This window comes from Capra hircus, chromosome 29 (genome assembly GCF_001704415.2).
Source record: "Capra hircus breed San Clemente chromosome 29, ASM170441v1, whole genome shotgun sequence".
Lineage (NCBI taxonomy): Eukaryota > Metazoa > Chordata > Mammalia > Artiodactyla > Bovidae > Capra > Capra hircus.
Genome location: NC_030836.1, coordinates 35632802 through 35704890, shown reverse-complemented (window position 1 = coordinate 35704890; position 72089 = coordinate 35632802). Strand labels below are relative to the sequence as shown.

The 72089-nt window shown below is 39.5% G+C and overlaps 1 protein-coding gene across 4 annotated transcripts; it reads left to right on the top strand.

Moving 5' to 3' along the window:
- On the top strand, positions 13438-71721 carry ZBTB44 (zinc finger and BTB domain containing 44). Of its 4 annotated transcripts, none has more exons than XM_018043290.1 (6): positions 13438-13851; positions 43517-44590; positions 57193-57277; positions 60958-61070; positions 62463-62763; positions 64525-71721. In XM_018043290.1, the coding sequence occupies exons 2-6, from the start codon at positions 43573-43575 to the stop codon at positions 64802-64804; spliced, it is 1797 nt and encodes a 598-aa protein (XP_017898779.1). In that variant the 5' UTR covers positions 13438-13851; positions 43517-43572; the 3' UTR covers positions 64805-71721. The 4 variants fall into 4 exon arrangements, with proteins under 4 accessions (XP_017898779.1, XP_017898780.1, XP_017898778.1 ...); XM_018043291.1 differs by having other exon boundaries at positions 13439-13851; positions 60961-61070; XM_018043289.1 differs by having other exon boundaries at positions 13439-13851; positions 60907-61070.

Here is a 72089-nt window from a genome sequence, read left to right as displayed (position 1 = left end):
ATGTTGCCGTTTTGAGGCAGAATTGCTTCTTCTTTAAGAAACTTCAGCCTTTAGGCTTTCAATTGATCTAATGGAACACATCCACATTATGAGGGGTAATTTGCTTTAAACAAAGTTGGTGTATATATGGGCTTCCCAGGTGGTGCAGTGGTAAAGAATCTGCCTACCAGTGCAAGAAACACAGGAGACACAGGTTCGATCCCTGGGTCAGAAAGATTCCCTGGGGTAGGAAACGGCAACCCACTCCAGTATTCTTGCCTGGAAAATTCCGTGAACGGAGGAGCCTAGCAGGCTACAGTCCATGGGGCTGCAAAAAGTCAGACACGACTGAGTGACTGAGCATGCACATGCATGGTGTATACATACGTGAGCAGGCGGAGAGAGAATGTTAATCACACTTAAAAATACATCTTCACAGAAACATCTAGACCGATGATTGGCCAAATCACTGGGTACCATAGCCTAGGCCAGGTTGACACACAACATTAACTGTTGCACATCCTTAGAGACTTCTTTTTATAAACTGAAATATAGTTGATTTGGGGCTTCCCTGATAGCTCAGTTGGTAAATAATCCGCCTGCATGCAGGAGACCCTGGTTCAATTCCTGGGTCAGGACGATCCACTGGAGAAGGGATAAGTTACCTGCTCCAGAATTCTTGGGCTTCCCTTGTGGATCAGCTGGTAAAGAATCTGTCTGCAATGCAGGAGACCTGGTTTCAATCTCTGGGTTGGGAAGATCCCCTGGAGAAGAGCTAGGTTACCCACTCCAGGATTCTTGGGCTTCCCTTGTGATTCAGCTGGTAAAGGATCTGCCCACAATGCTGGAGACCTGGGTTTGATCCCTGGGTTGGGAAGATCCCCCAGAGAAGAGAAAGGCTACCCACTCCAGTATTCTTGCTTGGAGAATTCCATGGACTCTATAGTCCATGGGATTACAAAGAGTCAGACATGACTGACTTTTTCACTTGAACCTTATATCTTGGGTTCTAGAGCCAGATTGCTTAGATCTGAATCCTGATCTTTACTATCTATGTGACCCTGGGCAAATGGCTTACTTTCTCTTCAGTTCCTTAACTGTCAATTAGAGATAATTATAATATCTACTTCATAAGATAAAGATTATAAAAAGTATTGTGAGAATTTAGGCCAGTACCTCGCACTCAGTAAATGTTAGTTATCTTCACTCTTTGTCTCTTATTTTTCCCAAATTTGACTTCAATTTGTGCTGAGTTGCTCAGTCATATCCGACTCTGCGACCCCATGGACTGTAGCCTGCCAGGCTCCTCTGTCCATGGAATTCTCCAGGCAAGAACACTGGAGTGGGTTGCCATTTTCTCCTCCAGGGGATCTTTGCATCCCAAGGATCGAACCTGTGTCTCCTGCATTGGTAGGCGGATTCTTTACCACTGAGCCACCTGTAGCTTCAATTCTGTGTTATTCAATTCAGCATTTATTTTTTGCACCCATACTATTGGGTTGGCCAAAACGGTAGCTTGAATATTTCTGTAACATCTTATGGAAGAGTCCAAACAAGCTTCTTGGCTAATTCAATATATTCCAAGCATTAAACTAAGCTTAGAAAAAAATATGGTACCAAAGTAGACATGGTCCTGCCTTTTTGGATCTTTCATTTTAGTTTAATAAGGGAGGCAAATATTAAACAAATAATCACATCAGTTCAGTTCAGTTGCTCAGTCGTGTCTGACTCTTTGTGACCCCACGAACCGCAGCACGCCAGGCCTCCCTGTCCATCACCAACTCCCAGAGTCCACCCAAACCCAAGTCCATTGAGTTGGTGATGCCATCCCACCATCTCTTCTGTTGTCCCCTTCTCTTCCCGCCCTCAATCTTTCCCAGCATCAGAGCCTTTTCAAATGAGTCAGCTCTTCACAGCAGGTGGCCAAGGTATTGGAGTTTCAGCTGCAGCGTCAGTCTTTCCAATGAACACCCAGGACTGATCTCCTTTAAGTTGGACTGGTTTGATCTCATTGCTGTCCAAGGGACTCTCAAGAGTCTTCTCCAACACCACAGTTCAAAAGCATCACTTCTTCAGTGCTCAGCTTTCTTATAGTCCAACTCTCACATCCATAATCACACAGATAATACAAGTTATAGGGCGTGCTATGAAGGACAAGTAGAAGGCAGTATAAGAGGTTATAACTGGAACACCAATCTAGCTTCCTTAAGAAAGTATTCTAAGAGTTAGTAAGGGAAGAGGATGTTGGAGAAAGCTTTCTAGGTAAAGGGGTGATGATCAAAGGCCTTTGAGGCTTGGATATAGTGAGAAACAGAGGAGGAAAATATCATGACATGAAGCTGGAGAAACAGGCAGGGACCAGATTATTTAGGACCTCGAAAGATGAACAGGGGGGTGGGAGGCTTCCCAGGTGGCACAATGGTAATGTGGGAGATGCAAGAAATGCAGGTTCATTCCCTGGGTCAGGAAGATCCCCTGAAATAGGAAATGGCAACCCACTCCAGTGGGTTGCCTGAAAAATTCCATGGACAGAGAAGCCTAGGGTTGCAAAGAGTCAGACACGACTGAGTGACCGAGCACACAGCACAAATAAGATTAATAAGGCACAAGATCCTGGAGGTTAGAAGAATTTTGGATCCGGATGGTAGCAGTTGAAAGAGTAGACAGGGCTAACAGGTACTTAGTGAAAGGCAAAGAATCAAGCATTTACCCTGCTTTTTTACATAAACTATACCACTATGCAATAAATAATTGAAGAGGGGTGGTTTCCCTTGCAGAAACATTGCAGCTCTAAATGAAGAATGATTGAATTATATCACCATTTTAAAACTCCTAATGAATGAACTGATGTAAGCATTATTCATCAACAGCTGTTAGCACTACAAAAAGAGACAAACATACACTGTGTGTCTCCTAATGGAAAAATATACCACCACCTATGAGGGTATCTCAGAGAAGGCAATGGAAACCCACTTCAGTACTCTTGCCTGGAAAATCCCATGGACGGAGGAGCCTGATAGACTGCAGTCCATGGGGTCACTAAGAGTCGGACATGACTGAGTGACTTCACTTTCACTTTTTACTTTCATGCATTGGAGAAGAAAATGGCAACCCACTCCAGTATTTTTGCCTGGAGAATCCCAGGGATAGGGGAGCCTGGTGGGCTGCCATCTATGGGGTCACACAGAGTGGGACATGACTGAAGCGACTTAGCAGCAGCAGCAGCAGCATGAGGGTATCTTGCCAAAAAATTAAACTTGAATCTAGTAACATCTAGATCTTACTACCAATTTACAGAAAATAATAGAGGACAAGGTAACATGTTCAAGGATGCCTTGGGGATACAGCTGACAATATCCAGACGGTGGCAAAAACTAAAGGACAAGCAACCTAGTCCCTTAAACAAAACAACAAAACAATCCTGGGAAAACAAAGAAAAAACAAATACAGGTGACTTAAAAAAAAAACAACAACTTTTAAGAGTCTATTAGAAATGTGCATAGTAACTGGATATTTTATGATACTGAGAAATTATTTTCATTGTGATAATGGCATTGAATTTATTTAAAACCTTATCTCTTCTAGAAATACAGACTAAAATATTTACATAGAAAATCATATGGTATCAGGGATTTTTTCAAAATAATATGGGAAGGGGGAAAATGAATGGGGGTATGGATGAGGCAACATTGGGCTTTGACTGGATTTGGGGGCTTGGTTATTAGGCACAAGTTTTAATATATTTTAAACTATTCTATGTTTTATATGTTCTAAATTCTCCACAATAAAAAAAGTATTTACATTAGAAGAAATCTAGAAAGCAAAATTGACATAAAATGATAATAAATTGGGTAAGGGAGATGTCAGGGATGACCCCAAGTTCTGATTTTTGTGCATGATTCTAAAATGGTATCCTTCAGTGATTAGAAAACAGTGAACAAGAACTCTGTCTCCAGGAGAAGGCCATTTGTCATCTTGGACATGTTGAGTTTGAGATATCTCTGCGATAACCAAGCAAAGTGAAACTAGCAGATAGGCAAATCTGGAGCTAGGTAGAGAGATCTGGTCTAGCAGTGGGCATGTAAGAATCAATGGTTCAACTTCCCTGGTGGTCCAGTGGTTAAGAATCTACCTGCCTTGAGAAGAAAATGACAACCCCACTCTAGTATTCTTGCCTGGAGAATCCCATGGACAGTGGAGCTTGGCAGGCTCATCTATGGGGTTGCAAGAGTCAGATATGGCTTAGTGACTAAAACCACCACCACTACCAAAATAACTGTGGTGAAAATGCAGTGGTTTTTCTTTTCTTTTTTCCTTTATTTTAGTTCATGTCAATAATATTTTAAAATATTGAGCTAATTTTTTATGGATAAATATGGTCTTTGTATTATGTTTGTGAGCCACTATAAGTGACTGAACCTATTGACGTTTTTTAAGGTTTTGTTCTTTTTTTAATTTAGGAGGGAAAAATGCAAGTGAGTAACAACTTACCAGGCATTAATTATCTTATTTCGGAGTTGAATTCTGTAATTTGAAAAAATTCAGTTAAACAAGTAATAATAATAAATTCAAAGTGATCTATGAAAAAAAAAAAGAATCTGCCTGCCAAAGCACGTATCACAGGTTGAATCCCTGGTCCAGGAAGATCCCACATGCCTCAGGGCAACTAAGACCATAAGCTGCAACTACTGAGCCTGCTTGCTACAACTACTGAAGCCCAAGAGCCTAGAACCCATGCTCTAGAACAAGCGGAGCCACCACCACAAGAAGTCCGCGCAATAAAATGAAGTGCAGCCCCTGTTTGCTACAACTAGAGAAAGACCACATGCAGCAATGAAGACTCAGCACAACTGAAAATAAATTAAAAAAGAATCAATGGTTCATAGAGTTCACGTGAGTGGATGCATTTACCTGGGCTCTATTTCTTACAGTTGAGCATGGGTTTAAGTTACCTGGAGAGTTTATTTAAACATAGATTGCTAGGCCCCTATCCTAGAGCTTCTGAATCAATAGGTACAGATATGACTTAAGAATTCACATTTCAAAAGAAAAAAATAATAATTCACATTTTTAACAATTTGACAGTTGATGTTAATGCTACGGTTCTGGAGACAACATTTTTGAGACCCACTGACCTTGGAAGACAGTTAACACTGGTTCTCAACCCTGGATTCACATTGAGAATGTTGCAAAGACAAGGCAGAGAGTGTTTCAAGTCGGAGTGAGGGTTCAACAAGACCAAATACTGTTCAAAAGTCCAGTGAGACGGGGAATTTCCTGGCAGTCCAGTGGTTAGGACTCTATGTTTTCACTACTGTGGGCCCATGTTCAATCCTTGGTCAGGGAACTAAGATCTCAGAAGACATACAGCATGAACCAAAAAAAAAAAATATCTAGTAAGATGAGAGTGAAAATAAATATCCATTGGATTAGTAGCATAGAAGTAATTGGTGACAGTAGAAGGTGAAGGGAAAATCAAATTAGAGGTAACGAGAAATAAAGGAGATGCAAAAGTGAAGACATTGAGTGCAGATAATAGTTTTGAGAAGTCTGGCTATGAATTCTGTGAAGAGGAAGAAAAACAGTGTGGCAGGAGAGGAGAGGGGGCCGAGAGCAGACAAAAGCATGAAGCGCAAACCACTAGGACCAAATCACAGTCTTCTTCTTTGAATTAAAACAAAAGTTAAACCACCAATTCATGTTCTGACAATGAATTGCATTTCAATAGTTTCATCTTAAAGAACTAATGAGTCTTCAAAAATCGAAAGGACAGACTTTGTGGATATTCTGGAGTCCTGCAGAATGGGTAAATCTACTAAATCACAACCTTCTTCCCTGAGGTCACAGGTCTTGGGAAGCTCCCCTACTACTATCTGATAAGACTCGCCCCCAGATTCATTTATTTCATATATTTTATTAATCATGATCAATTCTTTAAACATCTATCAAATACCTATTATGGGCTAGACAGCTGGGCTCTGGGATTAAAGTGGTGAATGATGAGTGCCTTACAATGGTAATTAGAAGTGTTGGAGAAATGTGGAGTGCTCTAAGAATCTATATCATAAGATCCAACACAAGCTGAGGGATCAGGGGAGGAGGTCTTTAAAGAGTGACTGTCAAAAAGAGAGCTGAATTCCATTTGTGTGAAATGTCCAGAAGTGGCAAATCTGTAGACACAGAAAGTAGACAGGTCAGTGGTTGCTTGGGGCTGAGGAGCTAGGGAGGAAGGGAGAGTCACTGCTAATAAAAGTTTCTTCCTAGGGTGACAAGAAGGTTCAAAGATTGACTGTGGTGATGACTACAAAATCTGCACGTACTAAAAAACACTGAACAGTAACACTTTAAATGGATGAACTGTATGGTATCTCAAAATGTTCATTGTTGTTCAGTTGCTAAGTTGTGTTCAACTCTTTGCGACCCCATGGACTACAGCACACCATTTTTTCCTGTTCATCACTATCTCCCAGAGCTTGCTCAAACTCATGCTGGGTTGGATGAAGCACAAGCTGGAATCGAGATTGTCGGGAGAAATATCAATAACCTCAGATATGCAGGTAACACCATCCTTATGGCAGAAAGTGAAGAGGAACTGAAGAGCCTCTTGAAAATGAGAAAGGAGAGTGAAAAAGTTGGCTTAAAATTCAAGATTCGAAAAACTAAGATCATGGCATCCAGTCCCATTGCTTCATGGCAAATAGATGGGGAAACAATGGAAACAGTGACATACTATTTTCTTGGGCTCCAAAATCACTGCAGATGGTGACTGCAGCCATGAAATTAAAAGACGCTTGCTCCTTGGAAGAAAAGTTATGACCAACCTAGACAGAATATTAAAAAGAAGAGACATTACTTTGCCGACAAAGATCCGTCTAGTCAAAGCTGCGGTTGGTCCAGTAATCACGTATGGATGTGAGAGTTAGGCTATAAAGAAAGCTGAGCACCAAAGAATTGTTGCTTTTGAATTGTGGTGTTGGAGAAGGCTCTTGAGAATCCCTTGGACTGCAAGGAGATCCAACCAGTCGATCCTAAAGGAAATCAGTCCTGAATATTCATTGGAAGAACTGATGCTGAAAGTGAAACTCCAATACTTTGGCCTGTGATGGGAAGAACTGACTCATTGGGAAAGACCCTGATGCTGGGAAAGATTGAAAGCAGGGAGAGAAGGGGACAACAGAGGATGAGATGGTTGGATGGCATCACCAACTCAATAGACGAGTTTGAACAGGGTGATGGACAGGGAAGCCTGGATCTCCTTGCAGTCCAAGGGACTCTCAAGAGTCTTCTCCAACACCACAATTCAAAAGCATCAATTCTTTGGTGCTCAGCTTTCTTTATGGTCCAACTCTCACATCCATACGTGACTACTGGAACAACCATAGCTGTGACTAGACGGATCTTTGTCAGCAAAGTAATGTCTCTGCTTTTTAATATGCTGTCTGGGTTGGTCATAACTTTTCTTCCAAGGAGCTACTGCTGCTTCTGTTGCTAAGTCGCTTCAGTCATGTCCGACTCTGTGTGATCCCATGGACTGCAGCCTACCAGGCTCCTCCATCCATGGGATTTTCCAGGCAAGAGTAGTAGAGTGGGTTGCCATTGCCTTCTCTGTTCCAAGGAGCAAGTGTCTTATAATTTCATGGTTCCAGTCACTATCTGCAGTGATTTGGGAGCCCCCAAAAATAAAGTCTCTCACTGTTTCCACTATTTCCCCATCTATTTGCCATGAAGTGATGGGACCAGATGCCATGATCTTAGCTTTCTGAATGTTGAGTTTTAAGCCAACTTTTTCACTCTCTTCTTTCACTTTCATCAAGAGGCTCTTTAGTTCTTTGCTTTCTGCCATTAGGGTGGTGTCATCTGCATATCTGAGGTTATTGATATTTCTCCCGGCAGTCTTGATTCCAGCTTGTTCTTCAACCAGTCCAGCGTTTCTCATGATGTACTCTGCATATAAGTTAAATATAAGTGGGTGACAGTATACAGCCTTGATGTACTCCTTTCCAGATTTGGAACCAGTCTGTTGTCCCATGTCCAGTTCTAACTGTTGCTTCTTGACCAGCACACAGATTTCTCAAGAGGCAGGTCAGGTCTTCAAGAATTTTCCACAGCTTGTTGTGATCAACACAAAGGCTTTGGCATAGTCAGTAAAGCAGAAGTAGATGTTTTTCTGGAACTCTCTTGCTTTTTTGATGATCCTGGATGTTGGCAGTTTGATCTCTGGTTCCTCATAGGGGACTGGAATGCAAAAGTAGGAAGTCAAGAAATACCTGGAGTAATAGACAAATTTGGTGAGGCAGGGCAAAGGCTAATATAGAGTTCTGCCAAGAAAACATACTGATCATAGCAAACATCCTCTTCCAACACACAAGAGAAGACTCTACACATGGACATAGCCAGATGGTCAATTCCGAAATAAGACTGGTTATATTCTTTGCAGCCAGAGATGGAGAAGTTCTATACAGTCAGCAAAAACAAGACCGGTAGTTGACTGTGGCTCAGATCATGAACTCCTTATTGCCAAATTCAGACTTAAATTGAAAAAAATAGGGAAAACCACCAGACTATTCATGTATGACCTAAATGAAATCCCTTACGATTATACAGTGGAAGTGACAAATAGATTCAAGGGATTAGATCTGATAGACAAGGTGCTTGAAGAACTATGGATGGAGGTTTGTGACATTGTACAGGAGGCAGTGATCAAGACCATCCCCAAGAAAAAGAAATGCAAAAAAGGCAAAATGATTGTCTGAGACTTCCAAACTGGTTGATTAACATCAATTCCTGGTAAAGGTTGAAACTGCAATTAGGTCAAGTACTAAATCTAGTTTTGCCATCATGGGCTTCATAAAACTAATGCTATTTGGGCAGGTGGTTTTTCTCTTTAAATACTTATATATGTAAAAGAGATGTCAACTGAGAGGAATTAGCTGAGGAATAAAGTATATATACACAGAGGAAATCATGTGCTCATTGGAGGAGGAAAGTGTGTGGCATTTTGAAGATTAAAAAAAAAATCTGCAGCTGGCACATTCCTTGAAAGAATATAATGAGAGTTGAAGCTGAAGTTATATATTGAACAGGCTCATGTTATGTAGCTGTGAAAGCCATGGTGAAAGTTTGATATTTTATCATAAAAACAGTACTCCCGGTGAATTTAAGGTTCTTTCTTTGCAGCAAAAGAATTCACAGACGAAGCAGGGAGGTTCAGAAAGTAAGAGCTTATATAAGAGAAGGGAGTGGCAGAAGACAAAACGGCTAGATAGCATCACAGACTCAATAGACATGAATCTGAGCAAATTCCAGGAGATAGTGGAAGACAAAGACCAACAAATGTCCGTTTAGTCAAAACTATGGTTTTTCCAGTAGTCATGTATGGACGTGAGAATTGGACCATAAAGAAAGCTGAGCACCGAAGAACTGACGCTTTTGAACGGTGGTGTTGAGAAGACTCTTGAGAGTCCCTTGGACTGCAAGGAGATCCAACCAGTCCATCCTAAAGGAAATCAGTCCTGAATATTCATTGGAAGGACTGATGTTGAAGCTGAAACTCCAATACTTTGGCCACCTGGTACAAAGAACTGACTCCTTGCAAAAGACCCTGATGCTGGGAAAGATTGAAGGCAGGAGGAAAAGGGGATAACAGAGGATGAGATTGTTGGATGGTATCACTGACTTGATGGACATGAGTTTGAGTAGGGTCTGGGAGTTGGTGGTGGACAGGGAAGCCTGGCGTGCTGCAGTCCATGGGGTCTCAAAGAGTCAGAAGCAACTCAGCTACTGAACGATGCTCTCAGAGGGCAAACAGGTGAGGAGCTGCTGCCCTGTGTTTCTTTGGCAAGCTGGTTATGAAGGGCATACAAATGAAGGGGCAGAATATTCACTGGGGAAGGAGTTTAGGGATTGTTTCCCTAGAATAGAATTTTTCATCCCAGCTCCATTTTCCTGAGGGGAGGAGGGATTTTTGTCCTTTAGCTTAAATCAGAAGTGTCATCACTTCAGAGCATGATTGGTACTTATCTGCAAGGCTAATTTTATTGTAAGAACACAATGAGCAAGGTTACAGTTGGATGCAGGAGATTCCTGCTTTTCCCCACCTTTCTTTGTCTGATTTCAGGACACTTATCACCTCAAAGGTGTGGTTTCCTGTCAGTCTGGAGGTTCCTGTTTTTCTTTGTCTGCCCATGGACCCCCGCTATTTACAAGCGTTGCAAGATTTCCTGCCACCTGGTCCCTGCCCCCATTCTCTGCTCATACCTAGCTATCTGCCTGCTGTAACAACAGGAAGCCATTGTTGTGTGATACTAAGCATTGTAACTCCGGCTACCATGCAGAGAGTGAAGAGAGGGGGCAGTATATTTGGGAAACCAGGTAGGTATTACAATTCTCTGGACACAAGGTATTGGTTGTTGTTAGATTAGGATGGTGGCCATTAGGGTAGGTGGCTTCCCTGATAGCTCAGTTGGTAAAGAATCCGCCTGCAATGCAGAAGACCTGGGTTCAATCTCTGGGTTGGGAAGACCCTCTGGAGAAGGGAAAGGCTACCCACTCCAGTATTCTGGCCTGGAGGATTTCATGGACTGTATAGTCCATGGGGTTGCAAAGCATTAGACACGACTGAGCAACTCACACAGGAATGGACAAATTCAGCAGGACATGTTGATGGGCTGGAACTGAGATGTGGCAGAGCAGTGAAGCTGGTGTGCTCAACTGGACAGGTGATGAACTGAGAATAGTAGGAGAGGTCCAAGTTTCAGGGTTGGGGAGCAAGATTAATTTTCTTAATATACTTGGAACACTCTAATAAGGGAGCAAGGGTTCTGGTGCAGTAATGAGTTCTCTACTGGAATTATCTAAGTTGGACCAGAGATCTCTGAGATATGTGTTCACTGTTTGTGCTCTGAAGTAAGTTGTGGACTAAATAACCAAGTTCCTATTCAGCCCTAATGGTCGACCACAAGCTAGTGCCATTTCTGCCAGAATTTGGTCCCCCAAACAGTTCACGACTAAAATAAAACCCTCTTCGCCTGGAATTTGAATTCCTCAGAATCACCCACACCAGGTTAATAATTAAAGGTTCCTCATACTGTCTACCTTTGTTTGTTTCACCTGTGTGCAGGATTCTGGTTTCATAAAACCCTCCCGGCAGTATTATTTAATCTAGTGTCAAAGAAAGGTGTATATATTCCACCAACCCAAGGGCAAGTCTCTACTAGTCCAAGAAGGTGGGAGGCCGCAGAAGCCACAGAAACTGACCCTGCCCAAAGCCAAAACAGAGGAGAGGACTCCTACAAAGCTAACCTTTGTATTTTTTCTCACACCCTATCCAAGCATGGCTCAGCTGGTAAAGAATCCGCCTGCAATGTGGGAGACCTGGGTTTGATCCATGAGTTGGGAAGATTCCCCTGGAGAAGGGAAAGCCTATCCTCTCCAGTATTCTGGCCTGGAGAATTCCAATAGTCCATGGGGTTGCAAAGAATCGGACACGACTGAGCAACTTTCACTTCACTTCACTTCATCCAAGCATCTAGTGCTGTGCCCTTAGGGCCCCACAGCCATTGGGTAGCCCCACAGTGTGGCCCCATAGATCATCGACTGATCCTTCAGTCCTAGGGTGGGGGTGCAGTGAGAGGATGCTAATTTTCAAACATAAAATCAAAAATAGAAAAGTATAAAAGGGGAGAAGAAACAAGAGAGTAATATATATTTTGTGTTAGGGCTGTCTCCTCAGTCCCCAGGGAAGCAGTAAACACTTGCCTAGTGGTCCTTTATTGATAGTCCTATTAAATGCCCTAGGAGAAGTCGAGGGGATTTGTTTGACACCTTTATTCCCACCCGATTCTTCTCCAAGTGCTAAGTCGCACACCTACCCTAACACAAGGCCCACCAGGACTTCAGGCTCCTGCCCTTCCTTCAGACTTGCTTTGTTGCTGCTGATCCTCTAAGGGTAAGCATTTCGCCTTCTTTTCCTTCTCCTTCAAATCTCAGCACAAAACTTTCTGGGCCTCATTTGCATCTTCCTGACTTTCCTCATCTCTGAAACGGGAATAATAAACACGATGGTGGGAGTAACCTTAAAACTGACCTATTAAAATTGCTGTGAGGATTAAACATTATATATACTTGAAAATCTGTTGGAAACCGCAAAAGACTATAAAGTTAGACGTTGTTTTCTGGCTTTTATTTCTAAGGTATATTTCAGTGGTTGGAATGAGTGGGTACCAGGGTGCTGTTCTCTCAGGGAGATTAATGCCAGGCGTTGCCAAGCGTTTCAGAAGAAAACGCCACTCTGCTTCAAAAGGGACGTAAAGCCCACCTTGCACACAGCCTTTTGGTGGTCTTTCGGTGCAAGAGCTGGGGGCGTGGGAAAACCATGTATGCAGATGCGGGGCGCCTCGCAAGCCGCACCCCCTCCGCCCCCGCGCAGCCCTCCGCTCGCCTGGGGCGCCCTTCCTCCCCGCCCGCCTGGGGACGATAAGGCATGGGGTCTCAGGAGCTCTAACCCTGGGCGCGATTCTGCAGGTGACCGAGAACTCTCGAGCCCCCGGCAGAACTGATCACTTTGGGGCGTCCCGAAGACGCCCTCGTCGGAAAGTCAGGTTAGTGGAGGTGGAACCCAAGGAGGCTCCAGGTGTGGAAGGAACAGGCCTACATGGGGAGCGGCTCTAGGTGCCCTCGTGTTTGGGGGAACGAGGTGGATCTCGCCACCCATTTCAGAGCTGGACGTCCCGCCAGGCGGCCCAGGGACTTTCTAGAACAACCCCATGCGCCGAGGCCGCAGGGAGCCGGAACCCGGCCAGGCGCGGGAGCCGGCGGGGCTCGGCGTCCTCACCTGCCTGGGGCCGCCTCTCCGCAGGCCCCAGTTTCCGTGTGTGAGAAATGGGCTGACTACGAGCACACCCCCTCGCCGAGAGAAAGCGGCTGGGGTGTTCCGGCTCAGCGCCTCTACAGAAACCACTCGAGAAAACAGAGTCTGTTTCGGTTTTAGTTCAAAGAAGGAAAAAAAAAAAAAGCAACAGCTGTGAACCTTGCCCAGAAATGCTTGTCAGGTTGAGCGAGAAGCCGGCTAAGCGAACAAGCACAGGAAGGACGAATTGGCCAGGTGGCGGGTAAAGGTAACTCGGCACTTGTGAAGATGGACCGCCCGTATCAGAACCCGGCTGCCTCAGGAGACTGAGTCGCACACGGTTGAAGTAACGGATACAGGGAGCTGCCTCCTCTGCGCTTGCGCAGTACCCGCGTCTCCCCCGCCCCGAGCTCGCGCCCCGCCCCCGAGCTCGCTCGCGTCCCGCCCACTTGCCCTCCCCTTCCCCAGCCCGGCCGCCCGCGCAGAGCATTGTGGGACACAAACAAAGTGCCCCCAAACAGGCTGGAGTGAGCCGAGCGGCAACGGCGGCGGCGCCGGCTCGCACGCGCGCGGCGGCGGCTCCCTCCCAACCTCCCCCTCCCTCCCCCTCACTCCCCTTCCCCTTCCCCACCCCGCCCCGCCGGGAAAACGCGAGCCGTCGCCGCGCTCCCCAAACCGCCGCCTGCCCTCGGCCAACCGCCCCCAACGGCCGCCCGCGCGTGGCTCGCCGGGCCCCCTCGCTCCTCCCCTCAGGCCCCCGGAGCGCTCCCCTCCCTCCGCCTCGCACTCTCGCACCTCGCAGGCTTGCCGCCGTTGGGGGCTGCCATGCCCCTGCCGCAGGCTGTCCACGGGCCTAGGCGCGGCGGCCCGAGATAGGGTCCCCTCCGCCTCCCGGGGGAGGAGAGAGGCAGCGGGCCGCGCGCTCCGCCCCCTCCCCCCGGGCCGCCGCCACCTCGCCGCCTCAGCCTGGCGGGGAGGAGGAGGAGGAGCAGCAGGCCTCCGGCCTCCGGCACCGCCGCCCGCAGGTAACCGGGAAGGGAGGGCAAGGCCGGCCCCTCCTCGCCGCCCGCGCCCTCGGGCGGCCCCCCATCTGGGTGCTGGGCGGAAGGGAACGTCGGGTCTCGTCACCCCCATCCGCCCCGGGAGACACCCCGCAGGTTCCCCTCAAAGGCGTCTAAGCCTTCAGGGAGGAGATTGGCCCTGCGCCCCGCCGTCTGGGAGAAATTGCCCCGATCTCCCAGGGCGCCCCTCGACCGCGCGCGCGTGTGCTCAGCACCCTGACCCTGAGGAGGCGGGGTGCTAGCGTCTCACCTGGTCGAGCCGAGACACACAGCTCCCCCCTCTCCCCCGCTTCTTTTTCTTTCGTATTGAAAAGAAAAGGGTGGCATTTATTTAAAAAACGAAAACCTTTTTTCTTCCCTACCTGGGGCACAGTCTGCATCTAGTCGTTTTCTGCTGGCCTAACCAGAAAAGGGTTACCTGCGAGTGAAATGATGAGTACGTTGGAAGGAAACTGCATGCTTGTTAGAGGTTTGAAGCTTAACCAGAATTTAGAATAAAGCCTAATAATGGTTTGCCTTATTGGAACTTAATTATAGAAATGAAGGCCAAAGCTTACATTTTTTTCGGCAGCTAAGTGAATTATAGATTTTGGTCAAGAAGACATTCTAACTTCCAGTTATTTTCTTACTGTTTTATTCGGATAGAGGCTAATACCAAAAGTAGACTTCACAATTTGAGAGCTACTAATAGTTTGGATAGGTAGATTTTTTTTGTCTAGAGGGTTTCAGTTGGAATTACTGCATTAAAAAAAATACTGTGTAAATCTTCAATTATACAGTCAGTTGCTCCCATTACTTCCCTTTGACTGCCAATGGATATTTAATTTTACCTGATGTAGTTTCCTAATCATAGAATGTGGCAATAATGAAGGGAATGTTTTGTTGTCTTGTATTTTACAGTGTTTGCATTAATTAATTATGAGAACCTTCTCCATATCTGATCTGATTTGCAGAACAACCTAATGACTTAGATATTATTGAGTTTTACAGGTGAGACAAACTTAAGTAATGTTAAGTAACTTGCTTTAGGCCACACAACTAGTGATAAAGGTGAGATTTATACCCAGATATGTTTTCAGTGTAGGTGTGTTTTCTACTGTACCTTCAGTACAGGTACACCTTTTTTTTTTTTTTTTAACATTTATGAAAAATAATCAGTCTCTTTGAAATTGAGGAAAAATTTCAAGGAATATTCCAGTACCTAGGTTCTGTGATTGACATTTCTGCCATGTTGTCCCCCCCTTTCTGTGTGTAATCCCTTGAAAGTAAATTGCAAACACCATGACACTCCAATATTTCCTCCTGCGGTTATACTGACCCCAATATCATTATCAAGACTTTTCTAAATTAGCAATCCATATGCAGATATCTGGGGTCTCTTTGGGAAATCAACCCCCACCCCACCCCCCAGCTGTATTCAGTTAAGATTCACCCTTTATATTTGTTAATTATGCCTTGGATCTTTTTTTTTTTTTTTTCAGACCAGTACCCATCTTCTTTCATTCTGCCAGTGAACCAAACCACTTGCTTTATAAGAATGTTCCCACTTTGGGGACTTGTCCATTTCCTAATGGTGTCATTTAATGTAATCCTCTGTCCTCCTAATTTTCCTGTTACTGAAAGTTAGGTCTAAAGAAAAGCTAGATTAGTTTAAGGAAAACTTTTATTTGGCAAGAATATTTCATAGATGATGCTATATACCTATGTACTTTTATGTTACATCATGCTACACTATTAAAGATACTAAATGTGACCACTTGCTCAAAGTGGTGACTACCAGATTTACTGTAACTGTTTGGTTTGCCTGTTTGTGATTTGTATATGATCTTGGGGTAATATCTTGACCCCAAGCAAACAACCTGTTTCTGGGTACCTTTTGCTCTGTGATAGCACCCATTGATGACTGTTGCTTCAATCAGTTATTTTATTGGAGATTTTCTGTCAAGATTTCTTTCATTAACTAGGAGTGAACTGAACTTTCTCCTAAAAATGTTAATGTCCTCCTTTTATTTACCAATATTCAGGGTAAAGAGTTGGGGAGGTAGTCACCCCCACTGCGTGCATTGCATAATGGTGGTAAATTAGATTTTTTTTCTTCTTTTTTGGGGGAATACTATGGACTGATTAGTTTTGATTTTTTTAAAAAAATATAACCATTACAGTCGTTTTTCTTTTCGATGATCAAACTGTCCCAAATTTGGACAGTAAAACCCTTTCAAGTTGGTTCCTGTGTCTTTTTAATGCTCCTGCTCACCATTAGTCTTGGAACACTCTCTGGTGCAGAATATTCCAGGCTTACCTTGTTACTTTCCTTGTTCCAGATCTGGAATGGGCTTTTCATCCAAGAAGTCTTGACTCTTTTTAGTGAGAAATGGTGTATAGAAACCAGGATCTGACTGGCATATTCATTCTGCTGGAGTGTTTCACTGCATCAAGGCCCTTTGAGAAGGGAGAACAAAAAATGGTGTTTTGCTTGTTTGTTTAAGCAAATTCATAGGGATATATCCAATTCAGATTTAACAGCAGGTTTTTCTTTTGTCTCTCATCTTAAACGAAAATCTTAGTTCCTAATAAAATGAACATTCTTGCCATATCCTACTATATGTACTTAAAATCATTTCAATATTTTACCAATATCACTACTAGCAGTAAACTTCTGAGTAAAGTTTTAAGATTTCTTTGCATTTATTCTTGTCGTTAGAATATATTGCATGAAGGCTGTGTAATCAGAGTACTTTCTGTGTTCAGAAGTCACTTGAAGTACTTTCTCTGGTTATCCTGCCAATTTGATGTGGTTCATTGGTTCCATTTTTTATTTTATGGTTTTCTTTTTTATTTAATTTTCCAAGAGAAACAACTTTTTATTGCAGTATAGTTGATTTGAAGCTTGTTAGTTTCAGGTACACAGCAAAGTGATTCACATATATATATTCTTTTTCAAATTCTTTTCCTTTATATGTTATTACAAGATATTGAATATAGTTTCCTGTGCCATACAGTAGGTCCTTGTTTATTTTATATCTAGTAGTGTGTATCTGTTAATACTAAACCCCTAATTTCCTCCCCGCTTTGGTAGCTATAAGTTTTGTTTTTTATGAGTCTGTTTCTGTTTTGTAAATAAGTTCACTTATATCACTTTTTTTAGATTCCACATGTAAGTGATATATGATATTTTGTTTTTCTCCGTCTTACTTCCCTAGGTTCATGGCATTATTTCATTCATTTTCATGGCTGAGTAATATTCCATTGTGTGCACACATGTGCACATACCACACCTTCTTTATCCATTTACCTGTCCATGGTCATTTAGGTTGCTTCCTTGTGTTGGCTGTTGTAAATAGTGTTACATTGAATACAGACACATGCCCAGGAGTGCGATTGCAGGATCATTTGGTAACTCTGTTTTTACTTTTTTAAGGAACCTCCATACTGTTCTCCATAGTGGCTGCACTAGTTTACCTTCCCAGCAACAGTATTAAAGGATTCCCATTTTAAATTTTATTTTTGAGTATATAAATTATATGTGCTTAGTCGCTCAGTCATGTCTGACTCTTTGTGACCCGATGGACTATAGCCCGCCAGGGGGCTTGTCCGTGGGGATTTTCTAGCCAAGAATACTGGAGTGGGTAGCCTATCCCTTTTCCAAGGGATCTTCCCGACCCAGTTATTAAACAGGGGTCTCCTGCATTGCAGGCAGATTCTTTGCCAGCTGAGCTACCAGGGAAGGCCATGTAAACTGTATACAAGGTTCAGAAGTCAAATATTTTAAAAGTATTCTTAAAGAAGCCTTACCTGAGTTAGTTTTAAAATGAAGTGTTATTTAACTCTGTCATACCTTTTAATATCTAATAGACTCACATATCTTCACTGTAGGAGGATTAACAGTGGACAGAGTGTGTTACTTAACGTGAAGTGATATTGGAGTACATTTATGTTTTGCAATTAGATTCCAATTTCTCTGGCAAAGAGAAAGGACTAGACTAATCTTTAGAGGTGAGCAGAGAAGCAGATTTCAGGCTTATTTTTGCAAGCTTTACTTTGAAAAATCTCTTTATTGATGGGTCAATTCTTCTTTTTTCTTTTGGCCACGTGGCCTGTGGGATCTTAGTTCCCCGACCAGGTATTGAACCTAGGCCCTGGCAGCAAAAGCCTGGAATCCTAACCACTAGGCCACCAGGGAATTCTGAAAATCATGTCTTCAAAGAGGCAGGCACCTGATAGTTTTATAAATCCATCTACTTACATGTAACACAACAGAACTGACATACATATGCTATCCGCAGATATAAAAGGTATTTGGATGTGTGATCACTGAAGATAGCACTTTTTTTTGATTGGGCAAAATGTAATAGAATCTATAATTATGCCTTCAAATGAGGATTTAAGAAGGAGCAGTCAATGATGGTCTGAAGTGAGAATACAATTACACAGTTTATCAGCTGCCTGTCACCCAGGAAAAGATGAGCCACGGTGTATTCCCTCTGTACACTACCACTGCTTTTGTTAACAGAGCAAACATTTCTTTCCTCAGGGAATGGAGTGGGAAAATGAGCAATGCATATGCACTGGGCCCATTTGCCTTCATCCTGTCTTTAATCTTGGTAAAGTATACTGCTGAAGATTATTAGGAAACATAAAGTGATGAAAAAGTGCCACAAACAGTAGCATAGGTATATATTCTCACATAGCAGCTGTAAACTGTTTTGGTAGACTGAGTGGGCTAATAGTTATGAGAATTGCCAGCATTTGTTGAGCCTTTCGAAAAGGTATCACTATGCTAAATATTTCATACATCATCTCATTCAGATCCCACTTTAACCCTTTGTTATTGCCACTTGTATCTTTGCAAACAAGTAAAGTGATATCCAGGTGTCAAACTAAAGTCCATCTTCAGTGTTGCACTTAACACATTACTGCATCTCACAATTAAATATGTGTCATAAAATTGGATATATTTTCATTCAGCATGAATCACAAGAAATACATGACTGACATTAGTCCTACAGCAGCACTGAAGATTGCATCTGAAATTTTCCATAATAAAATGTTGGAGGTTTTAAACTTTGAGGAAGTCTATTTTCTAGCCTTGTAAAGGATAGAATTCTCTTGTTACTGATAATGGTGAAGCATCAGAAATTATTGTAAAGAGATTTCATATTGAATATGTGTGTACATGTATATAGAAATACATATATTCCCCCCCGCCCCACCGTGGTTTCCTGGCATTTTGTAGACTACAAGTGAGCATATCTTTATATGTGCTACAATGGGATGTCTTAATGCAACCACCACATTCATGATTGAAACAGTTCTTCCTGTATCTTGACTGATTTCTTGAAATTTATCTCCTATTAAACTGAAAGCCACTTTCGTTTTTTTCCTTTGTTCTTTATATCAGAAATACTTCACTCCATAATGAGCTGGAAATCTCTGGATTTTTAGTCACAGTATCTGAAAATAGTGATTGTATATGTGCCTTTAAAAAGATAAAGATGCATTAAATTTATATTGCACTCCTGCTTGATGGGCACTTTCTTCACTAACACTATTATTAGTGCCAAAGGTGACTTCAGCCAGCACATTTTTACATAACTGATTATGGAGTAAATCACTGACTTACATCATTGTGATCCTTCACATTGATAATTCTGTCTTGCTGCTGCTGCTGCTAATTCACTTCAATCGTGTCCGACTCTGTGTGACCCCATATATGGCAGCCCCCCAGGCTCCCCTGTCCCTGGGATTCTCCAGGCAAGACTACTGGAGTGGGCTGCCATTTCCTTCTCCCATGGTGCGTGCTAAGTTGCTTCAGTTGTGTCCGACTCTTCGACCCTATGGACAGCAGCCCACCATGCTCCGCTGTCCACAGGATTCTCTAGGCAAGAACACTGGAGTGGGTTGCCATTTCCTTCTCTGAATTCTGTCTTATAAGAGTGAAAATTGATGAATGAAACTTAAGCTAACGTCTCAGTTTTCTAGGAGAACATCATTTCTGTCTCCATATTGAATATTCTTCCATTTTAGTAATTGTATAGCTTAAAAAAAAACCTTTATAAACGTTTGATACCCCAGTTTCAATATTCTATACTGTTAATCCTTCTATAGGTATTAAATGGTGTATGTAGGTTGGTTTTGTTTTTTGTTGTTTTTTTTTTAATGTTGACATGATTTGTTATTTACTTGGTTTTAACAGTTTTTGATGTATTCAGCTTACAAACAACTTAGGGTTACATATAACTAAGAGTTTGAATCTTTGGAATCAAGATTTTGTGGAACTACTAGCCTCTGGCTTCTGAAACAATGTAATTCTTTTTAAAAATGATTTTCCCTTAATTCACATCTTAACCTAAGTATCTGATTATCACCTACTGTTAGCAAGCAAGCCTGTTCAGAACTTTGTTGTTTTTTAGTTGCTGAGTCGTGTCCAGAGCCTTTGCAGCTCCATGGGCTATATAGCACACCAGCCTCTTCTTTCCATGGTGATTTTTCGGGCAAGAATACTGAAGTGGGTTGCCATTTCATTCTCCAGGGTATCTTCCTGCATCAGGGATTGAACCTGTGTCTCCTGCAGTGGCAGGTGGATTCTTACTACTGAGCTACCAGGTTAGCCCCTATTCGGAACTGTCCTCTATTAAATGTGGCATGTTTAGTTTTGGAGGCTGGATAATTTCATTAGGCTAATGAGTGGGAGGATTATTCCAGCTATTTTGGAAAAGGGTCAGAGAGTTCCAAGAACTGGGCCACTGCCCACTTTTTGGGCTTTATAGTCAGCCTTGGAACTATCTTGGGGGCTTCCCAAGTAGCTCAAATGGTAAAGAAACTGACTGCAGTGCCAGAGACCTAGGTTCGATCCCTGGATCAGGAAGATCTCCTGGGGGAGGGCATGGCAACCCACTCCAGTATTATTGCCTGGAAAATCCCATGGACAGAGGAGCCTGGCAGACTACAGTCCGTGGGGTCGCAAATAGTTGGACACAACTGAGCAACTAACAGACACAGACACACTTGGAACTATCTTGGTGCCTGTGGATGTTTCATTTAGCGTGCTCATTGTTATAGTGAGTGAGGCTTAGTGTCTAGAGGAAGTAGACTTGTCTGTCACCTTGGACCTACTTGCTTTATGTCATGTCCTCAGGCTATGTCATTCTTTTAAAGGCTGTTCCCTGCCACCTTCCCTCCTGTTTCACATTTGGAGTGCTTCCTAGGCGGGAAGTGAGCCACTTGAGGATAAGTCACTCTGGTGTATACAGCTGGCCTCAATTTGGGCTTTCTCTCAAGTCAATTTGTCTTGCATTTGATTGGCGTACCCTGTTGAAGAGAGGAATTGTGAGACTGCCTGATTTAGGAACCGGTTCATTTGCTTTTCCAGAGCTAGGCTTGCCAATTTGTTTGAAGGCCTCCATTTGGGAGTGGAAGTGGAATTTTCGACTACACCTCTTCTGATTTTCTGTGTTACCATAGCTTAGTTGTTATTTATGTTTTTGTGTATGTGACTTTGGGATAAGCTATATATGGTCCATTTTTTCTGGGCTGCTCTTTGTCTGATTATTTCTTTGTGGGGCAGTGTGTTTGTTGTTTGTATGTGTGTTAGTACCTGCATTGGCCAGTTAAGACATCTTTGGTGAATAACAGGTCTTGGATATGACAATACCAACTTTCTTATTGCTTAGGTTTCGCCTGTGGTGCAGCGAAACCACAGGTTAGGATTTTCCCTTTTGAACTATCCTTGGTCATTCATTCAGCTTTATCTCCAATGGGGCATTGGTTAGGATTCTCCCCTTTTGGGTGCTAGGGAACTGTGACACTGAGAGAACAATTTGAATTGCTGTTTGCTTGTTAATTGGTGACACCAGCCATGAATAATTAAGTGTAGATGATCAGAGTTTTTATTTCATCTTACAGTCCCCTGGAGTTATTTACAAAACTTAAGAGATCTTTAGCTATGCCGTGTAAATGAAAGAAAATGTATCAGTCGATACTCCCTGAGATCTGGAAGGCAAAAGCCCCTAATAGATTGACTGTTTTGTCAAAGTGGGTCTTTTGCAGTTGCTTTTATCTTGAGGGTGTGTGTGTGTATGTGAATGAGTGTCTTGGTACCTGAATCCAAATCTCTTTTTCTCATTTTGCTGAAAGAAGACTTGTGAATGTGAGTGGATGGTATGTATTACTGTATTTGTTTAAACTGGGTTGTTTCACTTAGTGTAATATCCTCAAGGTTCATCCATATCATAGCATATATCAGAATTTTCTCCCTTTTTAAGGCTAAATAATATTCCATTTTATATATATACCACAGTTTGTTTATCCATTTATCTGTTGATAGATATGGGCTATAGTGAATAATGCTCCTATGAATATTCATGTTACAAGTATATGTTCATGTCTCTGCTTTCAGTTCTTTGGAGTATATACCCAGGAGTAGAATTGCTGTATCATATGGTAATTCTCTGTTTAATTTCTTTGAGTAACAGCCATAGTATTTTACATAATGTCTATACTTACATTCCCACCAACAGTGCACTCGGGTTCTTTATCCACATCCTTGGCAACACTTACCTTCTATTATTTTGTCTTTTATAGTAGTCACGTTAATGAACGTGAGATGGCAAAGTGTGTGGGGATAGGTCACTGATTTGTAGACCATCTTCTCTTTGTATACATTTAAAGCTATAAATTTTACTCTAAGCACTACTTTAGCTGCATTCTACAAGTGTTGATAATGTTGTATTTTCAATATTACTCAGTTAGAAATACTTTTCAGGGATTTCCCTGTCAGATCCAGTGGTTAAGACTCTGTGCTTCCAAGGCAAGGGCCGTGGGTTTGGTCCTTGGTTGGGAAACTAAGATCCCACATGCTCTGTGGCAAAAACAAAACAAAACAAAGCTTTCTAATTTCCTTTGTTGATTCCTTCATTACTATGAGTTATTTAGAAGTGTGTTATTTAAAATACCTGGAATTTTCTTGATAGCTCATTGATTTCTAAAGTTTTAATTTGTGATTAGAGAACACACTCTGGGTGTATTCATTCTTTTGAAATTTATTAAGATTTGTTTTATGGTCCAATTGGTGAATATACCTTATTGCACTTGAAACGGGTACCAATGGTTTTGTGTCACTGGTAATACTTTTTGTCATGAAGTATACTTTGTCTCATATTAGGGATAGCCGATTCTTACCTTCCAGTACTTACAGTTTGCATGGTATATCTTCTAACATATACCTCTTTGGTTTTTTATTTAAAGTAGATTTCTTATAAAGTGCATGTAGTTGGGCTTGCTTTTTCAAATGATAGTGAAAGTTGCTCAGGCATATCCGAGTCTTTGCGACCCCATGGACTATACAGTCCATGGAATTCTCCAGACCAGAATACTGGAGTGGGTAGCCTATCCCTTCTCCAGAGGATCTTCCCAACCCAGGAATTGAACCAGGGTCTTCTGCATTGCAGGCAGATTCTTTACCAACTGAGCTGTCAGGGAAGCCTAGTCTCTCTTCCTTTTAGTTGAAATGTCTGTTAGTCCATTGAAATTTAATGTAGTTATATTTTACAGTATTTCGAAAAACAGACACATATTTGTCTGCTCCTGCTGCTCTAGCAAAAGAACCACAACCCGGATGGCTTAAAGAGAAAATTTTGTCTCAGCTCTGGAGGTTAGAAGTCTGAAATCTTGGTGTTGGCAGGGTTTAGTTCCTCTTAAGGGAAGGAACTTACAAGGGAAGGAGCTCTTCTTGGCCTCTCTCCTTGCTTTTGCTTGTGGCAGCATAATTTCAGTCTTAACATGGCCTCTGTCTTTGAATTTTACTTTATATAAGTACATCCTAACTACCTCAGTTTAGTTTGATTACTTTTGTAAGAAGCCTGTTTCCAAATAAGGTAACATACTCAGGTACTGGGGATTAGGATTTCAACATATCTTTTAGGGGATACGCTTCATAAGACAGCAGTGCAAAAGTGTTTTAGGTAAAGTCACTATACTTGTGTACATATTTTAAAGCATACAGAGTAGGGCTTGGTATGAACACTTAAAAACTCCTTAGGGAAATACAGAGCGCTTTAAATGCTAATTGACTATAAAAGTGACTTAAATTTGACTTGCTTATGTAAGGATCCAAGAGACTGAATAAGATATACCCTTTCTTCAGGCTTTCTTTTTAGTAAAAATGATTTGATGTTAATTGCTGGTATTCCTTAAGTACTGTGGTTGAATTCTTGTAAACGGCAACTTGTAAGTTGGGGAGAAGGGACTGAATCTGTGTTTTTTAGTCAGATCTTTCTTCAAATCCTGGTTTTATTACTTATAGGAATGTGGACAAGTTAATTTGACTTTGTTTCCTCCTTTTAACTAGATCTTAAAAATTCTTTCCTGAAAATTGTTGGTGGGAGTTACTCAGTGTATATTAATGTATTTTCCCTGGATATAGAAATTAATAATAAGCATAATTCTGGTTACCAGCAATGAGAGGAGATTCTAATAATTTAATGTTACTGGTTTTATTGATTTATTGTTTAACTCCAGGCAAATCTCATTCTTACTCATGTAGTAAAATAATTAAAATTTTTACTTGATTAAAAAGTGGCTAGTTATAAAAGTTAAAGTGACCTTTTTTTATAACTCAGATACAGTAATTCATTTGGAATTATTTGTAAAAAATCAATAAAGACTTAAGGAAGACCTTTGAGGGTTAAACTGTTGTCAGATAAAGATCACATTCATTTTATTAGTGTTCATGCTCTCAAATATGAGTACTCATATGAAAAAGTTTAGTACTCCAGAAAAAAAAGGTGTGATTCCTCTCATGGAAAAATACAGATATTTATTTTTGATTAGATTGACAACATAGTGACAGTTTTTCTTAGAACAAAATTTAAAGTATGAGGTTCTGTAGCATTTGTCCAAAACACTTGATTCTAAAGGAAATGATAGTGAAAAACATTTTAATAATAACTTTCTAGAGAAGGAAGTTGGTGACTTGTAATTTTCACTACTTCACTCAGATTTCTGTGTAATTTGAGCATGAACTTTTTTCTTCCATCGTTGCTTAAACCATGTATATTGACAAGTTTTCTATAAAATATTTGTATTTTAATTTTATATAAAATTATAATTTTATACTTTAAAATATTTGTATGTTAAACTCCTTTAAGTATATATTTTAGGTATTTTGTCTGAAGCTGTATTTTGCTGTCATTTATAATTGTACTTTTATTAATAATATGAATGGACATAAAAGAATGTGCTTATTCCAAAAGTAAGCACCATAAATCACGTTTATTCAACTTTTTTTAAAATGCCCCCCACATCTGTGTTAGGAAGTTATAGAATATACACAGGCTCAACGTTTTCCCGCAAGTAGCATACGGATCTGTAGGAAAGCAAGATCTAGACACTTAATTGACTACCTGTGATACATAAAATGCTAATTAAAAGAGCAGTGATCTTTTTGTGGCCATAAAGAAATGCCCAGTTGAGAACCACTGCACTATAATACACAGTGTTACTGATAAGAGTGTAGCACATGTTAATGGTGTAGACAGAAATGATTAAGAAACTGCTGGTATGTTTACATGAAGACTGCACCAATAGTCATAGCAACTTTATTTGTAATAGCCCCAAACTGGGAAAACAGAGTTTGTTCTCTGTTAGGTGACAACCAGACTGTGGTAATTGCACACAATGAAATAGTATTCAGCAGAAAACAAAAAGTAACAAAAATTCTGGAGCCTAACAACATAGATGAATCTCAAAATAATTATATCCAGTGAAAGAAGCCAGATGATTCTATATATATTAAAATTCTAAAAAATGCAACTAAAATGAAAAGCAAATTAGCAGTGGAGGTGAGAGGCTGGTGGGAGAGATTGTGAAGAGGCACAAAGAAAATTATAGGAGTCATGGAAGTGTTCCTTATCTTGATATCCTGATGATATCTGTGTGAAAACTGACCTGATTGTATTGCAGGGCCCCTTCCAGGGCCCAAGAGTGGGCTCTGGTCTAACACTTGGAAATGAATTGTCCGAGGAGACACACGTACTGACAAAGCAAGAGATTTACTGGGAAGGGGCACCCAGGCGGAGAGCAGTAGGGTTCGTTCTGACTCAGGATTCTTCCTGGTGGTGTACCCATTGCTCAGCCAAGATGGATGCCACTGAGAATTATCCTTGGAGGTGATTAGACACATGGTGTTTCCTTTTGACCTTTCCTGAACTCTTCTAGTTTGTGGTGACTTATTAGTGCCATGTTCCTTACTGGGACTAGGACCTCTTGTCATAAAATAACTTACATAAATGGTTAACTCTGGCGCCTGGCCAGAGTGGGTGGTTTCAGTCAGTGTGCTTCCTCTAACAGTTCAGTTCAGTTCCGTCACTCAGTCGTGTCCGACTCTTTGCAACCCCATGAATCGCAGCATTCCCGGCCTCCCTGTCCATCACCATCTCCCGGAGTTCATTCAAACTCAGGTCCATCGAGTCGGTGATGCCATCCAGCCATCTCATCCTCTATTGTCCCTTTCTCCTCCTGCCCCCAATCCCTCCCAGCATCAGAGTCTTTTCCAATAAGTCAACTCTTCGCATGAGGTGGACAAAGTACTGGAGTTTCAGCTTTAGCATCAGTCCTTCCAATGAACACCCAGGGCTGATCTCCTTCAGAATGGACTGGTTGGATCTCCTTGCAGTCCAAGGGACTCTCAAGAGTCTTCTCCAACACCACAGTTCAAAAGCATCAATTCTTCGGCACTCAGCCTTCTTCACAGTCCAACTCTCGCATCCATACATGACCACTGGAAAAACCATAGCCTTGACTAAACGGACCTTTGTTGGCAAAGTAATGTCTCTGCTTTTCAATATGCTATCTAGGTTAGTCATAACTTTTCTTCCAAGGAGTAAGCGTCAATTTCATGGCTGCAGTCACAATCTGCAGTGATTTTGGAACCCGAAAAGATAAAGTCTGACACTATTTCCACTGTTCCCCATCTATTTGCCATGAAGTGATGGGACCAGATGCCATGATCTTTGTTTTCTGAATGTTGAGCTTCTTTAAGCCAACTTTTTTACTCTTTCACTTTCATCAAGAGGCTTTTTAGTTCCTCTTCACTTTTTGCCATAAGGGTGGTTTCATCTGCATATCTGAGGTTATTGATATTTCTCCCAGCAATCTTGATTCCAGCTTGTGCTTCTTCCAGCCTCAGCGTTTCTCACGATGTACTCTGCATAGAAGTTAAATAAGCAGGGTGGCAATATACAGCCTTGACGCACTCCTTTTCCTATTTGGAACCAGTCTGTTGTTCCATGTCCAGTTCTCACTGTTGCTTCCTGACCTGCATACAGGTTTCTCAAGAGGCTGGTCAGGTGGTCTGGTATTCCCATCTCTTTCAGAATTTTCCACAGTTTCTTGTGATCCACACAGTCAAAGGCTTTGGCATAGTCAATAAAGCAGAAATAGATGTTTTTCTGGAACTCTCTTGCTTTTTCCATGATCCAGTGGATGTTGGCAATTTGATCTCTGGTTCCTCTGCCTTTTCTAAAACCAGCTTGAACATCTGGAAGTTCACGGTTCGCGTATTGCTGAAGCGTGGCTTGGAGAATTTTGAGCATTACTTTACTAGCGTGTGAGATGAGTGCAACTGTTTGGTAGTTTGAGCATTCTTTGGCATTGACTTTCTTTGGGATTGGAATGATTAACTGACCTTTTCCAGTCCTGTGGCCACTGCTGAGTTTTCCAAATTTGTTGGCATATTGAGTGCAGCGCTTTCACAGCATCATCTTTCAGGATTTGAAATAGCTCAACTGGAATTCCATCACCTCCACTAGCTTTGTTCGTAATGATGCTTTCTAAGGCCCACTTGACTTCACATTCGAGGATGTCTGGCTCTAGGTGAGTGATCACACCATCGTGATTATCTGGGTCGTGAAGATCTTTTTTGTACAGTTCTTCTGTGTATTCTTGCCACCTCTTCTTAATAGCTTCTGTTTCTGTTAGGTCCATACCATTTTTGTCCTTTATCGAGCCCATCTTTGCATGAAATGTTCCCTTGGTATCTCTAATTTTCTTGAAGAGATCTCCAGTCTTTCCATTCTGTTGTTTTCCTCTATTTCTTTGCATTGATGGCTGAGGAAGGCTTTCTTATCTCTCCTTGCCCTTCTTTGGAACTCTGCATTCAGATGCTTATATCTTTCCTTTTCTCCTTTGCTTTTTGCTTCTCTCCGGTTCACAGCTATTTGTAAGTCCTCCCCAGACAGCCATTTTGCTTTTTTGCATTACTTTTCCATGGGGGTGGTCTCGATCCCTGTCTCCTGTACAATGTCACGAACCTCATTCCATAGTTCATCAGGCACTCTATCTATCAGATCTAGGCCCTTAAATCTATTTCTCAATTCCAGTGGATAATCATAAGAGATTTGATTTAGGTCATACCTGAATGGTCTAGTGGTTTTCCCTACTTTCTTCAGTTGTACACTTTAAATATGTTTGGTTTTACATCACTTATACTGCAAACATTTATAAAATGATTTTTAAAGAGCATGGGTATCATTGATTCCAAATATATACTGGAATTATCCTTGGAGAGATAGGACATACATCTGGTAAACCTAAACTGGTATGGTGTCATATGCCAGATCATTGGTCAAGACAGAAAATGGTATAGGAGTTCAGGGGAGGAAAGGCAGCATAGGTTAATAGTAAAATGAGGAGAGGATTAAGTCAGAGTGTCTGATTTTTAGGCCCTATTAGGCCACTTATTTCCTCTGATCTTTGTTTTCCTTGGTCTTTGAAGAATTTCCTCATCTACTTCAGAAGATTGTCTTATTTTTGTATTTAGCTGCACCAGGTGTTAGTTGCAGCATGTGGGATCTTTTATTTGCAACATGCAAATCCTTAGCTTTGGCATGTAGCATCAGTTCTCTGACCAGGGACCAAACCCAGGCCCCTGCATTGGGAGCTTGGAGCCTTAGCCACTGGACTATCAGGAAAGTCCTTCATTAGATTTTTTTAAGATCCAAATAAAATATGTTTTAAAACACAGTGTAATCTGAAAAGTGGCATGCAAGTGGCAGGTATTGCTGATATCCAGAGTAGAAGAAAGAACATAGTAGAGTAGTATTTGACTTGATGAGAACAATAAGGGAATTCCAAAATGAGACCAGAGATGGAAAGTGGAGATAATGTGTAGTATGTTCAGAAAATGGTTCAAAAATCAGTTTGGAGCAAAGAGGAACATCTAAAACAATAGCAGAGTGGAGAGAATTTGAAGTATTAGTGAGAAATAGTAGCATCAGGTTGTCAATTGCTGTTTAGTAGCCTTATGACCTTGGATAAGTCATTAATTCTCTGAGCTTCTATTTCCTCACCAATATAATGAATGGTGAAATAATAGTCCACCTTAGAATACCTCAACAGACATTTCTCCAAAGAAGACTTAGACAGAGCTAATAAACACATGAAAAGATGCTTAACATCACTCATTATTAGAGAAATGCAAATCAAAGCTACCGTGGTATCACCTTACACCAGTCAGAATGGCCATCATCGAAAAGTCTACAACAATAAATGCTGGAGAGGGTGGGAATCCTCTTGCACTGTTGGTGGGAATGTAAATTGATACAACCACTATGAAAAACAGTATGGAGATTCCTTAAGAAACTAGGAATATGACCCAACAGTCGAATTTCTGAGCATATACACTGAGGAAATCATAATCGAAAAAGACACACATACCTCGCTGTTCATTGCAGCACCATTTACAATAGCTAGGAAATGGAAGCAACCTAGATGTCCATCAGCAGATGAATGGATGAAAAAGCTGTGGTACATATGTACAATGGAATATTACTCAGCCATAAAAAGGATTGCATTTGAGTCAGTTCTTATGAGTTGGTTGAACCTAGAACCTATTACACAGAGTAAAGTAAGTCAGAAAGAGAAAAATATCACATATTAACATATATATGGAATCTAGAAAGATGGTACTGATGAACCTGTTTGCAGGGCAGCAGTGGATATGCCAACATAGAAAACAGACTTACAGACACAGTGGCAGAAAGAGAGGGTAGGGTGATTTGAAAGAATAGCGTTGAAACATATACATTACCTTATGTAAAATAGATAGCTAGTGAGAATTTGCCGTACAATGCAGGGATCCCAAACCTGGTGCTCTGTGACAGCCTAAAGAGGTGGGAGGGAAGTGGGAGGTTCAAGAGGGAGAGGACATGTGTATACCTATGACTGATTCATGTTGGCATATGGCTGAAACCAACACATTGTTGTAAAGCAGTTATCTTTCAATTAAAAATAAACTAATAAAAGTCTGCCTTATCTCAAGTATTTTATATATTGAAATCAGTTGATATCAAACGACAAAAATGCAAGTGCTGAGAAGAAGTCAGTGCTGTTAAGAGTGGTTCTGGGTGATAGTTAAAGCATGAGGTAATTGCTGGACTAAAATGATTGGATTTTAAACAATTTGAACAGTGGTGAAGGATTAACTCAACATCCTGAGACTAAAGACAGAGAGAACAATCAGGATGTTAAGTAGCCCAGGGCAGTGGCCAAAACAGAAAGGATTGATTTGATATAGGTCTTAGTGACCAAGTCTGTGTTTGCAGGAAAAGTGAAGAAAAGAAGTTGTATTAGTTTCCTGCAGCTCTTATAATAAATTATCACAACCTGGATGGCTTTAAACAGCAAACTCATCCTTTCACAATTCTGGAGTCTAGAAATTCATAATTGGTATCATTGGATTGAAATCAAGATGTTGACAGGTACTGTCTTTCTCCAAAGACTCTGGTCAAGGTGGGAAATCCATTCCTTAGCTCTTGTAGTTTCTGGTGGCTGTATGCATTCTATGACTTGCAGCAATTTATGCCTGTCTTCCCCATCACCTTCTCTGATACCAGTATCATATCTTCTAACTTCTCTCTTAGAAAGATGCTAAAGATTGTACCGAGGGGCCACTTGGATATCCAGAGATGTCTCCCTATTTTGGGATACTTCATCCCGCCTGCAAAGTCCTCCATAAAAACTGTTTGCAAATTCCAGGGATTAAGACATGGATATATCTGAGGGAGTGATTTTTTTTTTTTTTTAGACTACTGTAGAAGTCAAAGATGACTCCCAGGTTTTTTGCTTTTTGGAATGATGGTATCTTTATCTTGGGCCAGAGAATTTAAAAATGAAGAGTACATTTGGAGAAGTGATGATTAATTCTTTTGGACCTGTTGAAGTACCTATGGGAGGTCTTTATGTGGATATTTATTTTGTGGATCAGAAAACTTTTAATGGAATGAGTTAAAGCACTATTTCAAACCAAGACAAATTCTAGAGTAAGGCAGCTTCAGAGTTAGTTACTCTGCAATTCAGTGACATCAAGAGCCTCAGTTCTCAACTTTTTGCTTTGCCATCCTTAAGTTAACTCTCGTTATGGTTCCGAGGTGACCTGCCACAATTCTAAGCCTTAAGTCCAGAGATGAAAACACCTAACTGAATTTTTGTGTGCCCTTTTTTTTTTTTTAAATCACCCTAACCCCTGAGGCTCTGAAGCAAACTCTATTCCTTTTAGCCAGATAAACATTTTAATGTTTTCTTGGTTATCTTTTACCTAAATAGACCTATTATGTCTATGTTGCAGTTGGAACTTATGATTATCTTATGTGACAAATGGATTTTACTACTCTTTGATGTGCAGATTTGAATACACAAACCATGTCTCTGGCCTGGCTCAGAAAAGCAGCCGGTTCACCTTGTTGAGCCTTTTCTATTATTAGGTTCTTGTCTAAAAATTTCTAACTATCTCTTGATTTATTAAATGTTAAGGCAGTTAAAAACATTTATAATTTTTCTGAATTTGCCTATGAAGGGGAGAATAGCAAAGGAAAAATTTACAGATTTTTAGAGGAGATGGTGAATCAAAAATAAGTACTAGGTTTTAAGCTCTGGGTGAATGGTTAATTAAAAGCGTCTATCATTAGCAGTTAGAAATCCTATAGTGAAGTGTCAGTTGAGAAGAATTTGGAGTTCAGTTTCAGGCAGTAAATTTGAAAGATAGCAGACATATCCAGATGGAATTGTCTAGCATTCTCGCTGATCATACAGAGGAGCCTGGTGGGCTACATACAATCCATGGGGTCACAAAGAGTTGGACACGATGCTAAAGCTGATACTCCAGTACTTTGGCCACCTCATGTGAAGAGTTGACTCATTGGAAAAGACTGATGCTGGGAGGGATTGGGGGCAGGAGGAGAAGGGGACGACAGATGATGAAATGGCTGGATGGCATCACTGACTCGATGGACGTGAATCAGAGTGAACTCCGGGAGTTCGTGATGGACAAGGAGGCCTGGTGTGCTGTGATTCATGGGGTCGCAAAGAGTCAGGCATGACTGAGGGACTGGACTGAACTGAACTGATGTGACGGAGCACACGTGCACTAGCTCAGCATAAGCGGCCCAGAATTGGAGTTCAGGAAAGTGCTGGGCTTAGAGATTTGAGATGAATTGAGCCAGTGGTGATAGAGCCCTGTCAACAAAGACTCATCACTCAGCGCTGTATGGCATTCTTCTGTGTATGCTGTGTGCTAGGCACTGGGCACTTCCCATGTACTTGTTTTTCTTGCTTGACTCCCGCCACATTTAACTAGTTTAAGGGCATCCAGTAAGTTCAGTGATACGGACATGATTAAGATCCAAGTTTGTAGAGGAAAATAAATACTATATGATACTGCTTATATGTGGAATCTTAAAAAACTGATGACTGTAACGTAGAAGAAGCAGACTCACAGATCCAGAGAACAGATTAGTGATTACCAGTTGGGGTGGGCAATATAGAGGTGTGGTGAGTCAGAGGTACAAGCTGTGAGCTATAAGACAGACTCAAGTATGTATTATACAACATCGGGTATATAGCCAATATTTTGTAATAACTTTAAATGGAAAGTGACCTTTAAAATTGTGTAAAAAAAATAAAGCAGGTTTTTAATTTAAAAAAAATTCCCTGGAGGTCCAACGGTTAGGATTCTGAGCTTCTTACTATAGGAGGCATAGATTCAGTTCCTGGACCCCTGGTCAGGGAACTGAGATCCCACAAGCCATTTAACAGCGAAAAAAAAAAAGAGGACACTGAAGCAGACTCACAGACATAGAGAACAAGCTTATGGTTACCAAAGGAGAGGGATGGAGGGACAAATTAGAAATTTGAGATTGTAACAGATAAAAACTACTATACATAAAACAGATAAGCAACAAGGATTTGCTGTATGTATAGCAAGGAATTGTGCCCAAAACCTTGTAATAACATACAATGGAATATAATCTGCAAAAAAAAAAAACCCACAAACCCTGAATCGCGGTGCTCTACCCTTGAAACTAATAAAGTATTGTAAATTAACTATTCTTGAATAATAAACATTATAAAACAGTAGCAACCACAAATATCCAGATTTGTCTGAAGTACAAAGCAATGTTCTTCCTACTATATAAACTATTTCTCGGCAACATTAATTTATTAATTGGTACTGAATTGGGTATAGTAAAATAAAGAATGCTTAGTTATACATGAGGTTGAGAAGTCTGTTATTGGACTTGGGCAATGTGAAAAGACTTTACTTTTAGTTAATGCATTATACTGTGTCAAAAGACTTAATGTATTTATCCTTATAGTAGTTTATCATTCAAAGGGACATGGATACCAGGAGTATCTATTACATATATCTAGAATTTAAAACCTTAATAGCAATTGAGGAGTTATGATGTATGATATATATTGCTCATTGGGGAGATGTGAGATAGTAGTTTCTAAGAAAATTCAAATTAAGAGGTGTTTTTTAAAAGAGTTTACTGTATATTTCTATACAGATTGAAGAGTTGTAACTATAAACATAGTTTTGCGGGGCAGTCAGATCATCATAATAGGCTAATGTTTGGTATTTTCACAGTCACCTTTTCCTCTTTAGATTATTTTGCAGCAGAGACTAAACTCCGCTTTTAAAATTCTGGTCCAACAGTAGTTTCTTTATTTCAAACATCATTTTGTTACACAATTTGCCTAACTAAATCTTTGACAATATAAAAAACTATTTATTGAGTCCTAACCTTTTCCTATCCCAAGCTGTTTCCAATTGTTCCTATATGGAAACAGTTATTCTTATACTATTATGAAATCAATGGAAAGAGTACTTGTTGTAATTTGGGAGTACTGGTTGCAGGTCCTATTTTTAACTGTGATTTTTGTACAAAACAGTAGACTCCAAGAATCAAGTAATCTGAGGCTCCACTCCTGTCTTCCATTGAGTTGTGACTGGTTAACCTTTCTGGGCTTTTTAGCCTAGTAGTTATATTTAGCACCTGATAATGTTTGTTGAACTAAACTTTTTAAACCATAATCTTTCAGCTTTAAAATTCAAGTTCCTTCATTCTGTTTTCTGAGAATTTTTTCCCCATTGAGGGGGAAAACTTTGCCTCTTTTCGATCTATTCTCCCGTATCTCTCTAAGTTCTAAGATAATGATCAAGCCATGAAAAGTAGTATCTGTAGAGTAAGAGAATGAAAACTGTCAGTTCCAGAGACGTACCTCACAGTCTGGCATATGGTTCCTCTGGAGACACTGAGTGTAGTATTGACTATATAAAAGTACAGTGTTTTTCCATAGTTGTCTGTATCTTCAAATACAGGTGATGGCCAGAGTTACTATAGGAGTTCCTGTTCTTGACCAGTTTGAGTCAGGAGTCTTCAAAGGACTGGGTCTTACCAGAGGTTTTTGTTTTTGTTTTTAATTGGAGGCTACTTACTTTACAGTAATTATGTAAATGTATGGTGGCTTTTGCCATTCATCAGCATGAATCAGCCACACGTGTGCGTGTGTCCCCCCCATCCTGAACCCACCTCCCTCCCCACCCTATCCCTCTGATTGTCCCGGAGACTGGCTTTGAGTGCCCTGCTTTGTGCATAGAACTTGCACTGGTTATCTGTTTACCAGAGGTTTTGTGATTGCTCTTAATCAGTTGTGAGTTAAAGCTAGAGCTATTGTATAGAACCATTACTCATGTACAGTACGTCTAACAGTTGTGGCAGTTGTAAATTATTTATGTGTTTGTGATTATCACAGTTACTTCTTTTCTATTCTATCCATGAATAAATTTTTAATGAAAAAGATGAGTCAGCTAGGTGTCAGTTGCATGTCCATACTGCCTATAAGCAAGAATGATTCCGTGAAAAAATTTGTAGTAACATACAGTGTAATCCTGTAAATTCTACCTACCTGTGTGCTGCCTTTTTAATATTGCCTGTGGAGTAGAGATTCAGAAAAATAAAATCAAGATTCCTTCTTATTAAATAAAGCTCAATTTTTAAAAATGAAATTGAACATATTTTCTATATATAAAATGAAGTCTCTTGATATATTTAAATGATGAGCTTATTTCTTACACACTTTGTAAGATTCTTTTGGGACTATCATGCCAAAGTAAAGTCTGTGATGCTTTTGTTCTCTGCAGTTCTTTTGAATGTTGTCAAAGTCTATCCTTGTCAATGACAGAATTTTAGAAATCGATAATGGTGTTGTCTCCACAGCAGTGTGAATGTACTTTATGCCACTGAACTGACAATTAAAAATGATTAGAATGGCAAATTTTATGTTAACATATATTGAGCACAGGTTTTTTTTTAATCTGCCCTTGCCCATGGAGGTGTATCTTACATGTGAATATCGTCTGTCATATGTGCCATGGCTAAATTAAAATACTGGTGGTAGTTTCCAACTTGGAAAAGAGAAATTTGAACAGCTTAAAGTGGTAGCCACTCAACAGAATTTTATAATTGTGATAATTTGTATCAAATGATTTAAGTATTAGAAGGCTATGGAACTAGATGACCTCTAAGATTGATCTCTACCTGAAGATTGTTTGAATTTGTAAATAAATCCTGCTTTCATTAGTTAAGTAGAGGATTAAAAAATGACACAAATCTTCATCAACAGGTGAATATGTAAATAAAATAATCAGTAGGATATTATACAGTCTTTAAAAGGGAGGGAAATTCTGGTACATGCTACAGAGTGGATGAAGACTTTGTGCTAAATGAAATAAGCCAGTTGCAAAACGACAACTATTTGATGCCTCCACTTACATGATGTACCTAGAGTAGGAAAACTCAAAGAGAATTAGAAGGTTGGCTGCCAGAGTCTGGTAAAGAGAGTGGAGGATGAGGAATGAGGAGTTACTCTTTGATGGATACTGAGTGTCATTTCAGAATGATGAAAAGTTCTGGACATACTGGTGATGGTTGCACAACAGTGTGAATGTCCTTAAAGCCCTGTACTGTACACTTTAAAATGACAAATTTTGTTATATTTTGCCACAATATAAAAAAACCTTTATTAACCACTATTAGTTAAATAACTGAGAATGTGGGCATTTTCATTTATAATAGAGTTTTGGAGAACTTTTTTAAAATGAAGTGATATGTGCACATTACTAATTCAGTACAAGTGCTTTTTCACATATTACTTTAAATGTGTCTAGTGAGATTGAGGAGGTGAATTTTCAATTTAGTTTAATTGATTTAAATTAAAATTACCACATGTGACTGGCAGTTCCTTCATCGGACAGTATAATTCTGTATTTTTTTTCATCCTTTTATAATACTTTAAACCTCCTTATATCATTATTTTGAAATGAGTGCCTTATAGATAGCATATAGTTGGCTCATGTTGGCTCGTGTTTTTAAAATATGCATCCTACCAATCTTTGTCTTCTAGTTGGTTTTATTTGGACTGTGTACATTCAAGGAAATTATTGATATGTTGAGACTTAAGTAGACCATTTTATTTTTGTGTTTATTTGTTCCCTCTGTTCTTTGTTTCTGTTATTTTCCTGCCTTCCTGTGGCTTATTGTACCTTTTTGAAAATTTCAGTTTGATCTGTCCTTGGTGTTTTGAGGGCATGTGTTTTTAAATATTATTTTGAATCTGCTCTAGGTATTATATATACATAAATAACTTATCACAGTCCATTGATGTCAATACGATATCAGTCTGAGTGAAGGCTTACCTCTTTTTGAAGTTATACTCCCCTGTTTATAATTGTCTTAAATATTTACTTTACATACTTTGAGAATCACATCAGCATTAGGATAGTTTTTGCTTCAATTTTGTGAAACATAATTTAGAAAAGTCAGAGGAAGGGGGAAGACTAGTACCTGTACAGTTGACCCTTGAACACGGCAGCAGTTAGGAGTAGATAAACTGTGTATAAGTTATAGTCAGCCCTTCGAATCTGACAGTACCTCTGTATCCAGGGTTCCGCATCTTCAGATTCAGCCAACCGCAGACCAGGTAGCATTGTAGTAGTCACTGTTGAAAAAACCCACGTATGAGTGGACTTGCACAGTTCAAAGACTCAGTTTATATGTTTTTACTTTTCATTATTCTTCCTTTCATTTCAAGAGCAATCTGAACTTATTCTTTGTGGGTGAATCTGCTGACGACAGCCGATTCTCTAGTTTTCATTCACATGAGAATGCGTTGATTTTCTCTTTCTTCCTGAAGGGTATTTTTGTTGGCTGTAGTGTTCTTGGTTGGCTGTTCTTTCTTTGGGTACTTAGAAAGTGTTGTGTCACTTCCTTCTTACCTCATGGTTTCTGATGAGAAGTACTCCATTATTTGAATTGTTTCCCCTTATTATAAGTAGGGAGTCGTTCCCTTCTTGATGCTTTTAAGATTTTTCCCTTTGTCTTTTTGTTTCCAGCAGTTTGTATCTGAGCATAGACTTTTTTATTTATTTTTTTTTTTTTTGAGCATAGATTTTTTGAATTTATCTTGTTTAGGTGTGTTGAACTTCTTAAATCTCTAGGTATAGATTTTAAAATTAGTATAGAGGCAATGGCACCCCACTCCAGTACTCTTGCCTGGAAAATCCCATGGACGGAGGATCCTGGTAGGCTGCAGTCCATGGGCTCGCTGAGAGTCGGACACGACTCAGTGACTTCACTTTCACTTTTCACTTTCAGGCATTGGAGAAGGAAATGGCAACCCACTCCAGTGTTCTTGCCTGGAGAATCCCAGGGAAGGCGGAACCTGGTGGGCTGCCATCTATGGGGTCGCACAGAGTTGGACACGACTGAAACGACTTAGCAGCAGCAGCAGTAGCAGCATACCCTACATATTCACCCAAGTGTACAGTTCAGTGGCTCTTAGTGTATTCGCTGATTTGTGTATCAGTCACCACAATCAATTTAGACTAACATTTTCTGTTAGCTAAAAAAAAAAAAACCCTGAATCCCTTAGCTGTTAACCCCAAATTTCCCCCACCGCCCCCTCAACCCTAGGCAACCACTCATTTACTTTGTCTCTCTAGATTTGCCTGTTTGGAACATTGCCTGTAAATGGAATCATACAATATGTGGCCCTTTGTAACTGGCCTTTTCACTTAGCATGTTTTCAGATTTTATCCATGTTGTAGCATATATCAGTACTTAATTTCTTTGTTGTGAAATAATATTCCATTGTATAAATATACCATGTTTTATTTGTACATTTATTATGATGGATATTTGGATTGTTTTCACTTTTTGAATATTATGAATAGTACTGCTATGCTCTATACGTTTCTGTATGGACATGTTTTCTATTCTCTTTGGCGGGTGGGAGTTGCTGGGTTGTATCTAAAGGTCCTAGTGTTGCATCTGCTACTAAACACAGTACAGACATTTTCATATGTAAATTCCACCTGGATATTCCTGTTGGAGGCATCTTAAATTCAGAAACATCAGAAACTTTCTTTTCTGTCCTTGATCGGTTTTAATGAGAATATAGAAGGGGAACAAAATTATATCTGGCATTTCCCAGTCTAATCTTCATCTTCCTCCCATCCCATACCTCCATCTTTATTATGCTGTGTACCACATGTGTGTAACGTTGTACAAACATGATTTGCAGAAGATACTTAGAATTTATTTTATTTTTGTCTTCTACCATACATATAAATTTGTTCTGTAGGGTTAGTACTCCCTCCAGTTCCTTGAAGGGCAAGTCTTCATAACTTTTCTGGTCACTTTTCAGGAATAGAAACGTTTATTTTCAAGAACTAATAAACTTAATTCAGAGTTAAAGGTTTTCTTATTTGCCCACCTCAGGCCTACTACAGGTCTGCAGTGGAAAGAGATTTGTTTGGCTTCCTTTTTATTTCTGTTTTTCCCCTCTGCCTTTTTATTCTTCCTTGTTTGGTGACTGGTTTCTGGCCCATCCAGGACTGGGAGAGGCACAGGATTGAGTAAGAAGAAAGGTCTCTAATAACAGTAGCAGCAGCACCAGGACTGTTGTTCTGTAGCATTTATTTCATGCTGAGTACTGTTAAAAGCACTTCACATGTATCAGGCGGTTAATCCTCAGAACGCTGAGGTAGGTTGTCTTACTCTGTTTCACTGCTGAAGAAATGAAGGTGCAGTCTGGTGACTTGCCTAAGGTCCCACAGTGACACACAGCAGAACAGGGCGTGCACCCAGGGTTGGGGCTCCAGAGGATCCTTGCCACTCCAGGTATTGCTTTTATTCACTGTTGGGAGATGGTAAGCATACTTGGTAGTCTTGGCCAGAGTTTAAATCAGACTTGTATCCTTTAGATTTGTTTCAAGTGTGACACATTTTCCATAGACCTAAAACAAAGGGCAGACTTGCCTCATCTCCTTTCCCTTACAGGGGAATAGAAGGGAGTGGGAAAGGGATTGGAACTCAAAACACACTGATTTCTCTCCACAGGAATCCTTTTCTGATATTTAACTCTTTAGCTCCTTGCACAGGTTGCCTTGCACCTCACTTTGAAATGGTAGTATCTGTTGTTTGGAACCTCTACCCAAATTGCGATTGAGATGTTTCAACATCCTGTTGCACATGTTCTCCAAATACAGTATTTAATTTCTTGGCTTCACACCTTTGTTGATGCAGATGGTCCCTGGATTATGAGTGTCGCTTGCTTGAAGGCATGCTCCTGTCTGAACCATGTGATCTCCATCAAACTAAGTGCTCTTGGTGGCTGGGCTTTTAAAGAAGCTGGTTTACTGGGGTGCAGCAGATGGACAAAAAACTTGATGTAAAACCTTCCCATTTTTTTTCCTCTTCATCTCATTCCTATGAGAGAGAAATCAACAAGTATGTTGAATGATACTTTGGTTAGATCAATCCTAGCTGCCTGGTGTCTTATGATTACTTGTCTTTGGGAAAGTAGAATGGAGAAGGTTTATGTTTGAACCGTTCCCTTTGATGTGGTTAAGTTAATTGTTTCAGTGGCCTTACCTGGCTGTCTTGGAACAAGGCTTTATGCCATTTATTGTGTTATCAGACCCAGAAGATTCTTAGATTGATCATTTTGTCCTCTTATATTAGAATATTCAGTGGATTATTTGTATCTATTCAGCTGGAAATCATTAGAATGTCTTTTTAAAAATTGTTTCCCCTTCACATGTACATATACCTACAAAGAACATTCAAAGGGGTTGTTTATGTAATGGATTGATGTTTGAACTGACATTGACCTCTGCGTCCTCACATTTAGAGTAACCTCTGATGGCTCAGATGTTAAAGCGTCTGCCTGCAATGCAGGAGACCTGGGTCCAATCCCTGGGTCGGGAAGATCCCCTGGAGAAGGAAATGGCAACCCACTCTAGTATTCTTGCCTGGAGAATCCCATGGACGGAGGAGCCTGGTGGGCTACAGTCCACGGGGTCGCAAAGAGTTGGACACGACTGAGTGACTTCACTTTCACTTTCCCTGGTGGCTCAGATGGTAAAGCATCTGTCTACAATGAGGGAGACCTGGGTTCAATCCCTGGGTTGGGAAGATATCCTAGAGAAGGAAGTGGCAACCCACTCCAGTATTCTTGCCTGGAAAATCCCGTGGACAGAGGAGCCCGGTAGGCTACAGTCCATGGGGTCACAAAGAGTCAGATACAACTGACCGACTTCACTTTACAGTGTCATTAACAACAGTTGGCCAGTACAGTGCACCCAAGGCATGTCAGGATGGTGAGCACTCACTGAGATCATGTGAGGTGCCACGAGAGCTTGGTGCACCTGTTTGCTTTATCAACCTGTTGAGTTCTTTCATGAGGCCCTGCCCTCTGTGATTCTTCTTTTGCCTAGCACACTCAGAATTAAATGTTTCATTGGTTGCTTTCATGTAGCACTAGCTGTGTAGTCTTAATTAAGTACATATGTCATTTTCATAAAGACTGTAAGCTTAATGAGGTAAAGGACAATGCTTTACTTGTAATTGTGTTCCTCTCTTACATAATAAAGTTCCTCACATCTAATAAGTCGATTATTAAGTTTTCATTAGTGTAAACAAAATCAGTAGTATGGCTTCACCGTCCCAATACCCGGTTTAGTCTTATTTGTGCCAAGATAAGGAAGGTAAAGATAGTAAAGTTATGCTCAAGTTATAATTCCCATACCTGTTATATTGTGTGCAACTCTTTGAACCAGTCTTAAGGGAATATGGGAAGTGGAGATTGTTGAGCAGAGCAAGGATATTCATTAAATTTTAAGAGGCACTTAGAGGGACAAGGGATGTTTAGCTTATAGAAGAGAACCTTAGGAAAGGAATGTGACTGCCATCTTCTGTTTTTGAAAGGTTTTTCAAGGGGAAAGAAAAAGGCCTACTCTGCATGACTTTCGGGGTCCAAACCAGGAGAAACTGAAGCCCTGTATGTGTGTGCATGCTTAGTTGCATCCGACTCTCTACCCCATAGAATGTAGCCTGCCATGCTCCTCTGTCCATGGAATTTCCCAGGCAAGAATCCTGGAGTGGGTTGCCATGTCCTCCTCCAGGGGATCTTCCCTACCCAGGGATCAAATCCAGGTCTCCCGCATTGGCAGGTGGGTTCTTTACCACTGAGCCACCTGGGAAGCCTCAAGCCCTATTATGGTGCTTTTTAAAAGAAAAAAAAAATGTTTAATGTGGAAAAGAATAAATACCCATATGTTTTGCATAAATATGAAGAAGCTACCATCTATACATGCAGACATCTTTCTGTGTACAGTTCCAAGAAGATCATGGCCCCTTAGTGAATCCGTGAATCTCTAGTTAAGATCTTATGTTCTCTTGCTCTGTGTGTGTGTCTGTGTGTACAAATAAATACATACATGTATATATTTCACAAAGATGGTTATTATCTATGTACTCTGATGACATTTTTCACTAAATACATAACTACTACTATTGAGTGTTCACTGTATTTAGTGATTGTGCATTATTTAATGCTCAGAATCACACATTTTCCCTGGTCAATTAAATATTCATCAACTTTTAAACTTTTTTTTAAACTGGTAGCTCTAATTTTGAGGTATTTGAAACTTCTTTATCTAAAGATGGCTTACAAAAAATATTTCCCCGAATATGCTTTGTTTTGTATTTATTTTAGTACTTTTTTTTTAAGGTTATTTACCTTAGATAAAATAATAGCTATGTGTTTTCGTATTGGAAAAGTACTGTGATTAAACAGTAAAAAGACTCAGATCTTAGCTTCGGTTATCATTTGTTGGTCACTTAACTTCCCTGAGCATTATCTTTCTTATCTTTATCAAGGGGCTAATATCAGCCTCCCTGACTTCACATAGTGGAGAAGGAAATGGCAACCCACTCCAGTACTCGTGCCTGGAAAATCCCATGGACGGAGGAGCCTGGTAGGCTACAGTCCTTGGGGTCGCAAAGAGTCGGACACGACTGAGCGACTTCACTTTCACAACAGTTTAAGGGGAAAGTTCTATAAGAATTAGTATTTAGAAGTATTATTAGAGTTTAGAAATTAAAAGTATTTAAGAATGTCAGTTTTCTAGGTTTTTAGTAAATGTAAAATCTGATAACGCCAAATCAGTTTGGTTTTTGTTTTTGTTTTTGTTTTTTGTTTTTTTTTAGGAAAAAGCCAATCAAGTGTCTGATTTTAAACATTTGTTTCATAAATTTCCTTCCAGAAACGTGGTTTTGTTGTGTTAATAATACAAAAGCAGTCACTTTTCTCTTGTTGCACATTCACAAAGTGCCAAATACCGTGCTTAAGCGTGTGCTGCATGTGTTTCATTTAGTTCTTATAACAAACTTGGAGGAATTGTTGAAGAAAGAATGCAGACCTGTTACATTCTAAGACCTAGGCTCTTGGCCACTTGTACTTACTCACCTCATATCCTAAAAGAGGCAGGATAAAGCATTGAGGTTTAGGGTGCAGATTCTGGGGCCAGCCTGCCTGGATTTGAACCCTGGGTCTGTAACTTATCAGCTTTTGACTTCTTCAAGGTAGTTAGCCAGCCCTTTTCTCTTCAACAGCAATAAAATGTACCTATTGGTAAGATATCATGACAATCAAATTATGAAATGTGACACACCTGAACAGTATCTGGCATGTGGTTTGCAAGCAGTGGCAGTAACAGGGACTCGTCTTGTGTAAGCTATGCGTGTGACATGAGCACACAGACTCCTCTGGTAGGATGCTTCAGGGAGCAGGCACTGGGAGTATATTTTAACATGGTTCTTACCTTGGACTTTCCCATGGCCATCTTTGACCTTTCTATTTAGCATGGTGGCTTCATGAAAACAATCTCAATCACCTTGTATTTCAGCTACTGATCCATTAATTAATGCTTATTTTATGTATCTTTTAGGACATTTCTGATTCATTTGCATCCTTGAAGAGCGTCTATAGAAGAGGAAGGGAAAGATGGGTGTGAAAACATTTACTCATAGCTCCTCTTCCCACAGCCAGGAAATGCTTGGAAAGCTAAATATGCTTCGAAATGATGGACATTTTTGTGATATCACTATTCGTGTCCAGGACAAAATCTTCCGGGCACATAAGGTGGTACTAGCAGCTTGCAGTGATTTCTTTCGCACCAAACTTGTAGGCCAAGCAGAAGATGAGAACAAGAATGTGTTGGATTTGCATCATGTTACAGTGACTGGCTTTATACCCCTTTTAGAGTATGCGTACACAGCCACTCTGTCAATTAACACAGAAAATATCATTGATGTTCTAGCTGCAGCCAGCTATATGCAAATGTTCAGTGTTGCTAGCACCTGCTCAGAGTTCATGAAATCAAGCATTTTATGGAATACACCCAACAGCCAACCAGAAAAGGGTCTGGATGCTGGACAAGAAAATAACTCCAACTGCAATTTTACGTCTCGAGATGGAAGCATTTCTCCAGTGTCTTCAGAGTGCAGTGTGGTAGAAAGAACCATCCCTGTCTGCCGAGAATCACGGAGAAAGCGCAAAAGCTACATTGTTATGTCTCCTGAAAGTCCTGTAAAGTGTAGCACACAAACAAGTTCTCCCCAGGTGTTGAATTCTTCAACTTCCTATTCAGAAAATAGAAATCAACCAGTTGACTCTTCTCTGGCTTTTCCCTGGACTTTTCCTTTTGGAATTGATCGAAGGAATCAGCCTGATAAGGTTAAGCAAGCAGAAAATACCCGGACTTTAGAATTACCTGGCCCATCTGAGACAGGGAGAAGAATGACTGATTATGTGACTTGCGAGAGCACAAAAACTACCTTGCCTCTGGGTGCTGAGGAAGATGTCCGGGTCAAAGTGGAAAGGTTAAGTGACGAGGAGGTCCATGAGGAAGTATCCCAGCCTGTCAGTGCGTCTCAGAGTTCACTGAGTGATCAGCAGACAGTGCCAGGAAGTGAGCAAGTGCAAGAGGACCTTCTGATTAGTCCCCAGTCTTCCTCCATAGGTATCGTGTCTTCTGTGTTTTCCATGATGCTATAAAGTATGGGGAGGCATTTTTAAGGGCTTACTAGATAAGTTTTGCGCTGTATCCTATAGGAAATATTAAGAAGACTAAAACATGGTAACTGGGATTTTTTAGATGCTATCAGTCCTACCATATTTTTCAGTAAGTTACACATGAGTAGAAAGAAAGTAGTTGAACAGTATCTGATGGGACACATATATTATGGCACAGTTCATGTACCAATGAATTGTGAATTACTTTCAGTACAAAAAGGACCAGTTTTAAAAAATGAATTAGTGTTTTATTCTTTATTAAAATTATTTATAAAAAACTTACCATGTGCCAAACTTGGGGGGATATATGATGAAAAAGACAGTGCTTGCATCTGAGGAGTTAACACTGTTAATTGAGAAAGCAGATGAGTAAGTCAGCAATTAAAACTAGGCTAGAGGTATAAACAGTGTGACAGGCTCACACAGGAAACATCAAGTTAACACTGCATGTTTTAGCTGGATGTTACGTAATAAGTAGGAGTTTACCCAAGCAAGGAAATAACATTCCTTTGAAAATGTATAGAAGCTCAGATGTGTGGAAGAACATTCACTGCATGTTTGATAAAGCAGTGAATTCAAAGCACAGTGATGTGAATAAAGTATGAAAACCTACAAGTATAGAATATAATGGGAAATAAGAAAAATGAGTGGTTGAGAACATGTTTGAAAAGCCTCAAACACTAGTTTCAGTTAGGATTGCATTCAACTACATATAACAATCCCTTCAAAGTGGCTTAAACCAAATAGGATTTTTTTTTTTTTTAATTATTGCATAAAATGTTCAGAAATAGGAAGTCCAAGAGTAGTATAGTGGCTCTACAGTGACCTAGGCCCCTTGTATTTTTACAGTCCACCATCTTTAGTTTGTCATCTGTCTGTTTATTACTTCATGGTTATAGGTTTTTGCTTCATCTTTAGCCTTGTCTTTTGGAAAGGGGTAATGCTTGTATGGAAAATGTTTCTAGAACTCTCAAAAAAACTTCTGCCAGATGATGTCACATGCATGGCCTTTCCTAGCTGCAAGATAATCTGGGGCTGCTGCTAAGTCACTTCAGTCGTGTCCGACTCTGTGTGACCCCACAGACGGCAGTCCACCAGGCTCCCCCGTCCCTGGGATTCTCCAGGCAAGAATACTGGAGTGGGTTGCCATTTCCTTCTCCAGTGCATGAAAGTGAAAGCGAAAGTGAAGTCGCTCAGTTGTGTCTGACTCTTAGCAACCTCATGGACTGCAGCCTACCAGGCTCCTCCGTCCATGGGATTTTCCAGGCAAGAGTACTGGAGTGGAGTGCCATTGCCTTCTCCGAATCTGGGGCTATATATATATATATTAGTTGGGTATGTAACTGCCTCACAAAATTATAGATATTATCTGCAATTAGCAGTGTCTACCACAGCTAGGCCAAGTAAGCTTGGGTTTTATCCTACTGGTAATAAGGAGTCTACCTTAAATGGAATGAAAAAATATTTTCAGCTATTTTAGGAAAATTTGATATTGGTCAAATTCATAGGGGGTTGGTTGGGGAGAAACAGTCCAAAAGCCAGATATAGTACAGTTGTCTTTGTGTGAAAGAAGATACTTGAAGTCATACTGTAAAGAAAATGGGTATGAAGACACTTTGTAAAGGAAGAATCATTACTACCTGATGTTAATGAATATGTGGTTTGAGGAATAAGAAGGTCAGGGTTCGTGAATGACTAGAGAAAGAGATAACATTGTCATTGATTATAAGTCACAGTTTTTCACATTTTATTATGTCTAAATTCAGATGTGCTTTACAATTAATAATCTTTACAGTTACTTTTTCTTAATGGTCCAAAAAATAATGGTAATCATATACTTGATAGGAATCTGTTAAATACCATAACTACTATGAAAGTCACTGGGAGGAGGTAGAAGCCCAGTTTTAAGAGTTAACTAAGCAAGGTCAGTTCTTTGTGAACTGGGCTTGGGTGATGACCAGGCAACCTGCCTCAGAGCCCTTGAGGTCAGGACTGGAGGTGACCACTTTAGCACTTTTAGCAGTGACACATTGACTCTCAACAGGAAAATATGTTTGTAAGAGCCAGAACCAGAGAACTGCTCCTTGAGAAATAATCTGTATTCAGGGAGAGAAGGAAAGCCAACGGAGATGAGTGAAAAGGATATCTCCACAAGGTTGGAGAACCAGGAAGGCCGTGTTGACGTTAAGTTCTTCTTGGATTCTGATGCACTACACGAGTTTCCCAGGGTTGCCACACCAGCCAACATAGACTTCAAACGGCAGAATTGTATTCTCTCGCAGTTCAGAAGGCCGAAGATCTGAGCTTAGGTGCTGTCAGGTCTGCAGGGAAGGATCTTTCTTTGCTCCTTTCTAGCTGCTGACAGTCACTAACACTCCTGGTGGGCCTCCGAGTTTAGCTGCCTCTCTCCACTTTCTGCCCCCATCCTTCTGGGCCTTCCTCCAGATCTCCCTCCTCAGGACACCAGGCACTGGATTATGGCCCACCCTACTACAGTATAATCTCTTCTAACTTGTGTATTAGTTGGGTATGAAGCCACCTCACAAAACTGTAGGAGAATGGATATTGTTTGCAACTACCAGTGTCTGCCACAGCTAGGTAGAGGTGATCATATACTCTGTTGTTGCTGTTTAGTTGCTAAGTTGTGTCCAACTGTTTGCGACCCCATGAACTGTAGCCCACCAGATTCCTCTGTGCATGGGATTCTCTAGGCAAGAATACTGGAGTGGGTTGCCATTTCCTTCACACACTCTAGGTAATGGTAATTACCTAGGTCTCTGCAGAGAGCCTGTTTCCAAGTAAGAGTATATTTACTGGTATTGGAGGTTAGGGCATGAGTATGCGTTGGGAATGGGGAGGAATGCAGTTCTTCCCACAATACCTATTAAAGATAATATTTCTAAAGTTGGCTCAAGATACTTTTGTACTTTCCAGATAACCACACATTGAATAATGTATTTGATGGCAGGAGATCCTAGCTATATGTCAGTATAACCAGGTTTTTGTTAAATTACTGACATCTTTAATCTTGAAAACACCTTTGTACCTTCTAAATAGTGAACTAATAGGTAATTATTAATACTATTAATTATCTGAGAACATAGGAACCAAATACTAATATAACTGAACATCTTGCTAACTAGCTATGTGAAATAGCCTTATTTTAACCAATCTTGAGTATACCTAATCAGTTCAGGCTTTGCCTTAATATATTATTAACACAATTAAATAGAGGAGTTAGGACCATAAGTACAATAAGCCTTTCCATTATCTAAGAATAATTTCCAATATATGCTATTACAAATGTAGATTCTATTACAAATCAGACATATGGAAGAACTCTGATCTGAATATATGTAATCAAATAATCCAAACGAGTTGTCTTTTCTTTACCTTCAGAGCAAACTCACTAATTACTCTCAGCTACCCCTGTTAACTCCAAATGTATACACTAAACACCTTACAGAAAAGTGAAATTCAATGAAATTTGTTTAAGTGAGGACTCTAGACTCTAAAATCTGCCATTGAAAGAGAAGTGATTGTTACGAGGGTCAGTTAAGATGTTGAGAAATAGTTTGACAGTTTCTCGGTAGCAGTAGTGAATAGATAAATTTGTTGAGGTGAGCAGTTAGAATGATGGAGGAATTTGCAACACTGAGCGTATATGCAGTATGGGGAAATGATTAAAAGTTCAGGACTTGGAGTCAGGCAGGTCTAGAATCTGCTCTCAGTTTCTGCCACTTACTAGATGTGTGACTTTGAACAAGTCACTGAGCCTCACTACATTTCCATAACCATAAAGTAATAGTAGTATTAACTCTCTGTTGTATGTCAGTGCTCTCCAGCAAGACTACCAGGAATACACCTGTAGTTGAACATATTGAGATGGTGGTTTGAATGTCTGAAAATCCCTAACAATTAGCTAACTATACAAGATAAGTTAGTGTGCAGCAAGCTTGGGTAAACCCTGTGTCCACATAGAAATAGTGTTCTAGTAGTGGGCATATTGAAAGTGTAAGAACTGCTCACCGCAGCAGGAGTGAGGCAGTTTCGGTCCCGTAAAATGGACAGTTTCTTTGAATGAATGGAGTTAAACAATTCCTGCAAGTCAGACTCAAGTGTCTCTGAAGAGAACCAACTGGCTATCATAATTGAGATGGTCCCAGGATTCTGGTCTTTCTGACTGAATAGGTCTTGCTGTTAGGATTGTAATTGCAGGAGAAGCATGTTGATTTGAGGTCAGGTCCATTTCTCTGTGGCTGAAGGCTGGAATATGATATATAATGTTGCCTATAAAAGGGAATCTACCTTCTGTGGTGCTTAAAAGAACAGTTATTAAATTTTTGTCAGCAGGGTCAGATGGAGGTTAATAGATCCAAAATCTGTCAAATTCATATTAGTAACTGTTCTGGGGTGGGGGTACAAGAAGTTTTTTCTTAAGTGGCAGAAGAAGGTCTTAGGGGATCAGAAACCAGAGGATGAAGATGAAAGATCGTATTGGCTTTTATAGGAATGATTAATAGTAAAGAGAGGAGTACTAAAGAGTCAGAAAACTAATATGATTTTGCCATCTTGGGTAGGAGCTGTTTCACTTTTGAGGTCATTATCTTCTGGAGAATTCCTTAGAGGGAATGGATGTACAGGAATCAGAAGGATGTGATGTCTTTCAAGTTAGAAACTATGAATCCAGTGAATGTCACCTCGAACTGTTACTGCTGAACCAGTAGTTAACATCCGATCAGTTCCTTTCTATAGATACCAGTGGAAAGTTTTCTCTGGTGGCATCTTTTCCAGAAGACCAAAACTCCAGACTTTAAAGCATTCATAGGCTCTTCTGTGTTTGTGATAAACCTGGAGTATCATTGTAGTATTTAATTGTATCAGTTGGTAATCAGGTAGAACCTAAGATTTAAACCAGAATTCCCACCTGAAAAAGGAACATTCTGTTATCACACAAGGGGTCACCTTGTGGATCTTAGAATGATTTATCTTATTGCCATCAAGACTCTTGGCAGTACTTAGGACTGTGGAAGTTTGAGGGTTTTTAAGTGCTTTGATAAATACAGTTTTAGAATTCCATTTGTTCTCTTAACGTTTGTGGATGATGGGGATATTGGAGAGTCTGTGTTTTTAAAAGGTCATGCTTATGGGGTGTTTTAAAAGCAACATCAGTGTGATGTGTGGTCCTATCACTTGAGAAATAGTTGCTATTTCCTAGTCAGGAATACAGAATCTGCTCATTTTTCTTCTGCCATTATAACATAGCTCTTTAGCATGAAGAAGCCTCAGTCTACCTTAAAAGTAAACAAACTAACTGATAGCTCATTTGAAGGTGTTTAAAAGTGTACCTCAGTGCTTGGTTCTTGTCCTTGTCTTAACCAAGGTTGTGTCATTGCCAGGAGGACCATACATCAGCAGCATCCATGGGGGTACCTCTTGAAGTCCCTGCTCCAGTGTTGGTACAGTGTTGGTGAATCACAAATGAACGATCTTGTTCATGCCTGAAGCTCCCCACAAAACGGCTACTTCCAACTCCAAATTGTCCTTGGTGAAATTGAGTCAGCTGAGAGATAAGTGTAACGTGTTAGTTACAGAGAAAGCATGAAGGAAGCAGATGTTTGGCCAGAGAGAGATGCAATTTCAGATTGAGACACCTCATGATAACTGTAGGAGTCCACAAGAATAATGCTTGTGTAATTGTTTATTTCCAGTTGCAGAGGCCAAGGATCAGACAAAATCTGGTTCTGGGCATTTGAAACTAAGCAAACCCATTCTCAGGACACGAAGACAAACTTGAAGTCAGGGCCTTATAAGGTTTTTTTAAACATCTTTATTGAAATACAACTTACATATCATTAAATTCACCCATTAAAAGTGTATACTGTAGTGAGTTTTAGTATGTTCACAGAGTTGTATAGTCATCCCTCCAAAAGAAACCCTGCAATCCCTCTCTCCAGGACCCACCTCTAGTCCCAGATAACTACTTATACACTGTCGGTATCGATTTGCCTGTTCTAGATATTTCCTATAAATGAGAGCAGCGATATGTAGTCTTTTCTGACTGACATCAGTCATTTTACATTATATTTTCAAGATTCTTATATATGTCATACATTATACAGTTTTCAAATGTTTTTGCCAGTCAGCGGTCTCTCTGATCTCAGCCTCCAGGGCCAGTTCATAGGGACTGATCTTGTCTGTGTCCATCCTCTCATTACAGTGTATTCCTCTTGTAGATGGGAGTCGACACTCAGTAGATTATAGGAGCAGGTGTTAGAAGGCCAGAAAATAGTTTCATCAGGGAACAGTGACAAGTCTATTTGGATAACCAATATATTCCCCAGAGACCTTTTTCTAGAAAAACACAATAAACCCAATACTAAAGGGCTTCAGTGAAATATTTGAGCTCAATTCAGTATAAACTTACTCCTAGCCAAGGGCAGGTTCCACCTCAAAAGGAATTTTAGATACACACTTTGTTATCGAGGTTTCCAATGCAAGGCAGTAAGAACTTCAGCCAGATGTCCATGAGCCCTGGATTTCTGCCAGTGCCCTGTTGCCAGAGACCACCAGGAGCCACCTATAATTCAGCAAGTTGAGTTCAGTGCCCATTTGCAGTGCGGGAGATCACACACTGGTGGGGGGTGGAGGGCTTCAGGGCTCCTCATAAGAACGTATTAGAAAGGACCTAGAGGGTATGGGCTTGTGTTACGTGATTTCAAGGAAGATTCAAGGAAGTGGGGTTTGCTCAGGGACTGGTGGTGTCAGAAAGCACAGATGACTGAGAATCTTAACAGAGATCTAGGAATGCAGACCAAAGTGAACCTAAAGCAGCAGGGACATCCATTACTTTTGCAAGGGGAGGTTCAGTTTTTATGGTTGCACAATAACCTTGTTTTTGTCTGTGCTTAAAAAAGTTATGTGTTTGAGACCAGTGTGACAGGGTCTGCTGTTGGTGTTCTGTGAGGTTGTTTTTATGTCCAATAGAAAAACGCGTGTCAAGCCAGTTCCTCTTTCACAAGTATGAGATAAGGTGTGTTTAACACATATAGAGCAGTGGCTGGCATATGGTAAAAACTCGGTAGTAGATGACCACTGTTTATTTTTTACCACCAGAAGGCTGTTTTTTTAAGTGTCTTAAGTACTTAAACAATGGTTAGCAAAAACAAGACTCATTTGATGGAACAGCACTCCTTAATGGTGGAAGAGAGTAGATTCTCTCTTGATAAGATAGCCTTAACATATAAAGCTGGTAAGTCAGAATTCTTAATCCCCATACCACTGAGAGCAGAATTCTTATAGTTTAGAAAGGAAACTTCGGTTTAATAATTTAAGAAACATCACTGTTACCTCAACAAAGTAAATGCTGTGTATCCTACTATTAAATCGGTTCAAGTAACATTCCAGTTAATATGATTACTTGCGTTGATGGGCAGAAACCATCATGTCAGGAAAAAGAAAAAATTTATAAGATTTATTTTTGTGTATAGTTGCATTACTGATACAACACTGTGTGTTACAGTGCCCACAGTATGGATAGATTTCTAAAAGTCTGTTTTAACTCTTAATTTAGCTTGGAATGGTTTTTATGTTTAGCTTTTGGCACATTTAATGTGTCATGGACAAGAAGAGAGTGCCCTTTGTTTTACTTTCCATGCTTACTATCCATCAAGTTAGGGATCTAGAGGCCAAGGTTTAGATATTTTAGAATGTGGAAGTAGATTTGTTTTAAGAGGGACCATCTGTTAGATATGTCTTATTCTCCATTTTAGTTCTTTCTGACCAGCTTTTAAAGCAAACTCTTGGTAATACCAGAATCAATCTGAAGCACAATGGGTTTTATTTCTACCTCACCATGACCCCACCCTCTCCTGAAGTATTATAGCTTGCCTTGCCTGATGGTCATATATCAGTTAGGTCAGTCTTTCTGACACCCCCATGCTTTTTTTTTTTTTTTTGCAAATATTTACCAATAAGCTTTAATAATGCCTGCATTCTGAACAACTGCAGAATACTAGAAAGTAGATTTGTGTGTGTGTCCAGGGTGACCAGGTCCAAATACCAAGACTTTTCCAGTTTTTATCCTAGGACAGGTTGAAATGTTAGAGTTCCCTCTTCTTTAAACAAAAAAGTGACAATGGGAAGAAATTGACAAGAGCTCTTAAACAAAATGCAGCATTATCTGGTCTTCCAACCCACATCTGGTTTAAAAACCAATGAGAAGGATCAGGAATAAGCTGGATAAGTAGGCATAGGGAAAAGGCATACATGTCTTGACAGTAAAGGAAAGAGAAAAAGAAAAGGCATACACTGACATGACACAAACCAGTAAGGGAGAGATGGCATGGGGGCAGAAGGAATAGAGGTGCAGTTGGGGATTAATGCAAACACATAGGGTCTTGTCTCCTTTCAGAAGCCTCTGTCAGTGTATTGGAACAAGGTATAACAATTGGTGTTCTTGAGTCATCAAGAAATAAGAAAAAGTTATATTTAATGTTCTGTATTTAAGAAGTCAAGGCAAAATACAATTCTGGCACAGATTTTGTAGTGCAAATGATTTAAAAGTTTGGATGCCTTAAAAGGGATTAGGTTAGTTTTTTAGGAGAATTTTACTTAAGTAGAAATCATATTCATTTCCTGATGTCACCTGGTTCAAGTGTTCCAAGAGGGAAAACTGAAGTGGTGCTGGATTCTAAATTTTCACTGGGAGGAAATTTAATCTTACGTGTCTGTTAACAGATGATGTTTATTAAATGTTCGCGTGTATGTGGTGTTGTACAAACTGTTACAGTTAGTACATTTTAGCTTTTGTTACAACACTGCCACCAGAAGAGTGTACAGCTGCAGAGGCTCCTTGGTTCAGTTGGGGCAGCACAGCTTTCTGCACATGGTAGAGACATCAACCAAGTTCAACACCTGATGAGAACTGGCGAGATTGTTTGGATCTACCCTCCCATTGAAAACAAAAATACCTTTTTTTAAAGTCACCTTTTAAGGTATTTGAAAAGATGATCAGGGTTAACTTTAAGGAAAAGAGTCTGACCCGGAGAGGTAAGTACTCACCAGAGCACTAAAACCTGTTTTTCCCTAGATATTTGACAGAACACCAATGGGCTTTCGTTCATCAGCTCAAAGGTGAGGGAGACAGAGGTCAACCCAGAGCATATGGAAGCTGCAAAGTCTTAGAGAAGGTGCATGCATGAAGTAGGGGCCCCAGAGTTCACATACCACAAGGACTACACCTGCTCACCTTCCTTCAGACTCCAGGGGAACTTTGGAGACAGCTACCTTGGCAATGGGCTGCCTAGAAGATGAAAAGGGAAAAAAACGCACCCCTGAGAATGATGGATAGTACTCTTGCAGATTTCTGTCGTGCTTGCTCCTTGCAGGGGCAGGTCAAGGAATCTCAAACAGTAAATTGGTTTAGATAATGTCTGCCTTCCAGGAACCTTACAGAGGCAAACAGAAACCTTTTCTGGAAGAGGGCACATTCATCCTCCCCTCAGCAAGTCAGTCCTTTCCAGGGTGTTTTCAAGGCAATAACCACTGTCAGAAACAACCAGCCCAAAGGAACCATGGCTAATCAAATATTTTGGCAGCAGGTTGAACTGAGCAGAAGAGAATTGTTGAATCAGAAGATAAATTAGAAGAAACCACCCCAGCGCTGCACAGACAAACTGTTAGGGTTCTCCAGAGGAACAAACCCAGTAGGACGGATAGGCAGAGGCGTATGCAGGGTGAGGCAGGAGCGGGGGATTCACTCACATGACAGTGGAGGACTAGAAGTCCCAGAGTGTGCTGTCTTCTAGGTGGAAGCCAGGAAAGCCGGTAGTGTAGTTCCAGCCCAAAGCCTAAGCCCTGGGAACTTCAGGCCTGGTAGTGTCAGTCCCAATTCAAGACCAAAGGCCTGAGAACCAGAAGCACTGATGTTCAAAAGCAGGAGACCACGGATGTCTCAGCTCAAGCAGAGTGCAATTTGCCCTTCTTTCACCTTTGTGTTCTATTTAGCCCGTCACCAGACTGGATAATACCCACCTGCATTTGTGAAGATGGTTCTCCTTACTCAGTCTACCAAAATGCTAATCTTTTTGGAAACATGCTCACAGATACACCTGGAAGTGATATTTTACGCTCTCTGGTTACCCCTTAGCCCAGTAAGTTGATACATAAATTAACCATCAGACTACAGATGTAGAAGAGGGTAAGGCTTATGGATGGTACAAACGTAGGTATATTTAACTTCTTAATAACGTTAGAGACCAATGAAGTGATCTCTTTAATGTGCTAAGGAAAATAAATGTGAATCTAGATGTCTGCACACAGAGTATCTTTGAAGAATGAAGGTGAAATGCATTCTCAAAAATGATTCGAATATCATCTCTAAAGAAACATTTAAGGATAGACTGTAGGTAGATGTAAAGTGAACATGGAAGGTTTAATATACAAAAGGATGAAGAGCAAAGGTAAACATGAACAGATGTGGACAAACATTGCTTATGTGAAAAAGTAGAGGCTTTATCTAAAAGGAGTAAAATCTGAGGCAGTAATTTATAAATTGCAAAATGGGTGTGTATGAGAAATGAAGTTAAAATTTCTAAGATCCTTCTGTTGTCCAGGTGGAAGTAAAGTTTTCTTTCAATTTTGGTAAGTATGTGTCTAATTTCCAAAGCAACCAGTAAAGTGAATAGGGAAACACTGTGTAATTTCCAAACTGATAGAAAGGGAGAAATGGAATAATTATTATCACTTACATTCAACAAGTTAATTCTAAAATGTATAAAGAAATGCAAAGATATTCAGGAAGCAAATGAGCAAGGTAAGAGGATTCACTCAGCCTGACATCAAGATTATTCTAAAACTGCAGTAAGTACAGCCTGGCATTCATGCAAATATAGACCAGCAGATGGAACTAGTAGAGAACCTGGAAACAAACCCATGCATTTAGAGCTCTGCAGAGCAGAGAAGAAAAGACAGACTTTTCAGTAAGTGTGTTCCCTTCACAAAATCAACTCCAGGTGTGTTCAAGAAAGATATAAGTGTCAAGGGCAAAATCTAAATCTTTCATAAAGTAATTTGAGATAGGAAAGGATTTTTAAAAACAAGTCCCCAAAGCCATAACCATAAAGGAAAAGACTGATCAATTAAGGTATAAATCTTTTGAGTCATCAAAAGAAACCATGAAAAGACAAGTCATAGAAGAGGGGGAAATATTTGTAACATCTTTCACTGATAGAGACTTTGTATCCAAAACATGAAAAGAACTTTTATAATGAAGAGGGCAACTCAGTAGCAAGACTTGAACAAGCATTTCATAGAAAGTGAAAATGTTAGTCACTGAGTTCATGTCTGACTATTTGTGACCCCATGGACTAGCTCACCAGGCTCCTCTGTCCAAGGAATTCTCCAGGCAAGAATACTGGAGTGGGTTGCAGTTTCCTTCTCCAAGGGTTCTTCCTGACCCAGGGATTGAACCCCTGTCTCCGAATTGCAGCCAAACTCTTTACCAGCTAAGCCACCAGGGAAGGGTTCAACAAATACATGAAGTTAAAAAAATACATATCCTGCTGCTGCTAAGTCACTTCAGTCATATCCGACTCTGTGTGACCCCATAGATGTTAGCCCACCAGGCTCTCCCGCCCCTAGGATTCTCCAGGCAAGAACACTGGAGTGGGTTGTCATTTCCTTTTCCAATGCATAAGTGAAAGTGAAGTCGCTCAGTCATGTCTGACCCTTAGCGACCCCATGGACTGCAGCCTACCAGGCTCCTCCATCCATGGGATTTTCCAGGCAAGAGTACTGGAGTGGGGTGCCATTGCCTTGTCCATATATATCCTATGACCAAGCAAATCCATTCTTGATTTAGATACCGTAAGAATAAAAAACATGTGTACGTCCACTGTTGTACAAGAATACTCACAACAGGGAATTCCCTGGTGGTCCAGTGGTTAGGACTCAGTGCTTTCACTGTTAGGAGTGCTGGTTGAATCTCTGGTGAGGGAATATTCCACAAGTCATGTGTCACAGCCAAAAAAAAAAAAAATGAAGGGTGAGGAGAAAAGGAAGCAAGTTATAACCGTGAAAGACAGGATGATGGTTGCTCTTGGAAAGAGGGGTTTGTGATCAGGGAAGGGTAATGGGGACTTTAAGGATGCTGCCAGTGTAGTGTGTTAGGGTTTGTGAGAATATTGTACACATGTTCACCCTACAGCTGTCTTTTTAATTTTGTGTAAAAGGTATATGTACAACAAGTCAGCTGTATGTCACCATAAAATGTCTTTAAAAACAAAACTTGTCAGTCATTCCTTGAATGTTACATTATTTATGTCAATTTTTGTTTCATTTATATTTGAATTTCTGTGCTCTTTTCTAAAATTACTCAAAGAAATAATCCAAAGAATTTAAGTAGTAATATAAGAATGTTGTTTTACACATGATTTTTAAAATCACATGTAGATAATCTGTTCAAAGTCTTGGAGACAGAGCTTGCAATTCATATATCCTGGTTAATTTGTTTCACCAGAGTACTGACAGCTGTCCTCTTGTTCACAGGCTCAGTAGATGAAGGCATCACGGAAGGGTTGCCTACGCTTCAGGGCACTTCTAGCACCAACGCTCACGTAGATGATGATGACCGGTTAGTACCAACACAGTAGGACGTTTTCTTGTAAGGGTTCTGCATGTAATTCTGAATCCAAGCATTTTACCTAGGATTACATAAAAGCTTACTGAAACCTTACTTTTGTATATTTTGTAATCATGAGGTAGCCACATAAATTAGGCAAGGTTTTTCAGGTATTTCCTAAACTTCCCAGCTCCATTGCTTTAAATAGTATCTGTTTCAGGTGTTGGCAAACCTGTGGCCCACAGGCCAGTTCTCCCACCACCTTTATTTGTAAATCAAATTTTATTGGGACACAACCATGCTGTGTCTGTGGATGGCAGAATTGAGTGGTTGAAGTAGAGATCATGTAGGATGCAAAGCCAAAAATAATTGCACCTGTCCTGCTGCCAAAACAGTTCACCAAACCCTTCTCCTTATACTCATGATTCCCAGGTCATTGTCTTCACATTGACCCTTCCTGCTGATATCCTCACATAGATGTAGCAGGGCCATTTCAGACTTAAGACCAAAACAGTGCTCCAGCCTCCTCCCTCAGACCTGCCCTTCTAGTCTTCCTGTCTCAGTAAATTGTGTCATCATCAAGCCCAGATTTCTTCAGCAGCGTCTCTGAATTATGCTTGATACTTTCCTCACACCCACTCCTGTATGTAATCCACAAGTCCTTTCCTCTCTGGATCCAAAACACGTTCCTTGTCAATCCACTTTTCCTCCAGCTCTGCTGCAACCACCCCAACCCTGGTCACCACCGCCTTTTGCCTTGACTATTGCAGTCACCTTCAACTGGCCCCGGATTTCATGATCCCCTCTACTCCAGTCCTTCATGTAGCAGCCAGAATTTTGTTTTTTCCATTAAGTCAGATTGTGTTGCTGTTCTAAGTGGGAAACTCTTTAAATTCTCCAGTAGTTCACTTCAGTCACTCAGTCGTGTCTGACTCTTTGTGACCCCTTGGACTGCAGCATGCCAGGCCTTCCTGTCCATCACCAACTCCTGGAGTTTACTCAGACTCATGTCCATTGAGTCATTGATGCCATCCAACCATCTCATCTTCTGTCATCCCCTTCTCCTCTCGCCTTTAATCTTTCCCAGCATCAGGGTCTTTTCAAACAAGTCAGTTCTTCACATCAGGTGGCCAAAGTAATGGAGTTTCAGCTTCAACATCAGTCCTTCCAGTGAATATTCGGGACTGATCTCCTTTAGGATGGACTGGTTTGATCTCCTTGCTGTCCAAGGGACTCTCAAGAGTCTTCTCCAACACCACAGTGCAAACACATCAATTCTTTGGTGCTCAGCTTTCTTTACAGTCCAACTTTCACATCCATACATGACTACAGGAAAAACCATAGCCTTGACTAGACGGACCTTTGTTGGCAAAGTAATGTCTGTGCTTCTTAATATGCTGTCTAGGTTGGTCATAACCTTTCTTCCAAGGAGCAAGCGTCTTTTAATTTCATGGCTGCAGTCACCATCTGCAATGATTTTGGAGCCCCCAAAAATAATGTCTGTCACTGTTCCCACTGTTTCCCCATCTGTTTGTCATGAAGTGATGGGACTGGATGCCATGATCTTAGTTTTCTGAAAGTTGAGTTTCAAGCCAACTTTTTCACTCTCCTCTTTAACTTTCATCAAAAGGCTCTTTAGCTCTTCACTTTCTGCCATAAGGGTGGTGTCATCTGCATATCTGAGGTTATTGATATTTCTCCTGGCAATCTTGATTCCAGCTTGTTCTTTCAACCAGTCCAGCCTTTGTCATGATATACTCTGCATATAAGTTAAATAGGCAGGGTGACAGTATACAGCCTTTGTACTCCCTTCTGGATTTGGAACCAGTCTGTTCCATGTCTGGTTCTAACTGTTGCTTCTTGACCTGCATACAGATTTCTCAAGAGGCAGGTCAGATGGTCTGGTATTCCCATCTCTTGAAGAATTTTTCACAGTTTGTTGTGATCCACACAGTCAAAGGCTTTGGCATAGTCAGTAAAGCAGAAATAGATGTTTTTCTGGAACTCTCTTGCTTTTTTGATGATCCAACCAATGTTGGCAATTTGATCTCTGGTTCCTCTGCCTTTTCTAAAACCAGCTTGAACATCTGGAAGTTCACGGTTCACAAACTGTTGAAGCCTGGCTTGGAGAATTTTGCACATTACTAGCATGTGAGATGAGTGCAATTGTACAATAGTTTAAGCATTCTTTGGCATTGCCTTTCTTTGGGATTGAAATGAGTAGATTCTTAAATCTAAACTCCTTGCCATGCCTTGAAAGCCATACACGATGTGATTTCTAGCCTGACGCCCTTCAGACGATACTCCTCAAAGACCACGTTCCGGCCGTGCTGACCTTCTTCAGTTCCTGGAGTAGTCCATGTTTGTTCTGGTTTGCAGGCCTGCCATTTTAAGGCCTTTCTTCTGCCTGAAATGCTTTCTTCCCTAATTTTCACTTTGCTCCCTCTTTCTTCATTCTTCAGATCATTGTCAGTTCTGAAGGTTTTTCCTGACCTCCAGTCTAAAGTAAAACAGCACCAATCATTGTTGGGTCACTCAACTTTAATTCTCTGTTCTGATCATTTTTTTGTATGCTTATTGTGTGTCTCTGACCACTGAATATAAAACTTCACTGAAGTAACTCTACATCATTAGAGTCCAGGACAGACTTTAAGAAGTGTGTTTATTGAAAACTCAAAGGATTGAAAGAATTCAAACATGATTTACTGTATTTGAGAAGATAACCTGGTAGAGCAGGTTGTGAACCAGAGTCCTTTGAGTAAATTATAGAAGGTGTAAGCAAATGGAAATATGCCTAGCTTCCTTAATTTCAGACATGAATGGGGTTGTCTGTTCTGTACTAGATACTCTGCTGAGTGGTGGGGATGTTGAAATGAAAGGTAACCCTTGTCCTCAAAGAGGTCACGCCGACATTCGAGCTGGGAGAGAGGTTAAAGACTGACAAGTAAGCAGATAATCATGAGTGATCTGCAGAGGAGTCTATTGCTCTGCATAGGAGAGTACCTACCTAAATCACTGATGAATCAAAGAAGGCTTTCAGGAGGAGGAAGTAAACTTCTTGGCTACATCTCATAAAATGACTGGTGTGTTATCTAAGCAAAAAGGGTAGGCAGGTAGAGGAAGTTAAATATATGAAAGCACAGCACTGAGAGAGAAGTGTTAAGGAGGAACTGCTTGGTAGGGGTATGTTGGGGGAGTATGACAAGAAATGAGACTGGAAAAGTATACAGACCCAGATCATGAGGAGTCTTGTATGCCTTCATTCTGAAGATAGCAGTGAACCATCACAGGACTGTTATCAAGAGACTGATTTAATCAGATCACTGTGAAAGGGGTGTGGGGCAAAAGAGAAAGAGATAGCCATATATTGACCAGAGCCTGAATTAAAGCAGTAGTAGGAAGGAAAGGATTATTAGATTAAGGATACCTAAAGTAAAATCGTTTATATGATCTTGGTCACATGTCTTTGCTTAACTTAGGATGCTGGACATTCTGGACAGTAACACTTTTTTTTATTATAAATGAATCTTGTAATCTAACTTTTAAATTTGTTTATTTCCTTTTGTTCATTTAAACTTGTGCAGAACTGTTTATTGAACTTAAAATCAGAGCTTGGTTGCCTTCTTTGATCTGTTTTTTAGATTGGAAAATGTTCAGTATCCCTACCAACTCTACATTGCTCCTTCCACCAGCAGCACAGAACGGCCAAGTCCCAATGGTCCAGATAGACCTTTTCAGTGTCCAACGTGTGGGGTGCGATTCACCCGTATTCAGAACCTGAAGCAGCACATGCTGATCCACTCAGGTAATGCCATCGTTTCTTTTGTGGCATAAATGAACCCTCTAGGACATTTTGTTTTGGAATTCCAGTTAATAATAACAGATGCTTTTGAGTTAGGAAAAAGTATATCTCTGGGAAGTCTAGTGAGAACAGATAAATTCAGGTCTGTTGCTGATTTGTTGCATTGTCAGAAAGATATTTGCTTAATACATTGGCCACAGGCATAAATAAGTCTTCTGATTGGAAATGGGGACAAGTGTGATGTGCACATGATATACATGAAAAAGAGACCAGATATTTGTGTGTGTATATGTGAGGGAGGAAAGCGCAGGTGCACTTGGTAAAGCAAATGGGATTAAAAGGGCATATATTGGTATTCTCTGTGCTATTCTTCTAATTATTCTTAAGTTTGTAATTCCAAATAAAAAGTGTTTTTAAAAATTAAATACAATAATTTTATTTTAACTGTGCAATTCTAAATTTCTCTGTGCCCTGAGAAATCTCTCTGTGCCCTTTTCAGCCAGCCTTGCAGAATTATTTTAGCGTAAAAAAGATTTTGGATAAATGATGTGTAGAACATACTTGAAACTTAAGTTCAGTGTTCACATAAAGGCAATAAAATTCTTATAGGTAGAACACTGACCTCTGATAAGGAAGAAATCTTTGCTACTATTCTCAGCTGTTTAACTGTCTCACTTTCCTCTTCTTCAGATAGGTCTAACAATCCTGTGCTAACACTAATTCACTTTGACTTTGTTGAATCAACAGATTATGTTTTGAAGGTTTTTGAAATTTTTTTGCTAAAACTGTGATAATGAATTGGAAGAGACCATAAATGCACTTTACATTTCATATATTAATTTCTACATATTTATGTCACTATTACATTAAGTACCCCAAAACTTAACCAAAGGTAGTTCTGTTACAATCACTAATTATGTTCAGAGATGTTAGAATTTTTCTTTTTTCTTATTTTTCTCTGAGATAGGAAATTAATATTAGATAACTGATCAATTTACACATTTTCTTGATATAAACCTTACTACTTTAATGAAATGAAATAATAATAAGTGAAGAATTGGAGTCTGCTTAAATAAATACTCTTGTTATATTGTATTTTGAAGTCTAAGAAGATTTGGAAGAATTGAAAAATCAAATGGAGTATCTATCAATTTGATTCCCCCCACCCCCACCCCATGGTGCTTTCTTGCTCGCTTGCTTTTTTCAAGCACTAGTGACTTTTCTGATGTTTTGTAATTTTTCTAAGATACTGAATTTGGGACTCATTTCTGCTGATGATTTTTATCTTTTCAGATTATCTATTGCTACAAAATTACAGTTCATAAATTTGTGAAGTTTATGACATTTCCATTTATTTTGTTTTTAGATAATATTTCGTATCGCTTTATTTTATAGGAATTAAACCATTTCAGTGTGACCGCTGTGGGAAAAAGTTCACCAGGGCTTACTCGCTAAAGATGCATCGCCTAAAGCATGAAGGTAAACGCTGTTTCCGGTGCCAGATATGTAGTGCCACTTTCACTTCCTTCGGGGAATATAAACACCACATGAGGGTTTCCCGGCACATTATCCGCAAGCCTCGGATTTACGAGTGCAAAACATGTGGCGCCATGTTCACCAACTCTGGAAATTTAATCGTGCACCTGAGGAGTCTGAACCATGAAGCGTCAGAGCTAGCAAACTACTTCCAGAGCAGGTGAGGTGCACACCGAAAACTGAACCAGGGAAACTGCTTTCTAAACTCTCTCTTCCTGTTGTTAGGGCAGCCAGCTGTGTTTTGTTTTGTTTTTTTAATCAGGTTGCCAGCTAATCAATCACATTCCTTAAAAATTCCCACTATCCAATAACACTCTGATCTCCTGATAAAATTTTGCTAATTCTACTAAATATAAATAGTTTTAAATACTTTTATAGTTGGCATTAGAAATCTTTTCCTACAGAGATAGGCCACTTGTTTTGGGTTTTGGGGGGTTTTTACTGGGTGGTCTTTTGTTGTTGTTGTTGTTTTTAATATAAGGTTAAAGTAATTCTGTAGTAGATTTTAAATAGACATGACTGGAAAATTACCACGTTAGATGATATTTGGTGACAGTGGATTACTTCCCATTCTTTGGATGTTGGTTAAATTCTTGACGACTCCTCTTTTTTTTTTTCCCTCTCTAAATAATGAGAGAAACTTCAGCGGCAACTATAATTGATAGTTTACATCAAATAAAATTTTCCTCTTTTTCTTTCAGTTTAGAACTCCATACATTGAATATTAAAAATTTATGATAGAGTTAACCTTTCTGATTTATCGGGTAGCTGAGGATCGGGTTCTAGTTCTGGCTCTGCCGTTCCCTGCTGGTATGATTGAACACATCACTTCACAGATGAAGAAGCTTGAACTTAGAGAAGGATAATGTGTAAGCTTTAAAGATGATTGCTAAGGTCTCCTCTAGATATAAAATTCTGTTGTCTATTTTTAATACTTTATCAGAATTGTACATCTATAGGAATCCTTAGTTTCTTATAAAATGAAATCAAATTTTACACCACCTTTATTTTTTTAATCTTATTTTTCTATAAGTTTTTTTCCTGCATTGATTTTGTCTCTTCAAGCCAGACATTTTGTCTAATGTAATCATTCCTGACTCTGAGTGTCTGGTTATTATATCACTAAACTTACATTATACATGACATATCAAAGTTCGTTCAGGCCTAAAATTGTGTCCCAGTTAACTGCACAGCCCGTTTTCTGTATCTTCCCTGTGCTGAGCCCTCTGTCCTCCAGTCTTCCTTTAACATCGGAAGACTTTTATAACCGAGGACATCCTAAATTGCTTTGCAAATGAGCAGACTTTAATTTTTTTTATTAATAGTGGACAAATTATAAAATAACCTAAAGTATATTAGATATTGAAATTATAAAGTATAATGAACTTTTTTGTTCAACAGTAAAGATTTAAATAAAGCATCTAAGTAGTATTTTACATTTTCCTATATAGTAGATTGTATATAAGGTCATTTATGCATGAGGACTAGTTTCTTAACTATATCCAAGAAGTAATAAAAAGCTAGGTTTATATACCTTATAATTAGTGTATAATCCAAGAAAGGTTACACATAAGTTATTCAAATGATCTTTGTTTAAATGAACATGCTATTTGCATTTGTTTTGTGCACAGAAACTCTTCTACATAGAAGGAGAAAGGCTGTTTAGGTGTCCACAGTGACACTGAATGTGATCTCTCTATCGTGATGGTAGGGAGAGTTGATATACTTGGGTTCTAATGGATGGTTTGGGCTCATATTTAGGGAAATTTAGAAGCTGAAAATTCCTGAGTTATAATCTTCATTCAAAAATTAGAGAATGAAAATTCCCAATCTTGTTTTACAAATCAGGTCTTTTTATTATGTCTTATTTATTCTTGGCTTGAAAATTAACTCCCTGTTTCATCCTTTGCCTCTTACCTAGTGATTTCCTAGTACCGGACTACTTAAACCAGGAGCAAGAAGAGACCCTTGTTCAATATGATCTTGGAGAACACAGTTTTGAAAGCAACTCCTCTGTTCAAATGCCTGTAATTTCACAGGTCTCCTCGACCCAGAATTGTGAAAGCACTTTTCCCTTGGGGTCTCTTGGGCTGACAGAAAAGGAGGAAGAAATGCCAGAGCAGCCAAAGACCAGTGCTTGTACCGAGGCAACCAGAGATGACCCCCCAAAATCAGAGCTGTCTTCTATAACTATTGAGTAATTTCATAGTTTGGCTTCATTTTTAATTTTTGGAAAGTGCCTGTGCTTGGTCTTGTACATTTGAATTTAATTTCTTAAGCAAAAAAAGGGTTTGGAAAAATTTCCCTTTTTAGTTTGTAAGTCCTGCAACTGATGTTTTATTTTTCGTGACTGAGAGATTGCTTCTGTAAGTGCACAATAACATGGTGTTGAAATACAGTAGAAACCCTGAAACTTAAGGAGAGGAAGCAGGTGACATCACACTTACATCAGCTTCCTCTTCCGACATCAGGAGTAGGCTAACAACGTATCATTAGGTTGAGAAGAAATCAAATGATTACTGACCTTCCTGAAATGAAAGGGTACACCAGAAACATACTACTAAACAGATTTGGCAAATAGCCTGAATAGATGTTACTCCTATACACAGGACATTGTACAATCTTTTGTAAAACCTGTTGTTTCTGGAAATATTTATGGTGAGCTTTCTTAAAAATTATTAGATGTGTACTTCTGATATTCCACGTATTCTTTTTTTTTTCCTTTAAGCTTTGTCATTATAATTTTTTATGCTGAAAATTTGGTATTGGGGTAGGTATTCCCTGTACCTTTATAATAGTACTCTCCAAATTATCTTTCTTCTATGAAAGATGGCAGAGAGCCACGGTTGAGAAGAGTCAAGCTCTGCATGAAGAGACCAGGAATGGGGAATATAGTGTGTGAATCTCCGCTTCATAGGAACTCTTTCATACTGCTTTTCTGGTTAAAATCATTGTTTACCTGGTCTTTGAATGTTAATGCCTGGCTAATGAGGTCATTGCCTAAATCAGTTTTTGTCTTACCCTGTCAACAGTACTTTCTTTTGCCTATACTTGGCGTGATCCCATAAAAAGGAAATATACTGGAGATGTTCTATATTTTATATATAGGTTTGTGTATTATTGAGGATGTTTTCATTCTGCTGTTTGGACAAAATAAAGAATTCTCTGTTAAGGCTATGTTCTTAACCCAACTAAGATTGTTTACAAAATACCATGTGACAGTGATATATTGTCCTTATTCCAAAATATTTTTAGACATTGCCAAATGTCATATTGAAAGCAGTTAGTATAGTTTTTACAGAATGTAAGCAATAATGTAGAAGAGAAGAGGCTATAAAATGATGATCTGTGACTCAGATCTATTTGGGGGAAAAAGTTGTTAAGACTAAAGAAAAACTAAAAACCTTAAGGTAATGAATATTACCTCTTGCTGCTAAAAGAAAATGAAACTTCCTGGTTTATAGTTGAAATACATATGATACTCTAGACTGGAGTATATATTTTACCTGGTGCCGTTAAAGCATCGCTTACCTTGATTCTAAATTTCATGAGTCCATGAGCAATGATCTTTTGAGTAACTTTTTTTTCTATGTATATACCCAGAGTTTAATCATTATGAAAACACCTGATTAGATTAGAAAAAGAAAATAGTTTCTTATTCAGAACACAAGATCTCAGTTTTGTCTGGGTGCTAGACCTCAATAAAAATTTTTTAAGTTAGAGTGATTTGTTTCATTTTTTGATTGGCTCATTCTGTAACTTATCTCTTACAAATGTACAGAAAGGGAAAGTGAACTCCTTGAAGTTTTTTTAGACTAATGTTCTTTTTGTTTTCATATTCTGCTGTTTTTAACTTGTTTCCAACTCCTTTTCTCACTCAAGAACCTGTTGTTTCCTTTTTGCTCCCTAAATAGCTACATTACCTTAAGGAAAATGAACACGTACAGATTCTGATCGCCTTCCATCATTTATGCTTCTTTATCAGTAGGTTGAATTACTTTTCTTCAGCAAGACTATATGATACTAATAGCTGTACTGCTGTGTCTCAACTGGAAAGGTCAGGAATTTTTATTTTTAATATTATATAGATTCTCTGGAAACTTATGCCTACCAATAGATAAATCTCAAAGTTAATTTTAAAATCTTATATGAACAAGACAAGAGTAAGTGAAATTATCACCAGGAGTCATTGTTGCCCTCAGTTCTTAGAGTTATTTTTTTTAGAATAAGGAAAGAAGAAAGGAAAGAAAACAGACTTGATGAGAAGATACGTCAGAACTTGGAGACTGGTTGATGGAAAGTAATTTAGCATACCCCCTGTCCTGAGAATTTTGGACTGAGAGTCCTGCACAGGTTTGCCCGTTCTGAGGTGTTCTGTGTTCTCAGAATGTAGCATTACCATCACTGGCTATTTTTTCCCAAGTGGAAACTTTAGACTTTCATTGGTAATTACAAATTATACAGATTTCCAAGTTTTATGCGACATTTGAACCTACTGTGAAAATGCTTATTGCTGGTTGTCTGTTCCCCACATCTTATCAATACAGGTAACTAACTAATATTTAACGTGATATAAACAAAGGCCTTTTTTCTCTATTTCAGTGAGGCGCTACATTTTTCTTGATATATAGTTTAAGGTTACTTAGCTTATGGGCGTGTTTTAAGAAACTAAGCTGTAAGAAAATAATTGTATATAGTGTTACTTAGATTTATTTAAAATTCATCTAAGAGAAGGATGCCTGGATGTATACTTTTTACCATAATATATGGAGAAAAAAATACAAAGAGATGAAAACCTGTTATATTATCTCATCATCAGAAATTACCAGTATAACTGAACATTTAAAAAATTCCAATTTAGAATACCATAGCTATCTTGCTTAAATTAGGCCCCAGGGGGTAACTTTGTGATATTTAAAGGGCTTAAATTTTAGGATGCAAGATAAATTGCCTTAAGCAAGGATTTTATATAATAAAAACATTTATTTTCATTTTAAAGCTACCAAATAGGTATGCTGTACATACTTCACAGATGAGCAGAGATGTGTGCTCTGATACTGGGTGTTTCAGCACCTGCAGGCATCCTTTCCACTTTATAAGGCTGTGTTCTAATAATGAAAGCACTTGGCATGTTAGTGATTATACTAATTCACAAACAAAAATTTAATGCTCGTTGTTTTTTTTTTTTTTAAGTTTTCAAGAAAGGGATGCAGATGGAGGTTATTACCCACAAATATATTTAAATAAGTGTTTCTTACTTTGAAAGTAATTCTTAAGTAATTAGCTATCTATCTAGTTACATTACCAGTTTTTAAAGTTCTCAATTTCAGTGAGATAAAGTGTATTAAAATGTTTAAATAGCCTCATTTGTTCTTACATTCTGGCTTACAGAACTTTACATTCTGGTTCCTTGTTATGACACATGCCCTTAGGTTTTAAAAACAACAAACAAAAAAACCCTTCCGTTTTGTTAAATTATGTTACCAGGTGGAAAGAACTGTCCAGCACATCTAATGTATTTCTGTTGGTAACTCTGTTACCTTCTGACTACTGAGCCAGTCTCTCTTGATGTATAAATGGTTCCCTGGGAGCCTTTGAAAGCCGTATTAACTCTTTCAGTTTTTATGTTACCTCTTACTAATTTTTATTCTCATACTTAATCTAAATAGAGGCCATTTATCTAGTTCAGTGGCTTTTATTTTGAAGATTCTCAGATCACGGTTTGCTTTCTTTCAGCTTTGTAGCCCCTGAGAAATACATAACCTTATAATGTAATGGCAGTGTATGCTAGAATAACCACATGGAGAGAATTACTACTTGATGAATGAACAATCCTAAAATTACAACTGAAAGGACTTTGAGATTTAAGGAATTGATGAAGAGAACTAGCAACTTTTGTGTGGCGTTTACTCTGTTTTCACTCATCTACAAAAGGTGAAGTCATAGCTTTGGAGATAAACATCCTAGTGAGGGAGAGTAGTTTTCTAGTTATTAGTATTAATTGGGAGGGAAAAAACGAGAAAAATTCACATCAGGAAGTGAGCCAAAGTTGCTGAAGGATAGTAAATGTTGTTTTCAGTGTAAGTTATTGACAGAAGATGATTTAATTTATATTTAGATTTTGAGAGTTAATAAGAAAAGCATATATACAAACTTGATTTTCTGAATCAGAACAGAATGGTGGATGGTTGCTCAATTAGAGTAACCATGTCTATGAGGAATATTAAAGCTAAGCATACTCCTACAGGCATTAGGCGCAGATCATCCAAATTTAAGTTATTCTTTATTTTGCCTATACCCATTTTTATCTTTCAGTGTCATTTTTGCCTGACAAAATGTTGGTGACATAGGGTATTTTTATTTGGAAAGTCCTCAGCAAGACTAATTGCCAAAGCAATAATGGTTCACATTAACAATGAAGTGGAATTAATATCCAGGTTCAACTAAGGAGCAGACATCGTATGGCTATTTCATTTTTAGATTATAAACATGTTGAGATTTATTAATGGGGGATTAAGCCTATGTCAGATTATGGGATGACTCTTCATGACATTATAGTTGTACTTTTCTTTAACTTCGTACTCAACTAATACACTTAGATATTTATATTGTATCATAGTGATTATATTTTTATGATAAAAAGCAAAAGTTCCATATCTTTACAAATAGTCTCTGCAGAGATGTCAGGCAGTGGTGGTGGTGGCATCTCAATTTGACAGTATCTGAAAAACGAGACTGCCTTAAAGTGTACGTGCTACAGAGCTCACTCTGCATATGGTCCAGTCCAGTTCCAACTAACATCAAGGTTTTTATGTACATAATAGTTTACAAAGAATTTAAAGGTGTGGACTATTGGTTGAAAACAAAAACTTTAAAAAAAAATTTTTTTAACTTAAAATTCTTAAATTTCAGTTTGAAGTGCCTGGTTTATAAAAATCAGATTCTTTGATTATTGCCTTTCTCTTTTAAACTGACTTTTTGCTGATTAAACTAAAGCCCTAGGCTCAATTGTGATGATTTATGGATAAAATTGCTGCTTGATGGTGTGAGGGCCTAAGTGTCAAGATTTTATTAAATTGTCCTTGTTTTTCCAAATATCAGTCTAACCATATCCAAATTTCATCATTCAGGTAAGCAGGTTAAAAAATCATCCTATGAATGAATGTTCAGATTACCAAAGTACATGGTCTGCTGAGGAAAGGTCAGTCTTCCCTAAATTAATTGTATTAGTGGAGGTTGTGTTCACTTAAGGATGGGAGCCTTTTGTGCCATTCCTAAAAACACCTGTTTTTTCTAGAAAGACTTTTTTTTGTATTTTTTGTAAGAGCTTTCTCTTATTTCAACCATCAGTTTAATTTTCAAGTTGACAAATGCTATGTAAAGTCTCTCATACTGAGAGTGGTCCTTTGAGTTATTGAAAGTCACACTGCTGTTGATCTTTCAGGTACCTGAAGTGAATGCCATCAGCTGAATCAGGAGTAAGATTAGTCATTTTCTTCCTTATACAAAGTAATGGCTTCTCATGCTTATACTTCAAGATATTTTTTAAAAAGACCACAGCCCCTACTAGAGTACAATTTGATCTCAGTTCACGTCCCAGTAATAGGTTTGATGTTTCTCTTGTTGCTGGTGCCTCCTGTTGCATCAGATAGAGATTGCCTGCCTCTTTGTAGGGCACCCTTGTGGCACCTTATGTCCAGTTGGAAGATGGCAGATGGCTTCATTTTGTGCCTCTGCTATCTTCTCAAAAGCCATTTTATAAAAATCCTAGGTAGCCTATTTTAATATTTAAATATATATATATTTGTGAGAGATACTTTTAGAACAGACTTTTTTTTACTTTAAAATTCCTGTATTCCCATTTTTAAGAGTAAATTTAAACTTTCCAGGATTTGAACTTTTTCCGCAGCAGCATAATGAAAAAGTCAATTTGAGATAATAGAATGTAATTCAATGATAAAAGAGATTGATGTCTGGTCATAGGAAACAGAAGGGAAGGGAAAAACGTTGTTTTGATGTAACAAACATTTTTAATAAAAATGTTTTTGTTTTCTGTAATTTTGTATTTGCTGCTACAGTAGCTCAATGTTTTCAGAGCTAACATATAGATCTGGCTCCATTCAGAAACTGGAGTACTTTCTAGTGCAACCAACCTAGGAGGAAGGTGTGTACCACAGTCTTCCAGAAAGGTGACTGGCGGCCCTGTTTAGCTGATGCATGCTTTAAAATGCGCCTGTAGCCCAACATCAAGGAAGTGTGGGAGAAACGTTTATCTTGCTAGTTAGTAGCATTATGATTCTTTTTGGGCCCTGGCATTTTGTGAAACCCTTGAGGGAGGGAAGGTGATGCTGGAGAAGAAATGTGAATTACATTATGTAGAAGGATGTTTTCATGCTTCTGTCCTCTCCTAGAACCAGAACAGCTTTTGTATCTGTGCCAGGCTCTAGTTCACCAGCTATGTATCCAGTCATCATCTCATTCATATTTGGCTTCACTTGGTGACAGCGCCCATAGCTAAGTTATTTGGCATGTTTGACTTTGAACAGTAACAAAAATGGTTTTGGATTTTATTTCCTAAAAATGTATACAATGTCGAAACTTTACATTTTATATACTAGTATCTGGCTATTAGTATTTTACAGGAACCATGGTTCTTGGTGACTACATATATATATATATTTTTGTGACTTTTTTGTATACTAAGTGCCGTTTTCAATGTTACAATCATTTTTAGAGTTATTGTAATCAATGTGAATATCATGTTTTTTCAAATCTGTTCTGAGCCTATAGTGTTTGCTTTGTGAATATATATGTGTATTGTATATATTCTGTATAGTTACATTGTACTGAAATATTAGCTTGTTTGATATAAGGAAAGTATGTATTGAGTACTTTTTGCTAGTTTGGTTGTTTAATCTTTTTTAAAAAGGTTTAATCTTTTTAAAAAGCAAAAACTTTAAACCGGCCTTTATTACATGGTCACAAATAAAGTTGCAGTTAGAAGGGATGGGCAGGGGAAAAAATAGTTTTGAGTGTCTTTGAATAGAAACAAGACTAAGTTTTTAAGTTTTGTTTGGTTCCCTTCCTCCCTTCATTAAAATATCTTATTAATGCTTTATGGAGTAAAACTTCCTGCTGTTGTCATTTACTGTTGGCTGGAAGGAAGAATTGCTGCTGCTGCTGATTGAGGTCAAGTGGATAAGAAAAGTCATCAGAGTAATGTGTTTCTTAAGTAAGCATCCGTTGAGTGTGTACAGACCAGAGAGTGCTCTCTGAGACAGCACACATCAGCTTCCTGGGCAGCTAAGAAAAGAGTTCATGAACACCATCCCTGAAATCAAAAGGAATATACAGGAGGCTAATAAAGAAAGTCATCAAATCCCAGAGCGACCGAGCCAGGTATCTTGGGGCTGCTTTCCTGAGTGCTGGGCTGCATTTTTCTGAGCCTGTGTCTTACTGATTAGAGACCTGTTTGTGATACTTCCA

Coding starts and splice junctions, on each gene's coding strand:
- ZBTB44 (XM_018043289.1), top strand. CDS start 43,573: ATGGGTGTGAAAACATTTACTCATAGCTCCTCTTCCCACAGCCAGGAA. Junction 57,278..60,906: donor CACGTAGATGATGATGACCG/GTTAGTACCAAC, acceptor TCTGTTTTTTAG/ATTGGAAAATGTTCAGTATC. Junction 61,071..62,462: donor GCACATGCTGATCCACTCAG/GTAATGCCATCG, acceptor TTTATTTTATAG/GAATTAAACCATTTCAGTGT.